This window comes from Desmodus rotundus, chromosome 8, assembly GCF_022682495.2.
Source record: "Desmodus rotundus isolate HL8 chromosome 8, HLdesRot8A.1, whole genome shotgun sequence".
NCBI lineage: Eukaryota > Metazoa > Chordata > Mammalia > Chiroptera > Phyllostomidae > Desmodus > Desmodus rotundus.
Window position 1 is genome coordinate 12,435,147 of NC_071394.1, and position 72,089 is coordinate 12,507,235.

General features: G+C 41.8%; 1 protein-coding gene and 1 long non-coding RNA gene across 2 annotated transcripts; one reads left to right on the top strand and one right to left on the bottom strand.

The window, feature by feature from the left end:
- Nucleotides 1-16,623: 16,623 nt before the first annotated feature.
- LOC128781539 (uncharacterized) lies at nt 16,624-22,005 on the bottom strand. The gene is made up of 3 exons (XR_008427541.2): nt 21,634-22,005; nt 21,066-21,589; nt 16,624-17,317 (listed from the first exon to the last, which is right to left on the bottom strand). It is a non-coding gene; the product is annotated as an uncharacterized lncRNA (long non-coding RNA).
- A 4,166-nt stretch (nt 22,006-26,171) lies between these two features.
- On the top strand, nt 26,172-54,487 carry HAS2 (hyaluronan synthase 2). Its single transcript, XM_024572273.3, has 4 exons — nt 26,172-26,822; nt 38,319-38,945; nt 50,154-50,255; nt 51,606-54,487. Exons 2-4 carry the CDS (start codon nt 38,319-38,321, stop codon nt 52,533-52,535), a joined length of 1,659 nt encoding a protein of 552 aa, XP_024428041.1. The 5' UTR covers nt 26,172-26,822; the 3' UTR covers nt 52,536-54,487.
- Nucleotides 54,488-72,089: the final 17,602 nt, after the last annotated feature.

Below are 72,089 nucleotides of genomic sequence, written 5' to 3' on the forward strand. Positions count from 1 at the left end.
AAGGTGATGAAGTTTTTGAAGAGGAAGACCGGAAGATGTGTCAGCACTGTTAGAACTTTCACCCTCTTTCATTTTCACAGAAAGACCTCAGGCTTTCGATCACACAGGAAGCTCGCATAAATTCTTTGGCAATGTATAACCTGCTCACCCATAAAAGGTCTTCTTACTAATGGCTGATTCACTGTTTAGTCATCTGAATGAGCAGACCTCCCCCCTTCCTATGCTCCTACCCTCACTCCCAGCCCAGAGGTTGAGCCTTGGCCCACCGCTCAAAAGACAGGCCAACTTCAAAAGCAGCCTAGATCATAGGTTTTTATGCAGGTAAGCAGCAGTGACTCAGGCGTGTAGAGTATGGCTTGCCATCCTTTCACAGAACACAGTTCTTAGAAGAGGTGTGACTCTAAAGCCAACATTTGGAAACACAGCATTACCACAACTGATTCCCAGATGAATCACATTAGCTATTTCAAGACTGATGGGGTTATCTGAAGTTGAACATGGCAACTGCTACTTTAAAGATTCTAAAACTCAAACTAAGACAAATCCCAACAAGATGGGGAAATTTAAGAGCAGCTGCTAACACACCTTCTCTTATTTCATCCCATTTTTTGAAGCTGCTTTGAGAGTATACCCAGAAAGAGTACCTCAGTGGGATGACTACTGATTTACCCGGAAATGAAACCCAAGCTCCAACAGCTAGTTAGTTACCTTCCTGTTTGGTTTCAAATTCTGTTACTAAGACAAGACTGTCTATGTGCATGTTAATTATGGCAAAGCTGATGGAATTTTGGCTGCCATGCCTAGACACTGGCTGAGAGGGGATCTGCCTGGAGACTTGGTCCGGCTCGAACCTAGATCATATCTCAACCCTCTGAATTGCCTCTTCCCACTCTCCCATTCTGAGACAGCCTGATACAGGCGTGCCGCCAGTTGCTGCAAGTCTGACATGTCTGCATTATCAGTTGGGTGTGGAGGAGAGAACGCAGACTGCACCCCCTTCAAATTCTGCTTGGCAGATATGGAGAGACATGTCGGAATGCGGATTTCCCAGGCCCCCTACGATGTGCTATTAAGTGCTCTTCAACAGACGGGCTTCCTAGAACTCTTTTTAATCTTAGGAAAACCAGATAATTTTCTCTGTGACATTTCCGGTTTTCCCATGTGATGATTTGTGAGGAAGCTCTCAAGACATGAGGTCCAATTTACTGTTTAGGGCAATAGGCTATCAAAGAGGGTGAAATGATAAGCTCCCGAAGTTGGGTAACCTAAAGATAACCAGGAGCTTTCCATTCATCTCTTTGGCCCGAGAAGCATTGTAAGCATAGCACCTTAAGAAAGGAAGGAGGAAAACTGCCTTTGCAGACAGGGAAATGACCCTGTATTTAGTGATGTCTCTAGAAATCACAGGATTTTGAACCTGAAATCCAGAACACCCCGTTGGTTGCAATGTTCAGCCCTGTGGGTAATGGAATATGGAAGCTAAGAGTCAAAGCATCACAGAACTGTGGCAGACCTAAGATTTCAAACCCAACACTCTCGTGTTAGAGATGATGAAACCAAGACGTGGAGAGGTGAGGTCAGAGGTTTAAAACCTGATCCCAGCGCAATGATGCTTTCACAAACGGAGTTGCAAGGTGAGGGTATAGCTCCTATCTCAGCTTTTCACTGGATTACATCAGTTCAGTGTGGTCCAATAGTTTCTCAGGGTGAAATGAAATAATAGTGTCTAATAAATGCTAGATAGCTTAATGGAAAGAGTATGAGTTTAATCCTGGCTCTGTTAATCTTTAGTAAATTGGACAAGGTGCTTAAAACGCTCTGAGCAACACAGCTTTTTTTATCTATAAAACAGATATAACTCTCACCTTACAGGGTTGAGAATTCCAGATAATATAAGAAAAGGACCCAACATGGTGTTTGGCACTGTTTGTGCTCAATGAATTGTTTATTATTATTATTATTATTATTATTATTATTGTCATTATTAAATATTAGGAGAGAAATTGCAACTTGAAGTTGAGAGAGCAGCTCATTGAGTCCTATCTCTGCAGATAGTCAAATGACTCACTGTCAGCTTTCTCAGAGAAACTTTTCTTTTCTGTTTGTAAGAAATCCTAGCTTTTCCACCTGGAAGTTCATATTCAGGCCTCCACTTAAGCTTTCAGTCCTTCGAGGAAGTACCCATCAATCCTTCCCGTCCTGAATTACTCTGCATTCTTGGACACACTTTCATCTCACATACATTTGTTGTGTTCCGAATGTCTCCGGGGTCGCCATGGTTTTGAATATTCATTTCCAATTTGTAGCAGAATGTTTAAACTAAGAAGTTACTAGTGAAAAGGAGGGAAGAGGCTCGGTCATGTTAGCCTTCAAAGCTTCCTATAATGTGGTCTCAAATTACTAGTCAAACCTTGTATTTTTCTTACTTATAAAACAGGATCTTTATACCTGTCTCACAGGTTCGTTGTGAGAACTGCATGAACCAATGCATGTAAAAACGTGAGGCTTGCAATATATCAGGTATTTAATACATGTGATTATTTTTTATTTCCTAGAATGTCCCATCAACAGCATTATAATCTTGCCAGGCTGGTTAGCTCATCCTACTTTTGACACAGAGACCTCTTTACCTCTTTCCTCTGTTTTCTTCTCAGGTAGTTCTCCTTACCCTCTTTTCCTTAGTTTTAACCATTTAATTACATACAGGTGTAGCAAAGAGTAAGGGGCCTTGTATTACTAGCTTTTTATTACTGGCTCTATTCCTCCATGTAAACTAAGCTGCTGAAATCTTTTGAGGAACAACAAGAGGTCCCAGAGAGGATGCGCTTGGCTACTCCTAGTTAGGCATGTAACTCCAGCGCTGGGCAAAGAGCTTGACATATGGTAGGCACTCAACATGTGTTAGGAGTCGGGCATGTGGCTCTAGAATCTGAATTTAAAATCTAAACTTGTCTTGCCTTTGAACTTCAGGCAAGTTACCAAACAGCTCTATTTCCTCATTTGGAAAATGGAGAGAACAGTAACATTTCCCCCCCCTGTTCTGTTGAGTGTAAAATGTAAATTACATATATGAAGTATTCAATGCATTTTACATATTTATTGACAGTTATAACTAAATAACTATTAAAATATCATTGGAGATAGGATAATTGACCAAAAAGTGCACGAGTAACTTCATATTATATAACCTGGAGATACCCAGTATTTCATACCAGTTAACAAGACAGAGGGTTCTGGAACCAAATCTCCTGGCCACACAAACAATGCTTTTAAACACTAATATAGTAGCTTAACTACTATATATATATATACGGTGAGAGATTGCGTCTACTCTGTATTCTGTGTCGTGGTAAGACATGCACTACCTTTTCTCTCTAGTTATCACAGTGACTGTGTATGTTGACTGTTACAGGTCTGCAATTCCTTACCTGCAATTTCAAAATCAAAGACTCTGAGAACCAGTGTCTCATAATCCATTGGATGACCTGACTTGAGCCCTTTCAGAGGCAAAGATAGGATTTGAAATGGCATAGGCTATTTACATTTATGGGCTTTATTCCACTTAGTATAAACATTTATATAATTCACTAGACAAATTTAATACTTTTTATAATAGAGTACCATCCCAAATCTCCTGTGATGTTAATGTAATGTATAATGTTTGTACTGCATTGCCTTTTATCATTCAATACTTCTAAATGCTGTCTTTTTAAGGTGATGGAAATGTTTTATAACTAGATTTTGGTGACAGTTGTACAACTTTGTAAATTCACCAAAAATCATTGAATTATACACTTAAAACAGATCAATATTATGGTACATAGAGTATACCTACCTTAATAAAGCTCTCTTCAAAAGGCCACTAAAATATATAATTATTAGGAATAATAAGAGTAATAAGGTACACCTGTAAACTTTTACGTTTGACATCGCCACTGCCTGTGCCGTTTGGCGTTCTTGACTGCAGCTGAACTTGGCTGATGGAAGTGAGACCCGTTCGGGGCTTGAACCCTTTGTGACATATCAGGGAGTACTGGACTATGTTTCCACAAAAGAGAAAGAAAGCCACCAAAAAGGGACTAAAAAAGAATAGAAAGGAAGTTCATGAAAAATAAATGAAATTGAAAATATCCAAATGTTACCTCTTTTACAATTTTTCCTGAATAACCCCATCCCCTAAGAATTTATTTTTTCCCTCTGAGCTTCCATAGAACTCTATGGCCCTATAATGAAACTTAATAATGGACTGTAGTTATCTGCATCTGTGATATAGACAGTAAGCCCATCCACAGCAATGATAATTTTATTCCATTATGTATTTTTACTCATGGTGTGTCAAAAAGAAGAAACACTTAAATAGGGGTCTAATGAATATCTGATTATACAGACCCTCTTCCTCAATAAGTTTATACATAAAAAAATATTTTTCTTCTAAATTCCAAAACACATTTGAGCCTGAGTTTTGATTAAGAAGTTATAGGTCATTATTATCACAATAGTTTTACAAAAAGGGAAACCGAAGGTTGGAATTGTTAAGTTACTTGCTCAAGAAGACGCAGCTATTTAATGACGGAGCTGGTATTCCAATCCGTGGCTGGCAATCTTAGAGTTGAAGCCTCTGTCTGCTTCTCTCGAAGGTATTTACAGTTGTGGGTAGGGTATTAACAATTAAGGAACCTTGACTTAAAAAACAAACTATTCTCTGATATATCAATATTCCAGAAATGAAAAAAATATCTAACATAATTAAAAACTTCTTTTAATTTTTTGAGTTAGAACATTAATCAACCTACTTTCTTTTCTTCAGAACCTACCTGCTCTATCAAAATCCTCAAAAATATTCAGCCTTTGCTTTGTGTACTCTTTTCAAACGTAACTATTACCTGAGCTAAACTCAATAGCCAGAATTAGATAAGCTAGTAAAGAGAACAAAAATGGAAATATTAACTACCAGTTGTGTTTTCTTTTATTATTATTATTATTATTATCAAACTTTTTAACCAAAAACTGTATCTCCCAAAGCTCATCTTCTGCTGATACATTTGGACCCCTTACCATGATGTGAGACCACAGGATGACCTGTCGAATTTGAAAAGCAATAAATACAGTGCAGTCCAGTTTCCTGGGAAAGATCAAATGTTTTGAGTTTGACTTCCTCTCTGTCCCTAAAAAACATTTCAGAAGGAAAAGACTGATGAATTCCTCATTGGTCTTTTTCCTTTGTATGTTTTGTTAGATTTTTTTTTAAAGCGGGCTGTGAAAAGTTGTTGTTCATTAATGGAACTCAGAAAGTAGTCAAATGCCTTTGAAGTTTAAGACAGCATCTGTTTCACTGTCCAAAGAGAGTAGAGAAATTAACATCTCCATCACATGGGTTTCCAAGTAATTCAAGTACTGCCACCCAGAAGCTGCAGGTGCAAGGATATGGCCAGCTTTGTTTTATGAAGCATATTCACGTGTGTGAGTGTGTGTGTGTGTGCACACTCACACACGGGCAAAATAAGGACCAGTTCTCATAAAATGCATATTATAAAAGGGAAGTTATGAATGCATTGATATTAAGTTACAACTGCTCTTCAGGTAAATTTTTATCAGTTACCTGCCAAAGACAGTCAGCGTTCAGTCAATAATGACCTAGGTCCTGTTGTGAAAAAAGAAATTTTAAGGGACAACTTAACTTTTCCAGTTCCGTTCATTGAAAGGGATATGTTTAAAAGTGAAAAATCAAATTCAAGGAACATATAGATGATGCTATCTCTCCTATCTTTTCCAGTTAAGATTTTAAAATTTGGAGTATTAAAAATAATAATAGCCCTGACTGCTGTGGGTTGGGCATCATTCCCGTAAGCCTAAAGGTCGCTGGTTCCTGGTTGATTCCCGGTCGGGGCATCTGCCTGGGTTATGAGCTAGGTCCCCAGTTGGGGTGTGTGAGAGGCAACGGATGATGTTTCTCTCACACATCAGTGTTTCTCTCCCTCTCTTTCTCCCTCCCTCCCCCTCTCTCAAAAAATAAATAAATAAAATCTTTGAAAAATAATAATAAATATAAACACATTAAATTGTCATTATTTTTACATACAGTTATGGCATTTTGGGGAGGGTAAAGACATAAGTCTACAAACCTGTATCATCTATCCTCTAAGGCTTATTAGTAATGTAACTTCTATAATTTCATGTTCTTGTTTTCTTAGAGTGAGAACTCTAGAAATGCTTGAAGCATAACCTCAATGCAGAAACCTCCCATATTTTAATAGTTTCTCACCTATACATTCATACCTGATAGAAATTATTTCAAACAATGTTAGTTTTTATGTCTTCATTAATTTGCCATGCATACCTTATGGTAATTTGTGTATAATTTAGTGAGGTAAGTAATCATCACAATAGTTGTCAAAAATGGAGTAAGCTTCAAATTCTAAGATAGAGTAGATATACTTTTCCATATTCCTGCTAGTAAATGCAACTAAAAACTTTGGACAGTGTATATAAAGAAACAAATGAGGACCTTGAGAGGTGAAGGAAAGTAGGCAGACTGGCTAGAGACCCTGGGGTCTGAGTAATGACACAATGGTAAGTTTCCTGCAGTCTGTTTTTATGTCACGTGTTTTAGACATAGAGCCGAAGATGCTGGCCACCTGAAAATGTCAACAAACTCAAACAGACACCTCCATCAAAGCCTCCTCTCTTTAGTAAAAGGAGTAGAAAAGGGCAGCCTAGTACGATGGAGAACTTTGAGATTAAAAAGAATTGCTCTACTGCAGCCAAACGCCACAGAAATAACTAAGATATGATCTCCAGTTATGCCACCAAATGTCAAGGGGCAGCCTTGACTTCCACCCTTACTAGGTTATAGCAAGATGATCCGATTCTCTCAGCCTCCTGCCAGGGTGACATCAAAGAAACAGCAGAACACCAGGACTGCCTACTGGGTGGCAATGAGGCCTCCTGTCCTCAAGGTGTCAGTGGAGATAATGTAGGAAACCTGGACCTCCATTCCACCTGCCATTAATGAGGCAACCCTTTACTCCATGCTGGAGTGATGTCAATGAGACCTAGTGGAAGTGTAGGACTTTCACCACTGTTCAGCAGTAAGGAGGCTGCACCCAACCCATGGTGTCAAGAGTGGTAACACACTCCTACTGCCCCCCACCCAAGCCAGGGAGGTATCAATGGAGGCCTAAGGATGAGCCCAAATCCCACCTGCACCAAGCAGCAATGAGGAAATAATCCCTCAAATGTCAATGATGGTCAAGTGGAGAACCTGAAGTTCTCGTCTAATCTGGCAGTAGTGACATGATATACCTTCTTTGCCCACCAGAGTGATGTCAGGAAAAAAACAACTAAAATAGGGTTTAAAGAAAGTGCAGTCTCATCACATAATACCCCAAGTGTTCAAGTTTCAGAAGAGAATCACTCCTATTGTTCCTGGACTAAGTGGGATTCAGCCACCTGCTGTCATACACAAGCATAACACGTGCTTGTGAGGTGAGGAAGGAAAAAGGGTCTTTATTAAAAGGGTGCCCAATTTGAGGGATTGGATACCCCCTGTATGCAAGCCATTCTCTTCTGCAAAACACAGAGAGAAGCCAGCCACCCCCAGGACCAGAATCAGTGTCCAGACACCCCGGTCCATTCTCATCAGTCCTGGGGCACAACGCTGTTATGCAAACAGGTCTCCATCTCTCCAGCTCCAGGCTCTCGCTCTCTCTCTGGAGTGCACACTTGTGGGGCCAGTGTCTCCGTTGCCTTTTCGCAGCTCCCTCTCACTCCCAGGGCCAGGGCACACTGCCAGATCACTGCAGCTGGTCATGCAAAGAAGCTCTGTCTGTGGAGCCCCAGCATCAAAGGCTGCTCGCAACCCTGGGGCCGGCGATAGTTCCCAGCCTGTGCCTCCATGTGTTTCTCTCAGAATTAGAGAATGGGTGTGGTCTGAGTCCAGTGCTGTACGATGGGGAGCCACAGTGCCCCGCAGGCTGCCACCAGAGAGGAGTGCATCCCGCACGAGCCCCCTGCGCCCAACTGGGAGAGGAAGAGCAAGGCAAGAGCAGCAAGCAGGACCCACATCTGATGAGTGCTCCGGACCCCCTGACCAGGCGACTGAGGGGAATGCAGAAAGGGTCAAGACTCCACACCTTCCATTTAAGTCTTCCACCCCTAAATCCTGCGCACAGTGAGAGAGTCCGGTTGCTCGCCAGTCTAGGCTAATGTCCATCATGCATGTCAGCCAGCAGAGCTTCTCTGCCCTTCTTCCTGCTGCCACCCTGCTACCTGGTTTCCTGCAGCATTTAAGAGACTTTGCATTACAACGGCAAGTGGCTAGCTCTGTCTTTCCTGAAGGGAAGCAGGCTGCTGCCCCAGGGCAAAAGGAGTAGTGACTTTCAGAGCGTTCACTGACTCAGCCAGGAGCTTATACAGTGCTTGCTTGAGAGGCAGGAAGGTAGGTGCTGGAGGCTCCTGCATCACTGAGTCATGCTTGCCCTGACTAACTATGGCAGCCAAGAGAAGGTAAAAGATGCGTGGGAACTGGCAAAAGAGGCACATGGTAGGAGGGGCCGGATATGAGGTCACGCAGGAAGGTCCGGGTCAGCATTTAAAGTAAGGGCCAGCAGAAAGAGAAGGTCTGGTCTGCCAGGAGGTAGTGAAGAAGCAAGAAGCAGCCTTGCCAGTCTGGAGGGAAGAGGGAAGCCAGGGGAGAGGGAGTTTCAGCCATGCTGCCTGTAGTGAGGGAGGAGCTACATTTGCTCCTCTGAGAGGCAGCCATGAAGAAGGAGCCATGAAGTAGGAATTTGGCCATGAGGTCTGAGAGAGGAAGCCAACAGGCAGCTCTGCAGTTTGTAGTCAGGATTCTGCCATGTGGCTGCGTGTAGTAAGGAAGCGGCAGCCGTGAGGAGATGCAGTTCTGCTGGCTGTAGTGTAGGAAGCAGCCATGCCGGTCCGTAGTGAGGATTAGGAGCTGAAGTAAGGAAGAGGAGCCCCATGGGGAAGCCTGCCTGAAGAACACAGTGGCAGAGCGGATGCAGCTGTGTGGGGAACCTGCCTAACCAAGCACGGATTCATGGGAGATGTCTGGAATGCTGACCTGTGACCAGGGAATGCTGACTTCTGCTACTCTGAAGGACATACTCTCTGGGGACATGTGCCTTCCTGGACTTCACCATGATCCCGTGTAACACAGCCCATGTATTCCTGGACTACTACTACATGAAGGCTGAGGACAACGTACCCCAGATCCTGAAGGAGAGAGCTGCAGCGAGAGGATGGTGGCTTAGAAACACCCAACTGTACCTTCCGGAGGGAATGGAGATCTGTTTGCACACACAGCTTAAGAACGGATAAGGGAAACTTTTGGGCATGTTTTTGGCTTGTAGCCTGGTGGGGAGCAAGGGAAGTGCTGAGTCTTGTGGGAGAACAGGGCTCTGAGGAGGAGGGCTCCCAGCACCCTGAGCTTGGAATCCTGTAAATAAAAACCTGTTCCCATCAACACTAAGTGTTGGGTCACGCACCAAGGTGCCATGGGCACGAGCCCTGGTTTCCTCCCGTACAGTAAGAGCTACCTTCTGTTTTTGAAAGGCCCTAGCTAACTTTTGTAGAAAGGCAGCAGTACCAAAATCTACAAAAAAAATTGTGGGCACATGTGGGTGCAGTTCATTCTGCTTCTGTAAAAATGACGCCTCGATGCCAGACTTGTGCTTACTTTAATGGCCTTGTAATACAGCAACACTCTGCTCCTGAATCAGAGCAACTAAGATGGGCAAACAATGCCTGTAAATTAAACAAATAGGGTTATGGGAAAACCAAGATGGCTACATTATTTTTGCCAGCTTCCGGAATGTGAAACTTCTCAGGTAGTTTCAAAGGTGGACCGAAGAGGTTCAGAATAGGCTTCTTGCACTAAACACATTACTGAGGTGTTGGAGAATTTTCAATTGAAATGACTTACACATTATGAAGGTATATTTGTCAATGTAGAGAAAACTAATTTTATTAAATACTTTAGCAACCTGATTTATGAATATTAGGCATTTAGATGGCCTAATATTCAACCAAGTAAAATTGAAGAGCTAATGGGTTTATTAAGCAATTCATGAATCGGGCAGCATCCCAATTAGCAACTAGAGGGACACTCTGAAGGGTTTTATAAAAGAGCAGGTTTTTAGAGGGATGCAGGTCAGGTAAGGGAGCTATAACAACAAAAATAATTCATTTAAAAGAACAAGAATGGTTTTTGCTTCTCAGATTGCTTCTTTGGGAAATGGAGAGGGCCCGCATGACAGATAACCTTACTGGTGCTTGGCCAGAAAATTCCAGACTAGTTGGTTTAAATTATATTTTTGGGAGAGGTTGAAATTGCAATTAGATCAGGTTTTAAAGTTAGGTTTCGTATCATGGGCTTTTAGCACAATTGATGCCATTTTGGGCCTGTGGTTATTTTTTTTAAAAAGACATATGATGTGTGGCCCTTTATTAGTACTCTCATATTGAGTACTATAAATATGCAAGGCAAGACTCTAGATGGTCCACAGTAGGTGCTCGATAAAACTTTGGCGAATAAATACTGGGCAACAAGAAACCCAATGACTGAAAATGAGGATGAATGGAGAACAAACTGGTCAGGATTTCCAAGAGAAAAACTCTTTTGCAATATTCCCAATTCAATATAATAAGTTAAATAGCATGAATTCAGTTATTTGGAAGAGCGTTGGGAAGCCATGTTCAAGTTATTATATTTAGAAATTTAAATAAAGATATGAAAATAGCAAATGTATCCTTCCCTTTGTGCTAAAAGTAGATGTGTAAAGATTTATTTTTAGGCAACCATTTATTTTTGGACATTCCTACCAATGAAATTTACCAGAAGTCCTGGCATAGGAATTCTTGATTCAGTGTGGCCCAAATACTGAGTCACTGTGTGTGACCTGGGGCAAGTCCCTCGTCCTCCCTGCATCCCAGAGCACTCAGGTGGAAACAAGGGTGTAAAGCAGGAGCGTGCTGAAAATCAGATGCCCCACCTAAGGTAGTTTCCCTGGGTAAATATGCTGTGGAAGAAAAAGAACATTCAACTCTTTCAAAGAAGTATTTTAAAATTGATTTTTAATTTTTCTTAAAATTTCTATAATTTAGGTAGATTTGGTAACTACTCATGCAGCAAATTCCTGCTGAAGTAAGTAGTTACTGCTAGTGCTCAGTGAGTACATTAAAGGGATTTTCCTTAGGGAAAAAACAATCTCTAGCTTTTAAGTCTTCCAGAAGACTTGAACAGGGCTTTTTGTTGTTGTTGTTGTTTTTAATTTTTGAATTCTGAGCGTCGAACGAATTCAAAATGAGTCTGGAGTCTTTGCTAGAAATAAATGATAAAGATTTATTCAAGGGCCTAAGGGTTCGGAAAGTGGAAATGCAATTAGGTAATACCAGAGGGCTCTGAGGAAGAAAGAAAAGCTAAGAAGTCTTATCATAAAAGGTACGTTCTGAAGAAGATTCAGTCCTACCTTCTCAGCCTCTGGATTGGTCCGATATGGTGAACCTCTGGAAGACAGCTGGCCCAGATAATGGCTGTCAGATGGCCTGGGTACACGGACACTCTTTCCTGATTCCTTCAGTGGGTAATCAGAGGACTATCTGGAGGTTTGATGTATATATATCCAGGCATTCATACAGGACTGCAAAGTTAAAAAGTTTAAGCTCCCAAGCTAGTTAAAACAAGAATAACATTGTTTCCTTATGTCTCAAGTTACTTGAGTTTAGTAAGTTAGCAGTTTGACTACAGTGACTTCATTTTATTTCTTTACTCTGCCTTCCTCACCAGGGTACTCTAGAAGAACAAGGGGGACTGAACAGCTCTATTGCAATCAAGAAGCGAGTTTTTAGGCACTTGTCTTCCAACATAACAGTGTCAGTAATGATGGTTGATGTTTTTTGTACACTTAGAGCTTTAGGTGAATAATTTTATTTACTCCCCCACGAACCTCTAAGGGCAGGTCTTACTACTATTCTTGTAACTATAGAACCAGCTCAGAATGGTCCTATCCTGTTTTAGCATATACAGAGTTGCTTTTCAGAGACCACAGGTCATGTAACTGACACCTGGGCAGAGGAGAGAACTTTTGACCTTCGGCTGCACCCAGAACCGAAAGACAGAGACACAATGGAACCTTGAACACTGAAACCTTTTCAGAAGCCAAAGGTCCATTGTCCAGGAAGAGCTGGTGTTGACACCCCTCTACCACAAGTGGCTAAGCTCCAATTAAAAATTTGCCCCTTCGGTGCTTTCACACACCTGTTCACCCCATACCCTTAAACACCCACCCAAACCCTGCATCCGGGAGTCTGGGCTTTTGAGCATTAGCTTCCCACTCCTGGGTTGCACCATTTACAATGAAGTAGCCAACCTTTCTCCGCTGCAATTCTTACTGAGTGTTTGGCTCTGCTGGCACCGGTGGATGAACTCTTTCTGTTCTGTAACACCCCGCTTTATACAGAGAGACACTGAAGTTTAGCGAGATCAACAAAAGGACAAGTACTTTGAATCTAGAACCTTCACTTTTATACTTCATATTGCCTCCTCCGCTGCAGGAATCACTAGATTAATAGGCCAGCAGATAACAGGATGATTATATAAACTTCATGTTTACAAAGCTACCATCATTAAGGAGGGAAATTCTTTGAAATTCACAATTGTGTTTTGCAAAAACAAAAAAGAGGCATCGTAACTCTTGTTATCCGAGTTGATTGAAGTACAAAAGTATGATTTTAAAGAGCTATGGGTAAAAAGCCCAGGAAAGTAATTTCTTCATCTCCGACGTGTTTAAAGCAAAGCCTCAGGGTGCATAAGCATTACCTGGGGAAGCTTTCAAAACAGGTATTTCCTCATGACTTAACATTCCAAATTCTGACAAACTAAGGCTGGGGTTTGGACAGCAAGTCTGTAAAAGCCGCCAGACGATTGAGATGGAGGCTGGCCTCAGCCCACACTTTGAGAAATCCAGCTTTAAATTTCCTTTCACCTCTGATACTTGGAGCCACCTGACTTTTCAAAACAATGAGACTACCTCTCAAATTGCCTAATTAGAAGTCCAACAAACTTGGTGTGAACAAACCACAGGTGCTGCCTGCAAGAGGTGAGTAAGGAACAAAATCAGATTATGTCCTGGTTCTTGGAGTGAGCATGAGAGATACGGTAAACGGAACCATCACATACAACGTTCTCAGACCCACTCTGATCTGGGTTGGACTCTGAAATGTGCAAGTGCTCGAAAGAAAATGGTATGGGATAGAGTATTCCTATGATTCAGAAAAATGCAGTTCCTTCAAATAGCATCACAGTTGCCTGTTTTGATCCCCAAATTAGACCTGCCATCCCTGGTAGGCAGGATGTGACTAATGCAATGCATGGAGTCACACTTCGGAATGGCATTTTTAGGGCTGAGAGTGGCAAGACCAGCCCTCCGGTGCCATTGAAATGGTAATTCTGCTAATTTGGTTGTGGAGCTAAAGCCTCTCTTAGATAAGGGTAGGAAGTTTTGCTTTTCTACATCGATTCAGGGTCTTCCTCCTGAGGATTTCTTCCACTTGCATGTGTTTAAAGGCAGGCTGCTAACCTGAAAGCTCAGAGTAATTTGGATTTTCTTGTCCTAAAAATATGAAATCAATGTCCAAGGAAAGGAAAATGTAATGGATTTTTAAAATATCTTATATTCCCAGATTCCTATTTCCCTTGTATAGCTTTCTCCAAAATGCCTAAAATTCCCTTTATCTGAGATTCCTCCTCTCCCAAATTGATGTATTAAAAAAAAATTAGTGTGCATCACTAGAGAAAAAAAGGTTTTGCTTAGTTTTTCTCTCCCTTTGCCTTTTTAAGCTTTTACCTATATGATGTGATTTCTAATTAATTAAGAAGATTTAAGGTTTCATAGTATTTTCCAAGACTGCACAATGCTTCTCTCAGAAAGGAAATTTTCAATCTCTCCAGGAACAGGTTTAGAGAAAACAGTCTGTGAACCCTCTGAGATTGTATGGAAGTTTCTTAGCATATATTCACTTTTCTGGTAGCAAGGTCATTAAAAAAAATACATCAGCAAAGGATCCCTCTACCTAGAAAACTTTAACAACTCTCCCTCTAATCAGAAATAAATTAGTTTTCAGAAACTAAGAATATCTTGAAGATTTTGAGAAGCTGGAAAGTTTATTAAGATTTTCAGGAAGCACATGAAATGTCACATAATCTCCAAGGAAGTTTATTTAAACAATGTAATTACTTAATCTATTTCCACATATCAGCAATTGCTGTGGACAGAGACATAGCTTTCAAAATCTCTTTTGCCATTGCCGTTGAGGATACTAAAGTATCAAAGGACAATTAGGTTACAGACTTGCATCCTGAGTAGCATTTCTGCTTTTATTGATTTGTCACGTAAAATACAAACCCTTGTGGACAAAACTTGTTGGCATTTAAATCAAGGATAATTAGTTTTATGTTTTTCTAACATTGGGTCAGAAGAAAGTGATAAACCTGTCACTTAGGCTGAGTAAAATAACCCCCACCCCACACCCGCTGGAAACACACATAAGATATCTGGAGATAATTGTGAAAATTAAAATAGTGCAATGTTATGGAAGTAAAGCTCCCACATATTTATTCAATAATTTGAGGTGAATTTCTAAAATATACGGTTTACCATTTCCTTTAAAATAAACCATTCAAGTGGTTGTATTTGGGGATTTTGTCATCAATCAAATCACAATTATTTATCTCAGGTACTTTTGAGTATCCACATTTTAGGGTTCAGGCTAAGTCATAATATTTGAAAGTCAGTTTTCTTATCCATGGAAAGAGATGTTGAAAGACAATTAAAAAGTGAATCCATAGTGATGTTTTTCTCTCTTTCCTTTCATTTTGGGTAATCGCTAAACATAATTCTAATAATATCGAGTCTACTTTGCAATGACCAATAATTGATGTTACCACTCTATCTGATAAAGTGAGATCTTCAAAACCTATGATGAGAAATAAAATTATTCTCTCTACTTAAATCAGTGAAACAACAAGTAAGTTGATCTCTTCCAGTCTGTTCATTGTAATTGCCTGGGCATCTGATGCTTCGATATCTGACTCTATTCACATCTTCAGATCTAGTGATACACACTGACATGCCCTTCAAAACTTCATCTGAATTAACCCTAGAGCCTCGCCTTGGAATTAACACTACGTCAAGTAATGCAAGTCTGTATGTGGCAGGGGGAAGCCCTTTGCATTGTTCACACTGAATTCCAGGTCAATCTCTTTCCATTTTGGCACAGCTCAGATTCACAGAATTCTACCTTTCCTGAAGCTGGAATATGTGGTGTTTTAATTCCCACTGGCACATAGTCTTAGGTTATAGAGAATATGTTAATCTGACATATATATATATAAGTCCTATAAAAGTTTTCCAGTGCCTTTAGGTGTCTCTCAGTCTTCTGTGTCATTCTAAGCATTTCTATTTCCTACAGTTCTGCTCTATATGGCAGGTTTACTATTGATATCCCTGTTCTCACTACTAGACCTCAATATGCAACACTTTGTCTGTTCTTCTTCAAGTAAAACACCCAGATTTGTGCACTGCTACACATGATATGCTTAAGGCAAACCAGTGCTACCCAAATGGTGTTTGGTCTGTAGATCGATTATCAGCCTTTTGGCTAAGATCAAGGGCAAATCCTGGTCTGTTGATCCTTGGGGAGTCCGAGACCTTTTCAGGGGATCTGCATATTAACATTTTGAATAAGAATGTTAAAAAATTATTTGCATCTTTTACTTTGTTGACCTTTACAGTGATAGTTCAAAATTAATGACTGACTAATGAGCAGCTAGACCTTCGCCTGAAACCAGGCAACGGCACCAGTCTTTGCTCTACCCCCATGCACTCACAGGGAAATAAAAAGCAAATTTTATTGAAGAGTGTTGCACCCACTGACACAAGAAACAGACGTTCGGAGACTTTCAGGACGTTTACAGAGATGTTACTTTAATGGCCAACTCTTTTAACCTGCGCAGGGGCGGACTCTCGATGTGTCCCGGAGACACTTGCTCAGAAGAGCTGCAGATGAGAGCCGCGCCGAACGCCCACAGGCCAGCCCTTCCACACAGTGAGAAGCAAGCAAGCAAGCCACAAAAGCAGGTGCCGCCGCCATCTCTGCACAGCTCCGAGCTCCGGAGGAGTTTTGCTCTGGGCTCAGGAGGAACTATCTGTCTGTCTCCCGTTGATAAGCTTATTTCAGATGACGATTTGTTTCTCCTCCCCATCCACCCTAGCGACCCTCAAGAGGTCCTCCGCTCAGCAACGCCCACAACTGTCCAGCTCTCAACATTCCCCCATTTCCTTGTTGGCACTTATGAGTCAAATCCTTGAATCATACTAATGACGATGGGGCTACAAGTTAAACAGGAGTATAATTAATAAAGGCCTACTAATAGAGGAAATCAGGGTAGTCAGCTATGGGGACATCTTACAGATTCCTGTGTACTACGTTGGTTTTTCTAGCTTTTCCTGTTCTTTCAGTCTCTTGGTTAAGACCTTAATACTATCTCTAATTATCCCTAAATGATTAGCATAAAAGCAACAAGTTTCTTCTAATGCTGTGCATAATTCTTCTTTCCTTAAGAACAATAAATCTAATCCTCTCCGATTTTGGAGAGCTACCTCTGCCAATGAATCTACCTGTCTTTCTGAATAAGCTACTTGATCTTGCAGCAGAGATATGTCCTTAGAGAAAATCTGCAAAAGCTGTCTCAACTCTAATTCTCCCTGAATGAGGGCTGCAGCACTCAATGCGGTGGACCCTAAGATCCTCACAGTGGCTACTATGGGTATAAGGGGAACTCTCTTCTCCCTAGTCCTGGAGGGGAGAACAAAATCTGGGTTTCCTGCATAGATACACTTGGGGAATTATGTACCCAGTTACACAAAACTCTGGATAAGAAATTGGTGGCAAACAATGGTACACCTTGAGTTCTGGATCCCATTACAAATCCCTTCTTGGGGCCCTCCTCTTGGCTGCACCCTGCTTCAATCCTTCCTTTCAGATATATCACCCCTTTATAATTATATAAAGGACAATGGACGAAGGTCTCATCTTCTTGTAACTGCTTCCGGCTGGACATGGACGTTGTCCTACCTAACCTTGGGTCGGGGTGCCCTGAAAGGGGGTGCAGCATGGAGGGAGTCCTTTCCTGTAAGGGGAAGGACCTTACAGAATCCAAGTCAGTTGGCTGTCACTGCGAAGTTGCAGGCTCGGTGTCCAAAGGCTGGCATTACTGGACAGTTGGCATCCTCGTCATATTCTGGAGGTGACAGATTTGGCAAGAGAGTTGGAAGGCACAATTAAATCATAATTACTGAATAACAAAGGCAGGCACCTAGGTAAAGAATGGCTCATCTGGAGGAAGGTGTATGAGACATGCTACACCTATCTAAAACCCTGTGGCTCACTACACTTCGCTCGGGCTGAGGGGAATGTATCAGGATTTCCCTCCTTTCAGATCTCTGGGCCCTTTCTGTTTTGGCTATTAGGACAGAAAAGGGAAGATAAACTCTGAAGTGAAGCCTACAGACCGCCCGAACCCTTCACTAACTAAACTACCTAGTTTAACTAAACTAGTTGAGTCTTAGGGGGAGATGATGAAGGTGGGCTCTTTAAGTGAGGCCTATACTGCAACCAATTGCTCAGGTAATAAGGCCATAGTCCTACGCCCAATGAAAACAGAAGGAGGAACACACAGGTTAATTTACACAACCACTCCTAAGCCAGTCTCTGTGCTGGTGAGACTGTCTTTTGGGAAGACATTCAGTTGCAAGGCCCTTGCTGCAATGACATCTAACAATGGCAATTTGACAGGTCCTTCGTGCCTATAAATTGAACATCTTTGATGATATTACAAACCCAGTTTTAACTTTCAAATGAAAACAGACTTTTAAGACAGTTAGCTGCATGATTCTAATATCTAATACTGAGCATTGTGATTTTCCTTAGACTATGATTCCTCTCCCTAAGATCACCCTCATCATTATTAAAGAGACTACTTTGAGTCCAACTTTTAATTCTGCCTGTTTGTTTGCATAAACATACCAAGAGCAGCCTGGATTGCCTATGATCTTTAAGTTTTCTCCGCTGGAACTCACTCAGGGAACCTTTAGACTGACTTCAGTCTGCCCTTCAGGGCACAGAAGCAGAGCCACACATCTGCCACCTGGCTTCGCCTGTACCAGTCGTTTTACTTAAATCCTTGAGGCTTCCGTTGTGCCTACAGGTTCCTTTTTAGCCATCTTTCAGGAAAGCAACCTTCGTTCCTTCCCTGGAAAGACTGCCATGAACCGCACAATTAACCAAGGTACCAGGCTTCTTCTCGTGGGCTTTTGCTAGCTTCGCAAGTCAATCCCAGTTCCTCAGGGCTTCCTGGTGACAACCAGAACCCAGACATGCCTCCTTCAGGCGTGACATTCCAGTCAAAGTATCGGTTAACAAACCACTATTAATGACTGGTCTTAATGGATTTATGCAGAGAAACCTTATGTCATTACTCACTCCTTCAGAATGCCAAATTCTGGAGGGATCAGATAGGGAGAAAAATACCAAGTGCAAAGGAAAATCCTTTCCCTTCTGATATCCTTTCATACACCTTCTTCATTTATATATCTTGCACTTTCCCTTGTTCACTTTCCTACAGAGTGTGAAGTTTTACTATCCCTGGAATCCTTAATTTTCTTTTCAGAGAAGATACAGAACAAAATCTAAAACACAGACAGAGTTCTATAAGAACAGTACACAGGTAGAGGCATCCTCTTGCACCAGTGCGTCTACTGGGGCCTCCGCAGAGACATGCCATTCAGGTCCGGTCTCTTGGCAGAGACATGCTCCTTTGCCTCAGGCTGAAACACACATCAGGCCTAAATGACCCTTCCTGGGTCCCGAGTGGCAAAGGCATTCTCTTTAACCGGTTACAGGCGACCTTAGCTAGGTCTTCAGGTGACCCTAACTAGGTCTTCAGATACAGGGGGTTTCTGATCAGAAACGGAAGCAAAATGAAACTACATTCCTATAAAACCAGAAAACAAGTAGTTGAGGTTTCCTTTCCTCCAGGTTTAAAACTTTCACAACCTTTCTACATATTTTTGCCTATCTAGATTTAACTACAGTTTACCTTTAATCCCTGCTCCTTTCCCACCCTGGGAAGGACTGTACTTAAACTCAGTGGTTAAACTCAATCCGTGGTAGCTAAAAGTCCCTACCAGTACAGGCATCTTCTACTCAAAGTCCCTAGATATGCAGGGACATCCTGCAGCTTTCTGAAGATTAGACCTTGCAAACGCCCTATCAACTCCGCCCTCTGGGCTGAAGTTCCTTTTGGCAGGGCTTGCTGCCAAATGACTTCAGTTTCTGTGGTTACCGCAGCCCCCGCGTACAGCTGCCCCTCCCTGGGAAACTACTGCTATCCGAGAACAGAATGAGCTCTGGTTTTTCGTATGCCTCATCCCACAAGTCTGGGCGCACGCCTGTGACCCGCTCTAATATTTCATGGCAGCTCTGCATGATGGTTGGATCAGGGGCTGGCAGCAGGGTGGCTGGACTCAGGGCTGCGCTTTTCAGGAACTGGACTGCTGGGGGATTCAGCAACTGCACCTGGTACTGAGTTAGCCGTGCATTAGACAACCAGCGATCAGGAGAGGACTTCAGAATTCTCTCTATATGATGCTCCCCAATTATCTGCAAATTCTGTCCAAGGGTGAGCTTGCTGGCCTCTTTCACTAGCATGGCTGTGGCAGCTAGAGCTTGTAAGCAGGCTGGCCACCCTGAGGCTACTGGGTCCAATCTCCTGGACAAATAGGCTACAGGCCTTCTCCAGGGTCCTAAAGCCTGGCTCAGCACTCCCTTTGCAATGCCTCCGTTTTCTGCCACGGTTGGAACAGCTTTCCTAAATTTGGCAAAGCCAATGCAGGTGCAGATACCAAAGCTGCCTTAAGCGCCTCAAAGGCTCGGTTCTCTTTTTCAGTTCAAGTTATATTTCCCTCTTTTCCCCTCGTAAGTTCATGGAGAGGCTTAGCCAATTCTGCAAACCCTAGAATCCAGAGGTGGCAATATCCTACTGCTCCCAAGAACTCCCACACCTGCCTCTAGTAATCTTTCTAGGAAAGCAGCGGGAGATTCCTCCCTCCCCTGGATCACTTCACTAATCTTCCTAAAATTGGTGGGCTTCCTAGCGGCTGCCTTTAATCCCCTCAACAGAGCCCTGCGATACTGAAGGAGCGCGTCCCTTCCCCCGCTCGTGTTAGGGTCTCAGTCAGGGGGCTGACTGGGCAGGATATCCTCCACCTCCCTCCTTCCCGCCGCAGTCTCTCCCTCTTCCCCTATAACTGCCTTGGCGGCCCCTGAGAGTATTCTATCCCTCTCCTCTGAGGTAAAGAGGGTCTGTAAGATCTGCTGGCAATCATCCCAAGTGGGCTGGTGCGTTCTAAAAATGGTCTCCAGGAGGGAGATTAAACCCTGAGGTTTCTCAGAAAACGGGGGTTCCGATGTTTCTAATTATATAGATCACTAGTGGAGAAAGGAAGATATATCAACCGAGGGGGTGCTCCGGCAGGGGCACCCGGTCAGGGCGGTGCCTCACAGAGTGGCAGAAGTGCCGGAGGTGCTGGGGATACTGGAGCCTCCTCCCCTTATCTAGTTCCCCCTCGGGTGTGAGGAAGGCTCCCGAGTGTCCCTCCCTCCTCCAGCTGGATAGAATGCGGCACTTCCCTCCTAGGGTAGGGAGGGAGCGCATTCAAGGGGTCTAAGATGTCTTCCCCAGGTCCTGGTAGTTGTGGGGGGGTAGAGTTTAGGCACCCTCCGCCCTCTGGGCGCGGAGGGCTCCGGGAATTTCTTTTGTTTCCTCTTCCCGCGGCTAACAGAACCGTTCTTCCGCAGGAGGCACTCCTTCTTAGACATTTCTGAATATAGCCTGGCTTGTCTAGGGCTATGTCTACCCACACATCGATGTAAACTATCTGATCGGGGTGTGGGGCTCTATAAACTGTGGCCCAAACTGCAAACAATACCGGGAGGTCGAAAGTCCCCTCTGCAGGCCATCCGACACCAAAAGTCGGCCACTCTAGCTGGCAAAGAGTCTGCAGGAACTCCGGATCGAGCTGCACGCTCACGTAGCCGCGTGCACGGCGCTGGAAATCAGAAAAGTTATTCAAGATGCAATCAAGCGGGGAGTTTAGGGTGGACTCCCGCTGGCCCATTTTCATAAGGGTTAGTTTCACATAACTGAGACAAACAAACAAAACAAAACAAACAGAAATGACAATTTACTTTCACTTCGTCCGCCTGGCCTCTCCTCTCGCGAGGACTTAGGTCTGTCTTAGCTAAGGCTGCCCGCGTAGAGTCCGGGTTAAACTCCCAGCCGTTATGCCGTATGACAGACTAAGGAACCGCAGGTTAGGACCCACGCACGCTCCGTAGGCTGTTGCCCGTGGAGCCACACACTCTGTCCTCACACGCTCAAACAAAGCGGCCGCACTCATACTCAGACACACCGCTGCGCTTCGCTGCGAGCCCTGACGTGACCGGTCACAACCTGAACAGAACAGAAACCAGGCCCACGCGCGGCGTGGTCACAACCTGAACAGAACAGAAACCAGGCCCCGGGCGGCGTCCCGGCCGGGGTGGCCTGGGTGGGGTACAGCGGCGTCCCGCCTACCACCTCAGGCAATACTTCGCTCCGGAGCCCAGATACAGACAGAGGATCCTCCCAGATACTTACCAGGCTCGAGCCCGCGTCCTCCCCTCAGTTTCCGAACCAGACCTCCACCTAGGGAGAATCCCGCTGGGGCCTCCAAAATGTTGCACCCACTGACACAAGAAACAGACGTTCGGAGACTTTCAGGACGTTTACAGAGATGTTACTTTAATGGCCAACTCTTTTAACCTGCGCAGGGGCGGACTCTCGATGTGTCCCGGAGACACTTGCTCAGAAGAGCTGCAGATGAGAGCCGCGCCGAACGCCCACAGGCCAGCCCTTCCACACAGTGAGAAGCAAGCAAGCAAGCCACAAAAGCAGGTGCCGCCGCCATCTCTGCACAGCTCCGAGCTCCGGAGGAGTTTTGCTCTGGGCTCAGGAGGAACTATCTGTCTGTCTCCCGTTGATAAGCTTATTTCAGATGACGATTTGTTTCTCCTCCCCATCCACCCTAGCGACCCTCAAGAGGTCCTCCGCTCAGCAACGCCCACAACTGTCCAGCTCTCAACAAAGAGAGCCTTTGATAAAGCAGTAAACGTTTAATTTCATTAAACGTCAACTCTTGAGTATAGGTCTCTTTGATATTCCGTGTGAAGAACAGGAAAGCACACAGGTTGCTGAACACCAGGCTGCCTTGGTTGTCTGAAGGGCAAGCTTTCGTACGATTGAGCTGGGGCTGGCCTGGCCACTTCGTCATGGAATATCATTTCTACTTGGACAAACAAGTGGTGGACAAACTACTGTTATTCAGACTTGGGTATTTGGAAGACATTTTATTTTCTTGAAAAATGAGTGAAGTCACAACAATAAAAACGGACAGTTTTTGTTGCTTGTGATACCACCTGAGCTTTCAAGAGAAAATTAAAAATTTGGAAAATTTTATTGGCCGTCATAACTGGGACAGCTTCCCGATATTTGAAGACTTTTTGCATGAGATTGGTGGTGATTTTAATGATTGTGATTTTTAAGTATGGAATAAGAAATATATTAACTTTTGGGAAGTCTGCATGACTCAGTGAACAGACACATTTACCAAATGATCTACATATATTACAAATTCATGAACAATTGTAAAAGATGCATTTAAATAGTAAGATAGATGAATTTTAATGCAAGAGTATACATACAGTATTCATTCTTATTGTTTTAGATTCAACGTGGCTACTTACCTTTAAAATATTACTGTTTGTCAAATTTTGATGTAGTATGTAAGAATATCTAAAAAGACTATTAAAATACTTCTCCATGTCTCAACTACATATATGTTTAAGGCCAGATGAGATATATGCAGCAGATGGCAAGTAGAAGATATGTGCAAAAATAAAAAACACCACACTTCACAAAAAATAATGTTATTATGTTGCCAAGTCATTGCATTTATTATTATTTCAAGTGAATTAATAAGATTTAAAAACTTTTCATCAGCTTTTATTTTTTAATATGGTAAATATTGATAGATGTATCCTTTACACACAAATTTTTTGAAGTTCTCAATAATTTTTAAGGGTGTACAGAAGTCCTTTACACATACCAAAAAAATTGGAGAACTACTTACACAGAAAACTAGGAAGGTACTAAATCCTGTGTCAAAATCCTTCGTTCGGACGTCTGCACCCATGGAAGGAGAGGAGCAACAACAACATACTGTGAGCTCACATTGACTCAAGTAACCCTCCTGCCTCTGAAGCTCCTTGCTATGGCTTCTGGCAGAGTTGAAACAATAGATAGGTATAGCTTGGATAAAATATACTTCCGGATGTCAAACCCGAAAACATCTATCATCTTCTGATCCAAACAGCTCACGTTTAAAATAGAAGTTACAACATAAATTGACTATCCAATGTTATTTAATTGGTCGATGCCATAGTTTGCTTGTGAAACTGAATCTCCTACTGTGATGCTAGATGGCTAGCGGCCATAATTCAGGCCTGGGACTCAGAAAGGAATTTTGGTTAAATGTGAAGGTTTGGGGTGTATCCATGAGCACACGGAATAATTAAATCTATGAAACTCAGCAAGGAAACCGTAGAAAACTGAAGTAGGTCAAATAAGAGAGCACAGGATGAGACCTTAGTTAATGCCTATCAAGCATCGAAAATGGAAGCCAGGAGAAAAGTACTAACGCTTTTTGAGTATCCACAGTGGTTATATTCAAAACCATTGCATTATATCAGGAAGAGCTACGTAAGTGTAGAGCTTAGGCACTATGCTCTTAACATAATTTAACACATTCTGTTGTCATAACAGCTCTGTAAAGCAGGTATTTTCTCATTTATCAGGAGGAAATAAAGGTCTAGAGAGGTGAAATACACTTCCGGGTTCACACAAACAGAGCCCACATCACACAATCCCACATCAAAGGTGGGATTTGAATTTCAGGCCTCCCTAAGAAGATGTGATAGAAGCAGTATTTCACCTCCGGTTTTAAATTCTGCTAGCCTCTTCCCTATTCTCTTTTGGGGGGGTTGGGGCTGGAATTGATAGAAATTAGTGGATGTGTAATTAGCTTTAAAATTCATCCCCAGTCAGGGAACATTTTACTGTGGCTTTATGGGCCATAACGTACAGGGAGGCAAACACCAAGTGTGTTTTTGTTTACTAAAGAAACCCAGTTTTAATAAAAGTTCTCATTGTTTGAACTAATAGCACAAGACGAGTTACATACAAGCCAGGAATAACCCGCATTACATATCATATTCATGGAAGTTTAGAGCTGAGGTTAAGTGTCCCCGTGGGCTCCCACAGCTGAACACTCGACATCCGCAATTTCCACCCTACCCCTAGACCTGTGTAATCCACGTGATATGTAAGAGTACCTAGGTTAAATATAGTTTATATTTTAAATTGTAATTTAGCATTTAAAACTACCATAAAACTAAAAATTTAAGAAGCAAGAATCTGATTAAATGGGATGAAATTAAGCCAGTTCTTTAAGAGTTGAATCGCTCCAAGCAGGGTTCAAAGGCTGAATGAAGCCCTGAAGGTTTGAAGGGGGAAATTGATAAGTGGGTCTCCCTGGGCGATGTGAAGTCTTTAGGCCAAGGTAATGCTTGCCTGAGGTGTAACCGCCCTGTTGGGGGTGGGATGGGGATACGGGTGGGGGTGGGGAACGGAAACGGGTAGTACTTTGCAGGTCGGCCCCTGAGGACTGGGTTGGTTGACTACCTGACACAGCAAAATACTTGACCTCTAATCACATCCCCCCACCCCCGCAACACCACACCCTGCGCGCGACGTGTTAAAAATCATCGCTCCCAGTTGACGGGACTTTTCTGTTTTGACTTAGTCATTATTGTCCTAGATAGGTGATAAGGAGCAAGAATCCAGCTTTCAAGGCTTAATCGAGTTTGCAAGAAGGGTCCATAGCTCAGGGGAACCTTGAAAAGAAAAGAAAGAAATCTTTTTACTCTGCAATAATTTCAGTGAAATCACCAAAGGCCACTCACTCATTTTTTCCTAAACAGTGCCACCTACTGTCCATTTTACATCATCAGGAGGTCTGTTGGCGACGACCAAAAAGAAATAAAGGCGGGGGGTGTGGGTGTGGGGAGGGGCGGGAAGTAATCGAGAAAACTAGCTCTTTTCAGTTGGGGAGCAATAAGAGAAAGATGAGGAAAGGCCATCTTGAACCAAAAATAAGTATTTTGACTCGTCTTCATAGAAGGCTCACAAGAAGCAATAGCCACTTAAGCCATTCCTTTATAAGTGGCTTTCTAAAGCGCGCTATGTTCGAGTCCCCCCGAGGATTACTTTTATTTTATTATATTCTATTTATAATGCACGCCGTTAGCGTGTTTTTCCGTTAGGGCACCAGGTTAAGAAAAAACCCCTATTATTTTCCCAATTTTCCCGCCCACCCAAGGCGGAAACGTAAGAGGTACTCGGACTTGACATCGCTCAGCAGCTTCGGACTTGGAGGGAAGAAAGGGTTAACAAGTGGTGGACGGACCCGTCGCGGAGTTTTTCGTCTCAGCCGGCTTTCGGAGACCCCCGGGAGTGCGCGCGCGCGCACACACACACACACACACACACACACACACACACACCCCTCCAGCTCGTTCTCCCCACGGCGGTTACTTAGCCTAAGGGCACCATTTGGCCTTAGAGCAAATTAGTTACACACCGCGGGGAGTGAGATCGCAAAGAGGGAATCCTCGTAACTAGGGCAGGGATCAGGGATGCCCACAAAGCATGGTCCCCCGGCTCCGCCGCTGGAGAAGGGAGGGACTCAGGTGGTGGCCAGCCTGTGTGCCCTGCATCTCTCTGCACACGTTAGCAATCAAGTTAATTGAATTCATTGGAGTTTAGAACCGGCCTGGAGCTCAGAGAGGGCTTTGAATGGCCAATTTCTCTCCCCCTCCCCGCCTCCCGCCCGCCCGCGCTCCCAGTTCCCTCCCCTCCGGCCGGGTTCCCCAGTCCGCACCTCCCTTCTCCACTCCCCTCACCCCCCACTCCTTCCTCCGCCCTATTAAAACACCCACCAGCTCACTAGTTAAGACCCCCTTAAGTTGGAGGAGGCAGAAAGGCAACAACTGCGAGGAAGGAGAAGTCAGGACGTCTGGAAAGAATTACCCAGTCCTGGCTTCCAGCAGCCCATTGAACCAGGGACTTGAACCAGCCCAGCCAAAGACTTTCTCCCCATTCTGCGCTTCCAGGGTTCTGCTGAGTCTTCACCGGGCTTTTTTTTTTTTTTTTTTTTTTTTTAATACGAAAAAGTGAAGAGACTTTCCGATATCAGGGGGCAAGGACTGGAGCAAAAGAAATAAAAATAAAAATAAACTAATTTATTTTTAAAGTACAATTTTTTCTTTTAAGAATCAGGAGACCTAAGTGCAACGGAAATATCAGAGAATAGTGGTGGAGAATTTCCTTTTAAAGTGGGGGAGAATCAAACCTTTAAGATCCCCCCATCCTTTTTTAAATGTTGTTTTTAAATTTTTTATTTTTTTTGGCCGGTCGTCTCAAATTCATCTGATTTCTTATTACCTCAATTTTGGAAACTGCCCGCCACCGGCCCTCCGGGACCACACAGACAGGCTGAGGACAACTTTATGACCAAGAGCTGAACAAGGTACGTTACACTGGCGCGATTTGGTGAAGGATGAGGGTCCTCGAATAGGCCAAGGAGAGGGAAGAAAATTATCCACATAAGTGTTAAAAAAAAATCTTTATAGTCAGTTCTCGACAGCAAAGTCTGAGGTCTGAACATTTCCAACAGACTGGAAAATAAAGCAGTGGATATTCCAGGTCACTGTCAGGCTTAGCGACATCTTTTCCCATCCCTGTGGCGCTCTCCCGCAGTCCGCTGCCTTGCCGGGAACACAGGTAACCTCTGTGCCCGGGAAAGACTGCCGTCCCGAGATGTACTTTTCCATTCCGCATCTCCTGGAGCTGCAGCGGGGCTCCCGGGTTAGGAAACATTAATTTCCACTGTGCAAGGGAAGTGTATCCGCAACAGCCGCCTTCTTCCCCCTTCCTGTCCCTTTTCTCTCTTTCTCACACTGTCGATGTGGGGAGGGAAACCCTGGGACAGCCCAGCGTGTTTAACTTACGAGTGGGAAGTCGCTTCTTACTTGTAATGCAAAGGGTTAAAGCGTTCTGGGCTCCTAGATGGGACCCCAAAGAAGGAGGGTCCTTTCCCCACCTCCTTGCAGCTACCGGCCTCGTTCGGCCACACCCCCTCTCTCCGCAGCCTCTCTTCCCTCGTACTCCCCGCACCCCATTGAAGTGTCAGGCTGGGTCTGTCCCAGCCCAGCTCCGGAAGCCTCACCCAGGCCCGGGGTCCCCGACGCGAGCGGTGGCTGTCCCGGACCCTCGCGGAAGGGGGACGCGCATCCCTCCGCTCGGCTCCGGGCCCGCCCGCCGGCTGCCCCGGGGCACGGCTTGCCTGGGGACAGCGCGCCGCTCGCCGGCAGCTGCAGAGTCCCGGGAGCCAATTCCGACGTGGCACCGAGCGCGCTGCAGCTTCTTTCCACAGCTGCAGCGGGGGGAACGGCCGGGCGGGAGTCTGGGGGCGCCGTCCGCGTCGCCCGGCCCGAGGGTGCGGGAGGGGGTCGGCGGGAGCCGGGGGTGGCGGTGGGAAGCGAGCCAGAAGCCGGGTTGGGATGGATAATCAACACCTTGGGCGGAATTCGTCACGCTGGTTCCCGCCCTGCGAGAGCCCGGGCGCCGCCACGGGTCCCTGCGAACAGGAGGGCGGGTCTGAAAGGAGGGTCTGTGTGAGGGCGAGAGCGGGGAGTCGAGGGAGGCTCTTTCCTCCAGCCAAGGAAACGCAGCCGAGGGGAAACGGCGCTGAAAGGATAATTAAGGCTGGAGAGAGGAGCTGGGAGCGGAGAGGCGGTGCCTGGGGAGGAGGCTTTACAAGACCCGGCTCCTATTACACAGTCTTAGGTGCCAGCTTCCCCGGTGCCTCTCCCTCTGTCCCCCAAAAGCCCGCGCTCAGCGCTGGGACTCCCCCGCCCCGTGCGCCTCCTGGGCGAGCGAGCTGCTCGAGCCGCGCTCCCGGGGGATGCGGAGAGGAGCCACCCGTGGGAGCCCTGGCGGCCCCTCCCTGCCCGGCTCACCACCCTTGGGGAACGCTGCTGCGGGTGTCTACCTAACAGCTGCGCAGAAACGCTGCGTTCTTCCAACCCACGTGGCTGGCCTGGGATTGCCTTTGACGTCACGCCCCGGGGGGAAGTGTGACGCAATAGGTTGGGAAGTCCTCATTGGCCACGAAGGGCTTCCCCAAACTCGAGGTCTGAGTATATATACTCACAGCTCCGTGTTACAACGAAGGAAGTTGGTAGTTAGGTTTTGCTGACAAGTGAGGAGGTTGATCAGTGGGAGACAGCAGCTTCTCTCCCCATTGCTGATTTCAGGGTTTGTTTTTCTTTCCCCTCTTGCAGATTCTTACTGCAGTGAAGGCACATGATAATGTATTTTTAGAGATGTTAAATGGAATTATGATGTTTTAAAAAAGTCATTAATTTTAAAAGATCAACACATTCAAACATGCCAACAATAAAAGGTTTAAAATTAAAATGTGTATTTCTGTAGAATTGGCTAGAACACATACATAGGCCCATCAAACTATTTGTAGATACAATTTAAAATTTTACAGAATAGGGTTGAAAAGAACTTTAAATTCTGCAGTTTTTTTTCGAGTGTGTGCAAGTTGACACATTCATTATATTAGTTTTCACTGCATTTTTTAAAAGGCAAAATAAGATTGATTACTCATACAATGGAGGTGGGTTTAATACCCATCATAACCCATCAAAGGTTTTTCTAGTATTTTGGCAATTCTTTTACATTTTCAATAAAAGTTTAACTATTTAAAGTACCTACTTTAGTGTGTATATTATGCTGTGTATATGATTGAAAATTCAAAACAATTTTAGAATTCTAAGTAGACATTTCTGCATTATAGGATTGCAATTAGGATATCATTCTTTTTTTTTCTTTTAATTTATATATTACCCAAGTTGAATGAATAGAAAAATGTGTTGTAGGTATATTGATAAACATTTGTGATCTGACTTGCTTGTATTGCACCTAGAACTAACTCCTTACTTTACTAGAGAGTTATGCAGCTTATAGAAATTCAAGGTGTGGATTAAAAGAAAATTTGAATGTCATTCTCCGTGAAGCAAAGATATTGAGTCAGTTATCTTCCTGGAAAAACAGGTATTGTACAATGAAATAAACTGTTAGTAGGAAGTAAGTTAGATTGCGTAATTATTTTTGTTAAGTCTATAGAACGGCCCCGCTATTTGAATTTCATGAATACTTTTTCACACGTGGTTTCCTTACCGTCTAAGATTTCTTTCAAAACAATTTTTCTTGAATTTTAAACACACTTTTCACTGTTTCATTTGTTTTCTATTACTGGCACTATGGGGAAAGCCCTTATCTCCGGATCAGCGTCAAGACTCCCCTTTGGCAAAGTTACATTACAGTTTTATATCTTTAGAAGTCATTACCTGAGGATTTGTTTTGATTCTGGAGAGTGAGGGAGAAGCATCGATCGGTTGCCTCCCTGACAAACATTGAATGGTTGTCTCCAATATACGCTGCAACCAGGGATCGAACCCACAACTAGCTATGTGCCCAGACGGGGATCAAGTCCGAAGCCTTTTGGTGTGCAGAACAATGCTCCAACCAGCTGAGCCACCCTGCCAGGGCCACAGTTACATTTTAATTAAAGAATAATTAGTCTGTTACATCGGTTGCTTCCTGACTTTGCATAATGTGTGGGTGTGGGGAGGGGAGGGGAGTCAATGAAGTTGGAGAACCCAGCTTAAAGCTCGCTGTTCCATTCTGGGTTCTCTCTCTCTCTTTTTTTATCCATGCACACCAAGGTTGTGTTCCACTGAGAGGCTGCAAGGACAGAGTCAGTGGCAGCTGGTATGACAGCTCAATGGGGGGACAGGTCCATGTAGAAAAATCTTTCCATCACCCTACCTTGGCTTTGATCTTTTCCTGTCTAGCAGCAATTGGCATAAAATAAGTGTCATCCCATTGGATATACCTTAAATCATTCAAGTCTATTTTGAATTCACCGATGTGGACATCATATACTGCCTCACCCAAAATGTAGAGAAATATTACTGATACAGGAGTCAAAATAAGTATTATGGGGTCATACTGTTAAATATTGTGTAAAGAAATATTTACAAGTGAATGCCTCTTAAATGCATGAACCTATACTGCACATTGAAAGGAATAATATGCAGTCTGTATTTTAATGGAAGTCACTGGACAGAAAATCTTTAAATAGGAGCCTACCTGTAAGAAATGTAAACTAGCTACCGGTGGTCACATGTCTAACATCTGAGGCACTGAGTCGGGCACTTCACTATATTATATCTCACCCCCTCTCTGCCCCTCCTTCCCCAAAGAAAACTATAAATACAGGAGCCTCGCTCAGAAAGATTAATCGAGTCACGCGAAGTCACAGTGCTAGTAAGGAGTGTGGATGAAATTTAATTCAAGAAATAGTAAATATAATGCTCCTGAAGTAGACGTGCTACAGGTGGGTTAGTCAAGTTTTATGGGGCTTAAATCAAGGAGGAATCATATCTGAGAGATATTGGGAAGATTTCCTGAAGAAACTTGGCATTTGTGGTACGTGTGGCCCCATAGGGTTTTGATCGATAAAAATAGTGCCCAGGAGCCCTTGAAGACACATAAAACTAAGATTCCGTGTCAAGTCTTTTTGTAATGTTCGCCTTTGCCACACTGAACTTCAGGATGAAGTTCAGGAACCCACAGGGCAGTTGGGAAAATTGGCATCCCAGGAGCAGTTGATCACCATTGATGGTACAAATGAAGAGAAATCTAAAACTTAAAAGGTCTGGATGCAGACACTGCTGTGGGGGGCAAGGCCTTTGAAAGGCTTACTGCTTAGCTCTGCACGCACAGCTCCAGGGTCTCCGCTGGAATAACTGCAGTGGGGCTGGAGAGAAGAGGGCCGACTTCAAAGCCCATAGTATGGGAACCAGAGTGCACTCTTCCCATAGGTCAAGCTTAGCTGCTGCATTTTTATCTTAACTGGGCATTTTGATTTCTGGACTTTTAAATCTGTACCGACTCTGATCTGGATGAGATTTACTTGTAAGGACGGCTGTGTAACATCATGGGTTTTCTTGATCTGTTATAAGTAAGTAACCCGCCATACCTTAGACTTCAGTCTCTGACTGACACTACATTTATCATCCCTCCCTCTCACACCCAAATGCAACCTTTATATGGATTGACAAGGTAGCATTTGACTGAAAGGCATGTATTTCTAAGTAAGATTTTTTTTTCTCTAAATTTTACCTAGAACTTAAAATTGGGCATGAGTGAATTTAAAAAATGTATGGATGCATGGTTTTACTTAATCTTTTATTTTTCTGTTAGAAAAGATTTGTAACCAGTTATTTAAATTAGTTTAGTACAAGTATCTATAATGCATATGTACAAAACAAGTTGCTTAATAGATTGTCTTGAAAGATCATGTTGAGCTCTTAAGAAAAACTTAGCAGAAAATGAAAAAATGCAAAAGACAAATGCCCTAATGTTCTGCTAAGGTAGTGAAGGAGGGATGCGAAATGACTGTTTTGGAAAATATTCGAGGAAATTTATGTCTGAGGGTGTATTCTTAGAATTGGGCATCTAGTTACATTACAGAGGCTTGCTAGCTGCCCAAGGAAACACTCAAAAGAGTCATTAAGTTAATCTGTTTAATGCTGGAGAGAGGATTCAACACATTAAGGTTTAACTCTCATTAGGTTTCTATTATTTGAGACTTTGGGCGATAGAAAAAAAATCAAAAAAGATAATTTAGGTTTTCCGTAATTATTGCTACCTAACAAAGCAAACTTCATTTCCCCCATTTCTCAGAAACTTAGAGGAAATCAGTTCCGTCCAGAACAGTAAATGGCATCATTGCTCATATTTATAAGCATATATTTATTAAAAGATGTAATAGGGTGTAGTGGTCAAGATCATAGTCTCCAGGGTCAAATAATCCTTGGTGTGAATGTCAGTCCCACCATTAAGAAGTTGTATATTTTTCTCGGAGCCTTAGTTTTCTGATCTGTGAAATGGGCTGGATAGTACCTCCCAGTTTGGCTGTGAAGATTAAATGAAATGTATTGCCAAAGTGCTTAGCAAGGTGCCTAGTATGTAGAAAGTGTTTGATAAATATTATTATTTCAGACTATAGATGCAAAGACAATTTCCTAATCATATCATAATAGGATATTATGATATTTTAAAAATTCAATTTATTTAAGCAAAAACCATAAAAAACAGTTCATCCATTTCCTCTTCCCCCAACCCTTCCATCTCTGTCAACCACAAGTCTGTTCTCTGTATCCACGAGCTTGGTTTTTATTTATTTCTTTACATATTTTTGATTCCATATAAAAAAAGAGATCACATAGTATCTGTCCTTCCCTGTCTGACTCATTTCACTCAGTACGATCCCCTCGAGGTCCATTCATGCTGTCACAAAATGGCAAGATTTCATTCTTATTTTTGGCTGAATAATATATATGTATATGTGTGTGTACACACACACACATGCACACACAGCAGTCTCTATCTGCTCATCCATTGATGGCCACTGAGGTTGTTTACATATCTTGGCTGTTGTAAATAATGCTGTAATGAATATTGAGGGTTCATATGTCTTTTCAAATTTTTTGTTTCCTTCTTTTTTTTTTTTTTTTTTTTTTTTTTGCCTTTTCTAACTTTGTTTCCCAAAGGTAACCTAGAGCTGGTATGATAACCCCCTTTTCCCAACCATTATCTTTAGATAGCTGGGCAAGAAATTAGGGAACATTTTTTAGGGAGAAAAAAACTGCTGGATGAGAGGTGGCTGTAATGGCTCGTCATGTATTCACTGCCCCAGAGATCGGGGAGGGTCCTGTGCTCGGCCAGTCTGCATGGGCTGCCTGAGTCCAAGTGGACTTACTCATTATTCAGAAAGTATTCCTAAGTACCTACTATGTGCCAGGATCTGATTTTTGGTACAGGAAAAACAGTTGATTGAGACACGCACATCTGTATAGCTAGAGTGTACATAGTGTGATTTTAAAAAATCAAACGGTCAGGGAAGAGACAATGACAGAGTCGGAGAGGGCAGTTTGGAGAAGTTAGTTCAGAAGGGAGCGGTAAGCTAGGCCCTCTCTTGGACTAAAGTCTACAGCTTTCCCCAGCTGCTGACTTGATTAATCTGAATTCACTTCAGCTTTTCCCAGATGCACAAGGAAAGGGGAAGCTATGAGAACTCATTTCTCACCACTGCACTAGGGCAGTGAGAGCAGCTGTTACTCCAGTGCAGCATTTGCCCTTGGTTAATTCAAGGAGGTCAAGGAGCAGGAAAGGGCTCTGATGCCCAATGACCTGTAGAGTTCCACTTAGGGTATATGAGCTAACAGCAAGGCTTGTATCTGCCCTACCGCAGAACCAGTGGAAACAGGAGCGCCTTTCTTACGGTAAAACAAGACTTTGGCAGCGCTGCTATTGCATAGATGGAACCATCAGCTTCCTTTAAGCCAGCCTCATTCCATGCCCCTTTGGACTGTACCCACATAGGAAAGTGTGTAAGCCAAATACCTTCTGTGTATTGGCTGGTTTTGTGTCTGTACCTGAGTGCATGTCAGTTCCTCATTTTCCATAACAGCAGGAAAATACATTTCAGTGTTATTTTCTAACCTTTTCTTATATAACATTTTTATTGGCCAGGACAAAAGGATGCTGCCCGTTTTGTCATGAGAGTTCAAATCTATTCCACAAATACTTTCTGAGGCTAGTCTAATCACCTGGCATCATGCCACTGGGTGGATCCTACTCCTTCCTGGTTTTGTGACTTGGGGCAAGTTACTTAAATACTCGGCCTTGGTTTCCTAAACATATGTATGTTATTTGTAACACAAGATTAACTATATATTTACCACTTATGTTATGAAGATTACATAGAATCACACTGTTCAACAAAACAAACTTGCCCCACTGCCTAGAACCTAACCAAAGATGAATAAATGTTAGCTGGTGTAACAATGATGCCAGTGTGATATTGATGAATGAATGTACCTCCACTCACTTAACACATATTTACTGAATAGCGGTCGTAAACCAGGTTGGTATTCAGTAAATATTTATTAAAAATATAACCCAGTTTATGTCCTTGGGGTACATTAGTGAAACCAAATATTTTGTAAAAATCTTGGCTTTGTGGAGCTTATATTTTGGTGCATCAGGCCATTCTCAAACACTTGGTTTGACCTAGAATTCTGAAGGAATAGTACTTAGTAAGTCATTATGATTAAGTCCAGTAACAACTTAAAAATTAATAGGCTAAACTCTGTACTGGGCAAAAAGAAATCCAAGTTTTCCATTTTAAATATTTATGAAAGGTAGATTTCTAAATCATCTTTCTATCTAGCAGTAAGCTCTATGATCTAGGGCAAAACTAACCAGATTTTCCAATTTAACTATAAAGCCATATGTCTGACAAGGAGAGTTCGCGTATGAAACGGAGCATTTGAGTTGGGGATTGTCTCCGAAAGCCTCCCACATGTGGTGCCCATATCTATGAAATCACCCAAGGGGATTTGTAAAGAAACACATCCTGTGTGTCACTCCCTGAGATCAGCGTATTCCCTCCGTAAAGCTGGTTCCGCCATGCGCCTTTTGCCCTTCAGCCTGGACTGAGATGCGGCGTGTGGCATGTGAGGCAGCAATGTGGCACCTTGAAGAAACATAAAGGATCAGTTCTAGCCACATTGCTGCCAGTTACCAGCCACTTTTCCCAGGCTTCAAAAGGACATTCTGTAGACTCCTATGATGTCAGACGGCGTTCCCACTTCAGCTGTGGCCAGCAGATGCTTTGTGAACACCCTGTCCACGTGTGCTGATAAAAGCAAGGAAAATGTGAATAATGGAAAAAGAATAGCAGGCAGTTCGTTTGCTGGCTGTGGTGATTTTAAACACAAGTGAAACACACACTTCAGCTTCTCCCTGGCAGAGGGTTGTAGTCCCCTTGAAATGTTTCACTCTTGTGAGAATGACTCACGTCTTGGAAACGGACGCGTTCCAAGTCTGGTGCTCCCAGCACCTTCAGGCATTGGCTAATGCACCCTTTGGGAGGTTTAAGCATCCCAACAGCTGTTTTAATTAGCAAGGGATGTGGTGCTCTCTTGCCTAGAGCAGTTCACCGTTCCCCAGCAGCTTGAACTTGCCATTTCTGTTGTGATCACCTTTATCAGGCTCACATGTTACCTATTAATGGTGTCCTATAAGTGCTGGAAGTGGAACACACATTTGTTGGTTTGTTTTAGCTTCCTTGTTAGCTGAATAGTTTAAAAAATACACTAAAAACCACTCTTACAAACACTGTGCTTTTGCTCCTCAGTGCAGCCTGGTGCAGGGTCATTGACAAGTACTATCATCTGTATTTAACAAAGGAAAATACTGTCCACACCCTGAAATCCTGGTCTCTAAGCTGCGTTGCATAACCTGTGTTATTCTTCTGGTGAACTAAGCCCAAAATTCAGAATGGGTAAACAAACAAACAAAAACTCTTATTTCTTGGTATCATGAGACTCCAAGGCAGATATTCCTGATTGGTGGCTGGCTCCTTCCGTTGGGAAGTTTAAGGACTAAGCTCCCTCAATCTTAGGGCTCTGAAATTCCCTAGGGCCTTGTCAATAACAGCATCAGCCTGTGGAGGGAAGAGAGATTGCTGGAGGCCCACTCTCTTAAAAGTCCCTATTTGAAGTGACTCATCTCCACTTTCCAAAGGCTCAACCCCATGGCCAGCAGCATCAAGCTGTTTGGGCTCCCAAGCAGAGGAAACAAATGGTGAGCAGCCACACTGAAGTTTCCCAAAAGTATAATGCAGATCCACTCGGGACCACCTCAGTGTATGATGACCACAGGGACTGGAATGTGAATGGTGGTGCCTCTTGGAGCTGAGAGCAGTGTGGTGGCCACACAACTAGTAACAACCAAGATAGTAATACAAGATAATTAAGTGCTATGTGGACGTTCAATTTTAAGTCTTAATGTGGAATAGGAAAATATAGTTAGCATATCCAACAAGAGATTTTGCAGAGATAATCACTTAGCCTAAGTTCCCATGTAAAATAAGTTGACGTAGCTTTCAAAAACTAGTTGAATGAAACAAAGATTAAGCAGTAATTATGTAAACAGAACAAAAATCCTGAAGTTGGTGTGTGTGATTAAAGATGCGGACACTGCATTTATATGAATATCTCATTATTGTTCATGGGAAAGGAGGGAAATAAGCTTTAGGGGGAAAAAACCTTGTGATTTATAATAAGATCTTGATATTGATCAAGATCACAGTTGATCTTGAACAATGGGGTTAGGGGTACCTACGTCCCACTCAGTCAAACATCCCAGAATGACTTGAATGGGCCTTCCACTTGCAAGGATTCCCCATCTTGGATAGAAAATCCACATATAAATGGACCCACACAGTTCTAGCCAGGGTCATTCAAGGGTCAACTGGCACTTAGCTCCCAGAATCCTTGTAATATCCTAAGTGAAGAGAACCAGAGGTGTCTTTTGTTATGTTAATGAGGCGATTTTTGGAAAGCTAAGGATGGGGACTGGTTGCCAGTGGAGCCAGCCCTGTGATTAGAGGGTTGGAACTTGCACTTCCACCCCTAGACCTCCAGGGAGAGGAGAGGAGAGGGGCTGGAGACTGAGTTCCATCACCAATGGCCAATAATTTAACCAATAGTGCCTATACAATGAAGCTTCCATAAAAACTCAAAAGCAGAGTGTTTGGAGTTCTTTCAGGTTGGCAATTTGGAGAGTAGCAAACCCAGCGAGAGTAAGGAAGCTCCACATCTGTCCCCCACACATTGCCCTATGCATCTCTTTCATCTGGCTGTTCTTCAGTTATATCCTTTTATAATAAACTGATAATGTGGTGGGTCAACGGGTTTCCTGAGTTGTGTGAGCCGCTGTAGCAAATTAAACCCAAGGGACGGGGTCATGGGAACCTCTGATTAACAGAAGTACAGTAAGAACCTGGGCTTGGGGCTGGGATCTAACGGTGGGGGTGTGGAGGAAGGACCATCTTGTGGGACTGAACCCTTAATCTGGATTCTAACACCATTAGGAGCTAAAATGTGTTTCAGGTGTAATGTGTTAGAGCTATTAAGAGAATCTCAAAAACTTACCTATTGAAATTAGGCATGATTCTGTTTCTTTAATTTGTGATTTATTTCTACAAGCATTTATTGTGTGCTTACTGTTACTGCGTTCCAGTAAGGCTCCTGATCCCCATTTGGTGTTAGCGATGATGGATGGAAGAGCCATCGGAACAAAAGAATGCAGTGCAGAGATACAGGGGCTTTGATAGATGTCTGTCAATAGAGCTTTTGGAAATAATTGAATGTAAACTCAGTCATTTAACAAATTAAAAAAACTGAGGCCTTGAGAGGCAGAGTGATCCTTTAAAGGTTACACAACCAGTTGATGGAAGAGCTAGTACTAGAAGCCAGGTAGGTATCCTCATCTCCAACCTCAGCTGGCTGCATGGAAAGGGTGTGAGCTGAGAGATTTGCACTAGAGATGAGATGAAATGACACACGAGCAATTTAGCAAATTGTCTTCTGGATTTGTTGCTGGTCAGTGTTGGAGAAGGAGAGAACATAGTGTAGGAAGCAAGATGACCTTGCTTGCTAGGAAATTTAGGTTCCACACCTAGTTATGACCACGGATGTAGGGTGCAACCTTAGACAAATGATCTAACACACTAAAAATAATGCTTCCATGTATTTGTTTATTTAACACATGGTTTTCAATATTGCAATGTATCATCATGCCATCGATTCTTGAAACAGCCCCCTGAGATGTCATAGAAGGACATCCTTATACTCCCATTCTGCAGGTGAGCAACCTGAGATGCAGGAAGTCACACAGCTATCTAGTTAGTGAGAGACTCAGGGTTAGAACTCCCGAATGCTCTTAGTCCAATGCTCAACCCATAATACCATGTCTATAACAGGTGCAGGACAAGAAGCATTAACCAAGAGTATCTTTGATTACATTACAGATGCATTGTGAGAGGTTTCTATGCATCCTGAGAATAATTGGAACCACACTTTTTGGAGTCTCTCTCCTCCTTGGAATCACAGCTGCTTATATTGTTGGCTACCAGTTTATCCAAACAGATAATTACTACTTCTCTTTTGGACTGTATGGTGCCTTTTTAGCATCACACCTCATCATCCAAAGCCTGTTTGCCTTTTTGGAGCACCGAAAAATGAAAAAATCCCTAGAAACCCCCATTAAATTGAACAAAAGTGTTGCTCTTTGCATCGCTGCGTATCAAGAAGACCCAGACTACTTACGGAAATGTTTGCAATCTGTGAAAAGGCTCACCTACCCTGGGATTAAAGTCGTCATGGTCATAGACGGGAACTCGGAAGACGACCTTTACATGATGGACATCTTCAGCGAAGTCATGGGCAGGGACAAATCAGCTACTTATATCTGGAAGAACAACTTTCACCAGAAGGGTCCTGGTGAGACGGAGGAGTCACATAAAGAAAGCTCCCAACATGTCACCCAGTTGGTCTTGTCCAACAAAAGTATTTGCATCATGCAAAAATGGGGTGGAAAAAGAGAAGTCATGTACACGGCCTTCAGAGCGCTGGGACGCAGTGTGGATTACGTGCAGGTAGGTTTCCGAATCCCCGCCAGGGCAAACATACATTCAAATAAAGCAGCTTTTGTATCTCCAGTCATATGCTTATAGCCCATCCTTGTCGCTTCTGAACACAGTGCCCCTTTCAGTTCATTGGAAAACAGCATGACTGTTGAAAGCACATTTTGAAAGAGAGTAAAAAAAACTCTTATAAAACTGTTAAGACTATCTATGAAAATGCTTAACTTGTGCAATGCTGTTGGTTGGAAACCAAGATTATTTTGAACAGGAGACCCTTCCTTCTTTTCTCTCTCCCCTTCCCTTCCCTGCCCGCTTTGGTTCTGCCAAGTCAAATCCAGCGTCATTTCCCACACTCTTAAAATCCTCCAGCCTTGTAAGGAAATCGTGTCTGCTGAGCAGAGGGTCTTGGGAAAAAAATCTGCAGGCCCAGAGGAAGGCTATAAAAGGGTTTTCACAGAGACCCAACAAAATGGGGGTGATGAGGACAATTTTGACTGAAAGGGGAAGCAATTCACAACAGAGAGAGAAAGAAATATGAAAAAGGGAGAAAAAAAATAAAAACCTTCCCAGAGCAAAACCAAAGTAATGTTTATTTCACTCCCCAAACAGCATTACCTCACTCACTGCAACTTGACCTTTGAAAGCATTTGTGATGGTGTTTGCTTGCATGAAAATTAGACGGGGCTGTGTCTCGTTAATTTCCTGACTGCTCACTCTAGGCCTCCTTTTCTCCTGGTTCTCACTGAAGCTTTGTTCTTCAGGATGTTAGTTAGTAGGGTCCCTGTGCATGTTTTAGGTGTCATTTTCTGCGGATACACTTCAGTTAGATTTTGGCTATGATGGTTTCAAGAAGGAAAACATGTCTCTGGTTTAAGAAGTCTGCTGGGACCATTTTCCTTTTCACTGACAAGCACAATCCTGGGTTTCAGAGGACCCATCCTATACCTTGTGGCCTTTATTGCCACAAAGTCATGCCTAGTGGGTCCCTCTGTATAACAGGATTGGCAAGGGCGCTGGCATTGGCCTCGGTTGACTGAGGTGCTAATCCACATAGTAGTGGTTGGATGACCCGAGCACAGCTGTTGCTGCTGAGCCTGTTTTCTGGGTAGAATAAGCCAGTCTCACCACAGGGCAATGATTTCCAAACATATAACTAAGGTGTACAAAAGTTACAAAGGTAACAGACGTTGCTAATGATGACATTGTTATATTATTAAGTTTTCTGTTATTATTACATAATCATGTAGTCCTTACCTAAAAATTGTAGTACCTGCCAATTGCTGTGACTGTTAATTTTGCCCAACGTCTGAGGCATTTCTTCAGTTGATATCTGTCTGCACATCGATCACTCTGTCAGGGAGTTAATAGCGTTTCATCCCCAAATTTGCTCTAATTTCTAGAACTTTGACAATTAAGGTCGTTGCAGCTAACTCAGGACATTTTTTTTTACTTATTTACATACTGCAACTTCACACCCAGATGAGGCATGAAATGACCCATTTAAAGGGAGGGATGACTGGGGAACTTGCATAGGATTTGAAAAATGATGCTCTGGGCCTAAAACGAGAAAACATCTGTTGACATTTTGCTTTTAATTATAGTGAAAAACAATCGCTATACTTGTCATTTCTAATCAAGACATGATTGTGTGGGTTTTCTTCTTTTTTTTAAACCTGCTCCTCCCAAACCCCCTTTTCCCATCATTCTTGTTTTGAATTTGTTTGTATCCTTGACAACCTGACATTGAGTCCGTCCAGGAAAAAATAATAAAAAATATAAAATTTTGGAGTAGGCTTGCAGCTAGGACCCTAATCCGGCTGGAAGACTTTTCTTCTTTCAGGCTGAGGCCTCTGGAGAGACTGACTGAGCAGCAGCTGGTCACTGGGCCCTGCATCCTCCTGAGATGATTGGTCCATTCTAAGTGCTCAAAAAAGGGTAAAAACCACCACAAACTGGTGGCACATTCTGAAAGCAGGTAATTCCATCCTGCCATCCCTTATCAAACCGCCAATATTTAATCATGTGTGCCCTGCAAAAATGAACATGTCAATAAGGTTGAAACTAAAATACTGTCACCTGATGCTTTGACTGACCCAGGGTCTGAGAGCTGCAGAGAAGCCAAAGGAAAGACAAAGGAGAAGGGGGTGGAGGATGCTGGCTGCTGCTCATTACAAGTTGAGTGCAGGTTGATGAGGGAAGGAAGGAAGGAAACAAGCAACCTTCAGGTGCTAGCACATAAGCGAGAATGGGGGCTGGGGAAGAAGCTGACCATCTGCTCACATACTTGCTAACCTGGCTGGAGAACACTGCTTCACTGTGCAGAGAACTAGCCAAAATGGTTGGTTTCCAGCTGCAGCTGGGTCTTTGTCACTGGTCAGCATTCTTCACTTGCTCCTGAATAGATAGATGTGTTTCTTATTGCTCTCATAACCTATTATTTCATACCTTCACCACTCTCCCAGCTCCCTACCCAGACTCCTCCCTGCTTAACTACTAACAGATGATCTTGCCTCCTATGCAAGAGAAAAGCCCAAGTACAAAGCCAAAGTACACCCTGAAGACCTCCTTTCCTTAGTCTCTTCTGCTTTCAGGTTCCAGGGTACCCAGCCTCACTTCCTATCTCCAGGGTAACCTTTGTGCCTGTACTCCTGGGCTCTCTCGGTCAGCTCCCTCTGGTCTCCTCCAGAACAGGCTTTTTATACCAGTTACCACCTCTCGCTCTGTCAGCTGTTGACTCGACTCCTCTCTGACTACTGTCTCAGCCTTAATCCATTCAAATAATTAATGCTGACATGGAATATGGAGGGAAGTTTTAATCTAGGAGAGAAACCAGTGTGTTAACAAATTTATCAAGGATACTAGTGGCTGCTTTCAGAGACGGAGAAAGGCAGAAGACAATAAAGTGAAAAAAGAAGATGAAGGAAATGAGAAAGAGAATGAGGAGGGTTTTCTTGATTTTTTTTTTTTTTTTTTGCATCCAAATATTTTCTGGGGAAACTTTTTCAAAGTAGGACAGATTCTTCTTTTTTAAAAAATATATTTTGTTGATTATGCTGTTACAGTTGTCCCATATATTTTCTCCCCTTTATTCCCCTCTGCCCTGTACCCCCCACCCCATCATTTCCCCACCTTAGTTCATGCCCATGGGTCGTACATATAAGTTCTCCAGCTTCTCCATTTCCCATACTATTCTTAACTTCCTCCTGTCTATTTTGTACCTACCATGTATACTTCTTATTCCCTGTACATTTCCCCCCATTCTCCCCGCTTCCCCTCCCCAGCAATAACCCTCCATATGATCTCCATTTCTGTGATTTTTTTCCTGTTCTAGTTGTTTGCTTAGTTTGTTTCTGTTTTTTTAGGTTCGGTTGTTGAGAGTGGTTTGTTATTTTACTGTTCAGTATTTTTGATCTTTTTCTTAGATAACTCCCTTTAACATTTCATATAATAAGGGCTTGGTGATGATGAACTCCTTTAACTTGACCTTATCTGGGAAGCACTTTATCTGCTCTTCCATTCTAAATGATAGCTTTGCTGCATAAAGAAATCTTAGATGTAGGTCCTTGCCTATCATGACTTTGAATACTTCTTTCCAGCCCCTTCTTGCCTGCAAGGTTTCTTTTGAGAAATCAGCTGATAGTCTTATGGGAACTCCTCAAAGTAGCACAGATTCTGATCTGACCATACATGGTTTAAAGTAGGGCAAAAGTCTGCTTTACCTTTTCAAAATAGAATTTATATCAGCTTTTTGTTTACCAAAGTAACACATTCTTATGGTAGTGCTTTTAAAAAAATAGAAAAGCACAATGAGCAAAGTTAAAATCATCTGTAACAAATGCACGTTCCATAGATTATCACATTTAATTCTTTCTGATATATACCTTTCTATTTTCCCCTTATTTTTAAAACAATTTTGGGGTTACATTATATTTACTTTTTGGGTTTTTAAAAATAATATCAAAAGACTTTAAGTATCCTTTGATATCTAGAACATATAATTGCTTAATTCATTCTTACCTCTTAATCACCAGACATGGGTAAGTGGCTGCTAGTCTATGTGAAAAAAGGGAAAAAAACAGTATCCGTTGATGTGTGCATAAGGGATTACTCGGGTAGAAAACAGACTAGTATAAGCATTTACTAAAGGGAAGAATATAGGAGGCAACTTTATTAATTTAATTTGGTAGCATCCTAGGTATCCAAGATCTACATCATTCATAATGGTAGAGGTGACCCTCATTATTCATGGGTTCTGTATTTGTAAATTATGCTGCTCACTAAAATACACTTGTGACCCCCAAATCAATACTTGCACATACTTCTGTGATCATTTGCAGACACGAAGAGTGACAAGTAATTCGATTCACTTGGTGGGCGTGTCCCCAGCTAAGGTCAAACAAGACCATGCTTTGCCTTCTTGTTTTAGCTTTTATACCATAAACAAGGAACTTCTTCATAGTCTATTTAGTACTTCATTTTTCACATTCTTGTGCTTTTTTTCTTTGGTGAGGTAGTTGTTTAAAATGACTTCAAGTGTAGTGCTGAAGGGCTTTCTAGTGTTCTTAAGAGCAAGAAGGCTGTGATTGGTGTATGGAGAAAATGTTTGTTCAATGAGCTTTGTTTAGACATGAGTTATGGTGCTGCTGGCCATGAATTCAACATGGATGACTCATAGTGCATTTAAACACAAATAAAAAACAAGGTTAGGTATTGATCAATAGACAAAAATGTTGTGACCAGAAGCTTGGAGGAACCTAACCCTATATTTCTGCTAGAAGCAATTTTTTGGTATTTTTCGCTAATTCAGTGCTCAAGGAAACTGTAGAACATCGACTACCATGAGAATGTACTGTATACGGTACTTGATTGCTTTCTGTTCTATAGAGGAGGCCTAAGCACCTGAAATATGCTGAGGGCCAGTGTTAAGAATGTTATGTGTCTCTTCGTACTCTTCATCTTAGAGGATAAGATTAATGGCACCCTGAAGAAGAAATGGAGAAATGTGAATTCTAGACTCAACTCTGTGTTCGTTTGCTGTGGGCCTCAGTTGGTAAATGCTCTCTGATGCTCTCAGATACTTTCTGGGATCACTCCCAGCTCTGGACTCTAACATAGTGCTGTTTAATTTCTCTGACACTTTAATCTCTCTTTAGCAACGTACCTAGACTTTGTAAAATTGTGAGCAAAACAAAAAGGGGGAAGTATCAGAATTTTCTTTTCATTTATCAATCAGTATTATGTTTCTCGTGTTAATCTACCCTTCCCCCATACATTGGGTTCATGAATATAAACCATTATGGGCCACCATTATGGGATTTCCTGATTCCTTTCTTTAGAGTGAGAATTCCTATCATTTGGAATGAGGATTGCATAAGCCTTAGATTTGACAACATTTGGTTTCTCACTTTTCCAGCTGGCTTGTCCCTTTTCTTTGTACCTTCTTTAACTTTCACTAATGTTTAAAGCCCCACTAAAGCCTCACTAAAAAGGAAATGAGTATAACCAAATGGCTCGTTTTTTTTAACCTTCATGTTTTGAAGATGTTCTAGGCTGACCATAGTTAAGAATTATTTTATATCAGTTTGGGTCATTCATTCTACTGTGTGTTCAGGGTCTACCCTCTGCTACATGATGAAAGTACTCATCGTACCCAAAGGGTACATTCCAGGCTCTACACCAGTTGCAGTCCCCTCTACTTTTGCTATTTATTTTCTCTCCTAGACAACCCAATCCAAGGACTTTTACATTCACTGATCAGGAACTCAACTTGCTTAGTGTATATTTATCAGGTATTGGACCTGACATTGGTTTCCTGCTGACTGAGTAATAGCTTTTTCTTTTTTAAACAGTGATAATAAGAAGGATTCCTTCTCCCTTTGGACTAGTGTCTTTATTTAGTTTTTTTGCCTCTGGTTTTGGTTTATCCCTTTTTAGTATATATCTTCCTTTTATTGAACATTTACTACAAGCTATCCATTAAGTGCTTTACATATGTTATTTAATTAGCTTACCATTACAACAAACTTATGAGGTAGAGATGACCCTCTATGTCTTTCACCTGCGGGATGGAGACTTAGGATGGTGAAGGAGCCTAAGGCCAAGAAGCTAGTTCAAGTTCATATAACTGGTAAATGATGGATTGGGACTTAGATCTGTTGGATTCCAGCATTTGCATAGTGGTTTCTTTTCAGTAGTGTTTGTTCTGGTATTATTCTATTAGGAGTTCAGGGAGACTGGTACCATCTTGTTTGCTAGTAAAGAACTACTTGTGAATTTGTGTTCTGGTTTATCCCTTTTGCTAGAGGAATCTGGGTCGGGGGTTGCAGGAGATGAGTAAGGGGAGCTTTCTGTTACCTTTATGGGAAGCTGGGTAGTGGGAATCATGACCAAGAGTAAATTCCACACACTAGCAAAAAATTGTCTCAGAGGGTCAAGGTTAAGAAGGGGTTGAGGCTTACAAGCAGGCAAAGGGTGAAGGCAGTAGCAACAGATGGGGTCTTTTCTGATTTATTTTCAACCTGTGTCCTCATTGAAGGCAGCCAGAGCAATTAAGATTTCCTCTTGCTGCTTAGGTCTCAGTGCCCTTTGAAGTGGTATGGAGTGGAGGGGGGAATCCATCAGTCATTCTGAAAAACCACACATTAACAAAAAGCAAAACATGAAGACTAGGCATTTTAGACTTAGATTAAAAAGCATGTGGTAGAATAAGCAATATTTCTAGATGAGATTTTTATTTAAATTACAGGTAGGTAGATTAAGGACTTAGTCTAATAACATATGTAACAGACTATAGACTCATAGTCTGTAACTAATTGTTATAGATAGTTCCAAACACATGAGATTCCCGATATGTAATCAATCCCCGTGTTCCTTTTAGGGATTTCTCTCCACTGAGCCACTTGTTTGTAGCAAGGGTCCTCATGACTCTAGGTATCGGTTTCCTTAGGGAGTATAAAAGTTTAAAGATCATTCCTTAATACTAATGGCATCCTTCCACAGTCCTTTGTAATTTACAAAGTACTTTTAATAGGCTGTGTCTCATCTGGTATCACAGTGATGGTAAATGGCTTGTGCATGGTCCTAGAAGTAAGATACGGGACTCAAGACTTAACTGAAGATTCTCGGTTCTGAGGGCATTTGTTCTTAAAATTAGCATGTTGGCTAAACAAAAACTAATTTATTAATGTTGTACACTTTTTATGCAGTTACAGTTATTTATAATGTGGAGATGGAGGCAACCTTTAAAAAACGACTAGAATTCAAATCGGGACTTAGAACATATTTAATCTCAATTTATTATTCTTTATTTTTATTTTAGGAAAGAGAACCCTCCCTCTGCAACCAATTATTTTAGTCCCAAGGCAAGCTGTGCTTGTAAAGGCCTGGCAGTAAATATTAGGCTTGTTAGGCCATGTGGTCTCGGTTGCAGCTCTCCAGCTTTGCTGTTTGTATGTGAAAGCAGCCATAGATAATATAAAAATGAATGAGCGTGCATGCCTGGGTTCCAATAAAACTTTATTTATGAACATGGAGATTCAACTTTCATGTAATTTCCATGTGTTAGAATTTTTTTTGAATTTTCAAATATTTAAAAATGCAAAAGCCATTTTTAGCCCACAGGCCCTATCAAAACAGGTGGCAGACTGGACTTGACCTACACACCTTAGTTTGCCACCCATTGTTCTAGATAGGAAAGGGGAGACTGACTCTTGGCTAGTATAGTAAAGGAAGAAGAGAGATGGCCTCTTACTTTATTTATTTTTAGAGAGAGGAGGGGAGGGAGAAAAACATCCATTGCCTCTTGCGTATTTCCAACCGGGGACTTGGCCCATAACCCAGGCATGTGCCAAGATACAGAATTGAACCTGCAACCTTTTGGGTTGCGGGATGACGCCCAATCCACTGAGCTACACCACCAGGCAGGACATCTCCCACACTTTAGTTGATGATTTTGTGGTTAAAAATGAGGTGGCTGGGTCCTTGCCACAATATCTTTTTGTCTTGAGGTTTTCTACTTATTTTAGTCAAAATTCGGTGACTTTGCCTCACTTCTGTATCTCCTGGTGAGAAATCTTATGACTTGATTGTGTGGTTGAGACAAATTACATGGATGCATTCAGTGTGGACAGAAAGATGCTCTGATTTGTGCCCTAATAGTTTCCGGTGTTTTCTCCGTGTGAGGTCAAGTTCTGTGTGAACTGGTGTATGTCCTCCCCCACACCTTCTAGCCTAGAGCTAAACAGCCAACTGACAGTAAAGAAATTACATACTTGTTTTAAATTGGTGAGGGGACGACTGGAAATCATGTTCTTACTATACTGACTACACTCTTCACACACTACAAATGTAAATTCTATTAGGTCCATGAACATACATGCTTTTACAGACTGTCATGGACAGTGGCTTTCTAACTGGCGTTCTCTCACCAAATAACATACAGAAAATGAACTTCTTAAAGCTACTATAACAAAACCCCTTTCCAAGGCAGTTCTGAGAGCTTTCCCTTCCAACACAGTTAAACTTACCATGCGTACAGTCTCTGAGAACTCCTGGCACTTTGCTCTTGGAAACTGGGGGTGGGGAGGGCCAATTTAAATATGCAGAGCCTCAAAAGTTGGGTTCAAGTTTAGTCATTTCAAAGGGGTAGCAGCCTTGGTCTGCTTAGGCTCACAAGCAGGCAGAGTTACTTGAACATTAATTTTAGATTGCCCCCTTCCTGTTGTTTTTAGTCTTATTTTAGCTTTCTGGTTTTACCTTTCCCAGCTTGAGTCAATAGAGGGGGGTGTGGCCCTAAACTCTCAGGATCCTGGATTCTAAAGGTGGCCTGGACTTCTGCCCCTGCTCTCTCCACCCTCCCTACAGGCCTGCCTTCCTGTAGCCACATACAAACCAGTGATAGGCAAGGCATTGCAGAGGAGGACCATTGCTTTGGAGGACTTTGTTCAGGCTTCTGAGGCTTGGGATGATTGGCTACAAATCCAAATGTTTGTAAAATCCTGTTTTCTGCAATGAAAAACGAATGCCTAGCAGCTGACTGAATTTTTTTCCCTCTGAAGTAAGTGGGACCATGCTGGACTGACTGACTGACTGAATGGGTTTTATTAAGAAATGGATTCTTCTAAATAAGTTAAATAAAATTAAAAAATTCAGAAATTAATCCTAAAATTGTTATACGTAGTTAAATCCAGTGAGGTGATAAGTTCATTTTTTTTATAACTAGATTCCCCCATGTGCTCCGATAGTGCATTTAAGTTGTTGTTTTCACCAATATTCTTACTTAATATTATTTTCAGAAAAGAAGCTATCAGTAAAATTGACACATTTTTTAACATGTTTGAGATTCCTTAGCTAAATTATTTTCTTAGTTTTGTTGTTGTTTGAAACTGGTACATCAAGTCCCTATTATTTTTATGAAGTCGTTTGGAGAATTGTAAAGACAGTTACATTTGATGTGAACACGTTAATCTTGATTAAACAAATTCAGAATAGCCAGACTCGATGGCTATAACGAGAGTTGCAGTCCCTGCCGATCATGTCGTTTATTGTTTGGACGGGGGTGTGAAACTGGTTCTTTTTGTCACACGTCCCCTCTGTTCACTTGCTATCTACTAGGACCTTGCATCCTTCAGAAAAGAATACTGTGTCGTCTTAGTATCAGTCAGGAATAGAGAGGTGGCAGCACTTTGTCTACTTCTGATTTTCTTTGACGTGTATTAGGAGAAGCTCTATCCACAGGTATAACCCACCTGTGAGATAAGGTAGGCTCACTTCCTCTCTGAGAGAAGTGACTTAATCTGATTGAGTATGGAAGGCCTAAGAAGTAGCCTCCTCCTTTCTCCTGGGAGTGGGCTATTGCCAAGGAGCATCTGTCATACCTTTACAAGGAGTATGCACTGTATTTGCAGGAGGAGGCTGCCCCTCCCCCCCTTTCATGCTGTTTACTATCATAGATTAACTGTCTGATACTGGAGAACATCATTACGAAGCCTGCTATTGCACAGATATAAGGCCTATTATTGATATCAGCTTAATGGCTATACAGGTGATATTTTGGTGTCTTACTCCCTTGTTCTTTATTTTCCAATTGGTTCAGAAATCAGGCTGCAAAAAAAGTACTGTTTATGACCCTGTCCACTCGGGCCTCCCCCAGGAATGTCTGTCAGGGGTCCACAGGCCTATACTAATCCGAATAACCTTAAAGTCATGGTAGTTTGGTTTCAGAATTGCTTTTATTTTCTTTTTTGATCCATATAAGGATTGTTTGTAAGAACAATTAGCATTCCTAGAAAGGCTTAAGATAATTTACGTCTGCATTTATATACACAGGGCTAGATTTCTACTCAGTACTCTAGAAGATAAAGGTGGTCTGAACATCTTGCTAGTTCCCTTTTTGGTGCAATGTTACCTGCTAAGCCCAGGTCATGCACGGATGCTTCAGCATGCACCCAGCTGTAGGAGGGTTTTCTGTCTTTTATCCATCATATTAAAATTGGGGGGGAGGGGTAACTGTTAAGTGTGCCTCCCTTTTAATACTGTCATAGGGGTGTGCCTAGCATCACTTGTCCACCTGCGGGACAAGTTGCCTAAAAGCCTTATAGCAGAGGCAATTGAAAAAGAAAAACATCTAGAGTAACAACCCAAGATACTTTGCAAGTCCTGGAAAACTGGGATGTTACCTGGGTTATGAGATCTTCATTACCAAAACTGGGACCATCCTTGGCAAATTGGGACAAGCTGGTCACCCTCTCTATAAGACACCTAGCACATCATTTCAGCCGTTTTATCCAACACTGTCATTAATTTAAGTATTGAACCTGGTGGAAAACAAGCTCTTTGTATTGGCCGTAATAAAACGAACTCTCATTCCTGTGATATTCAATCGCTTATTGAGGCCTTGTGACAAGAAGGCTGAAGACATAATACAAGGGGTCCGGCGGAAGTAACGCCTGCTTGAGTGTGGTTGGTAGGGTAATAATATGGGTGTAATCATGTCTAGTTTTAATTTGGAGATTTCACCTAAAATGCCATATGGTGTGCTTGAGTGTGATACTGTTATTTCACACTCAAGCTTTAGAATTGAATTATGTGCTTATGATTTTGTAGGCAAAGATTTGGTAATAAATTAGGGGCGTTATCTGTGCCGGGCCCTGTGTGTGTTCAATTGTGACAGTGTGGATCACACAGTTTTTCCTTTTCTTTAACTCACGTTCTTCTTTGCAGGTTTGTGATTCAGACACCATGCTCGACCCAGCCTCTTCTGTGGAGATGGTGAAAGTTTTAGAAGAAGACCCCATGGTTGGGGGTGTCGGGGGAGATGTCCAGGTGTGTATGGCTTTCCTTTTGCCCGAGTCACTTTAGTAGCCCCATTCACTACACGCCAGACTCTGGGCCAGGTATTACACATCAGAATGTGCTTTGGAGCCAGCTTACTGGCTCTTTTTTTCTAATTGCAAAGAAATTAGAATTTCTTTGATTAATCCTGGGGCATAATCCATGTCTGCACTGGCTGATAAGTCATGTTCTTGAGCCATAACTTAATACTCTGGTAAAATCCGTTGTTGGAGTTCACTTAGTTGCAAGTGAACTAAAGTATAGCAGGAGGTGGATTTTCTTCCACATACCTATGTCTTTAAAAGCTAACCAATATGTGCTGGATCAAAAAAATCTGAACTGGAAAACAAAGAAAGAAAAGAAACAGCAACTCACATTTATACTTGTGAGAAAGGCAAAAGAGCAATTAATTAATAAATGAGTTTTCCAATCATTTTTTACTAATTATTATTTAATTAGCAAAATTAATTTGCTATTAATGGAGAAATAATTCATGAAACGAATATTGGAATGGGAAAATAAATATGCAAAAATTGTGAAGATTAAAATGAGTTCTTTGCTAACGTGAGATTAGATTTTAGCAAAATGTGAAAAGCACATGAAATTTTACTTAAAGTTTAGGTATTGTGTTGCTGTATAACTATTTTGTATTTTCATGGCGATAGTGAAGACAAAGAAAACACACTACAATGGACAAAAAATAACCTGGGGGGTAAAGAGGAAGCATGCAAAATCCAGATGAACACAGAACAAAATTGAGGCAGAGGGGAGAATTTAGAAATAGTGCCAAGAAAAAGTTGATAATTTTGAATAGCCTTTACATAGAGCATTATTTCAGGATTCAAGTTTTGGAGGGAGGCCAAAGCAAACCCTTTTATCACTGGCATTGTGAAATAGTAGGAAAGAGAAGGAAAATTTATAGCCAAGGATTGGATGAGTTGGAAATTAACCAGAACAGGAGGCAATAGGACTTAAAAACCTTCAAATCCTAGATGGCAGGAAAGAGTGTCTGGAAGAAGAATTTAGGGACTGAGAACTAAAGCCTAAAAAAAAAAATCTCAATATTGTAACATAACAAGAACAAAAAGCAGAGCAAAAAGAGGACAGAGTGATAAAGTAGAAAAAACTATCATCATAAAGACCCTACACAGGCACACAATTTCTCAAATTAATTAGTAACGCAGAATCAGAGTGAAAAAATAGTCATGTCAAAAAAGGGAAGGTAAGCCAAAATAGGAAGACGAAATAACAAATCTTGCTCTATCTACTAACCTCCAGATGGCATGGACTTTGCTGATATTTTTAAACAAAGGCTTACCTTTTATTTTTTCCTTTTTGCAGATTTTAAACAAGTATGACTCCTGGATCTCCTTCCTCAGCAGTGTGAGATACTGGATGGCTTTTAACATAGAAAGGGCCTGTCAGTCTTATTTTGGGTGTGTCCAGTGCATTAGCGGACCTCTGGGAATGTACAGGAACTCCTTGCTGCACGAATTTGTGGAAGACTGGTACAATCAGGAATTTATGGGCAGCCAGTGCAGTTTCGGTGATGACCGGCATCTTACGAACCGAGTGCTGAGTCTGGGCTATTTAACAAAATACACAGCTCGATCCAAGTGCCTTACGGAAACGCCTGTAGAGTATCTCAGATGGTTAAACCAGCAGACCCGTTGGAGCAAATCGTATTTCCGAGAGTGGCTGTACAATGCCATGTGGTTTCATAAACATCACTTGTGGATGACCTACGAAGCGGTTATCACTGGATTCTTCCCTTTCTTTCTTATTGCCACAGTAATCCAGCTCTTCTACCGTGGCAAAATTTGGAACATCCTCCTCTTCTTGTTAACTGTCCAGTTAGTGGGTCTCATCAAATCATCCTTCGCCAGCTGCCTTAGAGGAAATATCGTCATGGTGTTCATGTCCCTGTACTCAGTGTTGTACATGTCAAGTTTACTTCCCGCCAAGATGTTCGCAATTGCTACGATAAACAAGGCTGGGTGGGGCACATCTGGAAGGAAAACGATTGTTGTCAATTTCATAGGACTCATTCCAGTCTCAGTTTGGTTTACAATCCTCCTGGGTGGTGTGATTTTCACCATTTATAAGGAATCTAAAAAGCCATTCTCCGAATCCAAACAGACAGTGCTAATTGTTGGGACGTTGCTCTATGTATGCTATTGGGTTATGCTTTTGACTCTGTACGTGGTTCTCATCAATAAGTGTGGCAGGCGGAAGAAAGGACAACAGTACGACATGGTGCTCGATGTATGATCTTACGTTGTTGGACGTTTGCAACCACACATGCAGACACAAAACCTTAGTTCCTCTGGGGACTCTAGTATTGTGGCATCAGATAATGCCACCACAGGAGACATATCACTGCTGCTGGGACTTGAACAAAGACATTTCTATGGGTGTTTTTTTTTTTTTTTTTGATTCTGCCAAAGTAAAGTGATACATCAACAAGAAACTCAGATTTAACCTGTTATTTCTATGAAAATGGGAAGACTTCTTTGTTTATGCACTTTTTCCTTTACTGTACATCCGCCTAACAGTGTCTGCCCTATATATACCTCACTAGCCATGCTTTATGTGGGTTATCGTGGAAGAAAAGGATTTTGGAAACTCAAGGAAAAGTTCTTACAACGTATACAACCTAACTTATGGACTGTGTTGATAGCTAATTTTTTTTCTTTAGAAAGGATTTTCTGTTTCAGACTACCAAATGAAATGCCAAAGGAAATTTTAAAGGCCATTGGCTGTGCTGTATTTTTATATAATTGTACTGTGTTTTAAAATTTTGTATGCCAATTTTTAAAACAAAATTTTGCATATTCTATATTTTACTTCTCTGCCAAAATACACCTGTTCTTCCTTTTAAAAGAAATTAAATAAAATAGGTTCTGAAAAACTTCAAACTTATAAAACCTACCCAAAATGTGAAGCTTGGTTGACTGTTGTTCATGATAGAAAGAATAAATGTTTCTCTCTCTTCTCTACCTTATCAAATTGAACAGTTTATTTCTGTGAAAAGTATTTAAACATCCAATATATTAACTTCATTTCTTTTTGAAAAGGCCAATATACCTGTCATACTTTGGGAGTGAAAAATCCATAATTATGTGTACAAAAAAGTAAATAATTGAAAGTCAAGGCCAAAGGGGTAGAAAAGTGCAATTTTTTCATAAGGTTAAGAGAAGGGAATGCTAGTCCTCCAGAAAACACTGGCCATCCAGCACTGGACATAACACGCGTTGTCAAAGACGAATGACCATCAGAGATTCCGGCAGTGTTTTCTCAGGCCGAGGAAAATGGGAAGTGGAAAAAATTATCTGTATAATTTGGACAAATGCAGCACAGTTCCTCACATTCCATTCTGTGGCCTGAATTCACCTGGTCCTATCAATATACTGATCATATTTAAACTGTCTTTCCAGCTCGCCAGTTCCCTTTCCATGTTAGCATGAAGTTCCCATGATCAAGTTGGATCAATTACTGTAAATCTGCCACACAGATTGAAACTGTGCTCTTTTACTTTCTAGTGAGGCTTTTTCCCTGAATTATACAGATAATTTCTTCATCTTTTTCTGTTGGCCAACATAAACATGTTTACATAGGAGAAATGCTATCAAGGTTTAATAAGTGTATCAAGAATTGGCACATAAAAAAATTAATGAATCAGGTACCTGTAGTCTAGCTAATTTTGCTTCTCCAGATCCTCAGTTATCCAGTCAGACTTGACCCGACCCATCTTGCCTTGTAGCTGGTGCTGTGTAGACAGACCTATGTTAGGAACACAATTGAACACATGAATAGTTGCCTAGAAAGTATTGTGAGGAAGCAAAGTCATGTGGAAAAGTCTTCCTTCATGTTCTTCCTGCCTTTCTTCTGCTTCATGCAGACATCTCTGGTCCATTCTTAGAAAAAGCACATTCTACCTTCGTAACACAAGGTACATAACGTTCTGCCACTCCGACTCTCACTGATTGGACAGCTTGTGGGAAACCAACACCATGCCAATAAATGAGACTAAAACTTGAGTTTGCCTTTTTAACTATTTATGTTCTAAGTTAAACTTTGATAACATTCAAATGTCAAATTCTCTCATTCTTATAAAAGATTGAATTAATTGCCTGTATTTATTTTAGCAATTATTCAATGTATTTCCAGTATAGGATGTATAGTATAATTAATTTTTTGTAAATAAAATATTTTTGATAAGATTATTGCGTGTTTTTCTAAGGGAAGGGGGCATTTCAAACAAAATATTACCTGATTGTAATGATACGGATTTAAGAGTGGGTTTTAGGATAAACATGGTCAAAGATAACAGAAGTCATTTCATTTTACTATTCATAAAAGTAGAAGTCCCCCCAGATTGGTATGGTTTGGAGATCTAGGAAATTGAGAAAGACTGGCACATCCCTTGTCTCAACTCTTCCCTCTAAAGCAGCCCAGATTTAGACCAATCTATTTTATTACAGTAATTTATCATAGCGGGAAAGGAGATTTTCAGAAAATTTTTATAGCATTATAAATAATACAATCTTAAGAGAGCAATAATTGAGTGGCATTTGCGAACTGAAGCATACCCCATTAAAAAGGTGCTCAGAATATGGTATGAGGCTATTAGAGAAATGGCACATTAAATTATATAACCCACTTGTACAATAACATCTCAATTTTACGAAGACAAGTATTTAAATATGGTTATCTACTATTGGGAATATGGCCAATTGATATTCCGTATACATTATTGTATTTTCCAACTTCCCTGGTCATGTATTACCTTTATAATCCATGAAAGGACAATAAATACTTTTTTATTTAACAACAAAAAAGTGGGTTGGGGCATCTAATAGCATTTCCTGGTTTGAGATGCTTTGGTGGTAATTATTTCATTTTACCACTTATACCTCAAATTTATCTTATTTCCCAATTTTTACTCCTAAGAATTCATTATATTGGTACAGTTACATTATTAAAACCATAGCCACTGAATAGCCTTGCCATCAGAAATTGTGATGGGTCTAGTCGCAATAATTCACTGATGAAGTCGGTGGGTGCTGTATTAGAGACTGGCAGACTTAACATAAGGAGCCACACGCTCCTTTGTCCATTGCAGGCTCTCCTGGCCGCACTGTCACCTGACTGACCAACCCTCCTATTGTAGCACAAAAGCACCCCCAGGCAATATGTAAGTGAGCTTGTGGCTGTGTTCCAATAAAATTTATGAACACTGACATCTGAGTTTCATAAAATTTTCACATGCTATACAATATTTTGATATTTTTCAATCATTTGAACAATTTAAAACTTCTTAGTTCATCAGCATTACCAAAATGGGCAAAGAGTCAGATCTGGCCTGCAGGCCATCGTTCAGTGACCCCTGCTCTTCAGGCATCTGACTTATTTGGACCACGGTGCACTGATGGGTACCTAATCTTTGGGCACATACTCTACCACAAGTGCTGCCAGAAGCAAACTTTATGGACCGTTTATTTCTCATATCAGTCTCAAGGGGTTACATGATTATTATCAGCACTACAGGTGAGGAGTCTGAGGCTTAGAGATTTGGTACTTTCGGACCATACAGCTGACGAATTCTGGTGGTAGAGTTTAAGTCTAGGCATTGCGATGTCCGACTTCCCCTTTGACTGGTGCTGCTCAGGATGCTGTCCACTGCCTGGCAGCATCAGTGTCACCTGGGAATTTGTTAGAGACACACATTCATGACCCCCGACCCACTGAATTAAAATCTCAGGCTGGGACCAGAAATTAGTGTTTAATAAGATCCTCAGATGACTTTTACTCACTTAAATTTTGAGAAACAATCCTCTAATCTAGCACCTTATATTGTTCTCCTTAGACCAAGTATAATTTTCATGGTAGATTTAGAACAATTTAAATATTTGTATTTTCCTATTGCACTTCTCTACTTCTAGCATCATATATGTGGGTAGATATTTAGTTTCAATTAAGTTTACTAAATACCTGTTATGAACAAGAAGTCAATAGATTTATGTGTTCTCTATACTCAATGAGCTTACAACTAAGTAAGAGGGATAAGACAATTACACAAACATTTGATGCAAAATGGAATAATGGAGTATATAAAGCGGCATGAGATTACAAAAAGAAGGAACGAAATGCACAATTAGCTCTGCAAAGGTAGATTCAAGATAGTGTGGGGCTGGGGTGATTCTTCGCGGATGTGCAAGTTTGGATGGGAACTGAAACTTAACGAGGAGGTGTGATTTTGATATGTCATCCTTTAAGCAGAACTAAGAGGTATAATTAAGGTGTGGGTTGTATTTAACCGACAGTTTGGACGGACTTAGCTATAGAATGTACTCTTGCACATAGATCGTAGACCAAGTGCTAGAATGAGGTGTTTAAATTTGACAGGTCATAGTACGCACAGATATTTTTGCACATGGTCGTAGCGTGATTATAAAGCCAACTACTTTATGGTGGTTTGGATCTGAACATCTCACATAAACTGATATTTGGAAATATGATTTGGTTTGAATGTTATAATAAACTGGAATTGCGTGCTTCTGACACTGACCACTTTCATCACAGTCCCTCCAACACTGCCTCCTGTTCCACATCCTGTTACGGAAGGGCAGCAGACGCGCCCTTCAGCTTCTTTTACTTGCCCTCTAACCACTAGTCACTACAACCATACGATTTCTCTTTTGCAGTATCTTCAAATTCATCCCTCACCCCCATTAAGATGTTCTGTATCTCTTACCTGAATTGTTAAATTGTGCTTAGAAAAAAGACCTGTGAATACAGTAAGTGTTTGCTATGACATTGCTTCAGGATGTTGGAAGATTGTCCATGATATAAAAGACTTCTGCTCTTAGGCATGTTTAAGAAACATTGAGTAAATCAGGTTCTTCCCTGCAGAAGTTCTCAGAAACCTCCTGATGGGCTTTCTGAGTCTGCAAGAGGCACGTCACATTCGGAAACTCATACATTTAGATGATTGTGGTGCCTTATCCACAGAGATGTGGGTTAACATCTGGATTAACATTTTTATCCTGCAGTACGTAGTTTAGGCAATGCTGGTATATAATTCCTGACACCACAAATTCAATTTGTTTTCACTCAAGGTCTAAAAACAACACTCACAGCTTAGCCTCCTTATTACTTGAGTAATCAGCTCCAGGTGCGGAGACCACAGGGTTAGAGGGAGGAGCCTTCATTTGGCTCAGCCTCTGAGCTACGGGAAACAGGTTCTTCTCAAAAGAGTTCAGTTCACCCGTGTGCTGTCAGAAAAGCACACTGGAGCTCAGGAGAACCTAAGTGACTTGTTTTACCTCTGCTACGCAGGGCTAGGAGGGGTTCAGTCCTGATATGCTGAGGAAATGGACAATGTGTGCCTGAGCCTAATCTTTGAGACGACTTTGGCAATGTTATGCGTGCCCTTACTGAAAGGGAGACCGATTGCTTTATGAACTAAGAAGAGGGTTGTGTTTTATTTTCTATCTTTAGATGAGTTGACTGTGGAGTCACAACATCAAATGCAATCATTTTTTTTAATTGAGTCAGGATAGAATCACAGTACAAATGTTCACTCTCAGGAAGAACAGAGGCCTGAGTATGTCATCCCACCACTCCAGATAACCTATGATGTGTTTCTTCAATTAAAAAAAGATAGACGGAAGTTTTAAGGGAATAAGATGAAGGTTTTAAGAAGAAGGATCTCTGGAAGAAGGATCTTGAGAATCAAAGTTGAATGACTGTTGTTCGTGAAGCTATTAGTAACATCATGGTAAAGGGGAAAGGAAACAAAGTCCTTTTAGTCCAATTCGGATGCCTCACATCTTTGTTGGAATGTGGCAAGTTACAAAGAAAAAGAGGGAGAGTGGAGAAAGTCTGGGTTCCTTATCTCAAAGGAACAAACTACAATGCAGGTGATTTGAGCACCTTGTGCAAAGCTTCACAGCTGGCTCCATACCCTGGGATCTCTTTTACCCACATGTTTTGGGCTTGCTTTTTCTTCATCTCCGTCTCCTACCTCAGCGATGGAGAGTAAAGGATTGCACTTTCTTATTCAACACGAAATAATGTAGCCAACTATACAATTTAATATTTACTATATGCATTGTATATACATTATTTTTCAACAGCTGTGCATTGTTAGATGTTGCTAGGTACAATCTTAAAAGTTTGCTGATTCATAGTTTGCCAAACAAAAACCTTACAAAACTCATCAAAACTTGTAACCCAGGCAGAAAAGTTTTTGGAAGACCAGAAGAAATATTTTACTGTCTTAACCATGCATTACACAAACAAAATCTTTACTTACAACATAAAATTAAGCACATCTGAAAAAAATAAAACAGGGAAAACTAGTTCAAACACAACACATTTCTATATACTTATTCAACTATTTTGGTACCCTATTTGTAATGCAGAAACCTCAATATTCAATTTCTGGGTAACCTACTTTACTCTTAAACCTGACATGCTGAGACTATGCTGAAATCCATCCCCCTGCAAAAAAGTTGTAAATTATTATCTCTCAGGGTTATAGGTCTTTGATATTTAGATTTCTAAATAAAAAAGCCACCATGGGTAGTCTACCAAAGTACCTGAAGATTACAGCACCATTCAGAAAATATCACATAAAAAATGGAATTTCTAAAGTTCTTGCCCTAAAATAAATTGTTACCATGTTTGCCCACTTTGGATGTTCATGAGGCCAGAGGATGTTTGGATCTCTGACTCATTGTGAATTGGGGTTTGGCTGCAGAATGATTTGTATTCAAACACTGGCTCTGCATAAACTTGAGAAAATTACTTGCTTGAGCCTCGTTTTCATCTGAATGATAACGAGGACGACAGGCCCCTCTCAGAGTTCTGGTCTAATCAAGGTGGTATATGTGGGCGCATGAGAGTGCCTAGGAAAAGTACACGCCACATGAGAGGGGTTAGTAAAATTTTCTTCTCTTTCTCTCTCCTTTCTACACAACAAACTTCATTAGTGTTCCTTTTTCCCTTTTGTTCTTTTGTTCTTTCCTTCCTAAATTTTATTTTTACTCAGCAAACCACTGGACCAAGGGCTGGGACACACTCAAATGCCAAGGACTTTTACTTCTTAAAAATGCATGTTTAGACCAGAAGGGAGGGGGGAAGGAATAACGGGGGAAAGAGGGAAGGGGCAAGCCAAGGAACACAAACAGAGGACTCACGGGCATGGACAAAGCGGGGGATTGACTGTGGGAGTAGGGGGGCAACAGGGCAGGGGAGAGCAATGGGGGAAAAGACAGGACAACTGTAACTGAACAACAATAAAAAATTTTAAAAAATACATGTTTATATGTTTATCCATCCATTTGCTGGTTTCTTTATGACCTTGAGATTTTCTCTAGAATAGGTGTCTGTCTTCTCCTTTAGACATGAAGCAGGTAAACTGTTTAATTGTCAAGTATGTTCTGACTTTCAGTTGAACACAACTCACTACAGACAATTTTGTGGCAGACAAAATAAGTGTGTTGGAATGTCTAAAACGAGGTAGATGGGCCAATAGGAAGAACACGGCATTGTCATCCAGGACTCCAGATGGAGTGTTGTGGTTGACTCTTAGCAGACACCTCAATCTCTTCACTTGTAAAAGTATAAGAACTTCTGTGCTATGTACCTCACAGGGCTGGTGTCAGCATCAATAAAACTAATAGAAGGAAAGGCCTTTGGAAATTTAGGAAAACTCTTTAGAGTTGTGTTCCTGTTATTAGTTATGAGCATCAGAGGAAGATATCCAAATTTTTACCCTGGCTGAAGACAGCTTTGTTACCTGAGTCCTAGTGAACATTTCCCTTCATCCTTATTGCTACCAACCGAGCCACACTGCTATCATCTGGCGGCTATTGTCAGGAACACCTATCTACATTTCTTCCACTCTTAGTCTTCTATATTTTTCTGTGGAACAGTCAGTGTGAGATTGTGCCATGTGTCTGCTTAGAAACCTTCAAAAAGCTCGCCTCAGGATACCATGCTCCACAAGGTCCTACATCATCGGCTTTCTGCCTGTTTCCAGGACTTCCTGTTGAACTTCTTTCTTCTTTATTACACTATCCACTGGCATCCTTTGTGTTTCTGAGCCAAGAAAAGGCTGTTTCACTTCAGGATCATTACCTGCTGCTCTTTATTTCGCCTAACGCACTTTTCTCCGAGAAACTAGCATGCATGGTTTCTTCTTGTTATTTAGGTCACTCCTTCTGTGAGGCCTTTCTGGCCATGCTGTCTAAAGCGATATCCTCATCTCCTAGGCACTTTCTATCACATCATCCTGCCATTTTTCTCAAAGCTTTGTCATTATTGGAAATCATTATATTTATTTATTTATTTGTTTAATTGACTGGTTTCCCTCAGCACCTAGGGTATAAATCAAAGCCAGAGAACAGAGGCAAAGCAAGCTTTTACTGTGGCCGGGGCCTGAATTCAGGTGTCCTGAAAATACAAATCCAAGAATCCTTTTTACCAAGTAGTCAGGTGTAACTCAGAAATGGGACAAACCAAACTTGGGCAGGAAAATCCTAGGTGGAGCAAGATGGCTTACTTCAGAGAGGAGTCAAGAGATTCCTTTCCCAGATAAGATAAATCTTTTTTTTCTGAAGAACATTTGATATTAGAATCAATAAAAGCATGACTAGAGTGATCGCTGCCTGTCACCCATAAAACATTATTTTTGGGCCAACGTTATTTTTAAAACTTTTTATTTTAAGCTACTTGTAAATTCACATGCCATAGTAAGAAATAATACAGAAAGATCCTGTACCCTTTACCCTGTCTGTCTCGTTCCCCGAATGGTAACACCTTGTAAAACTATAGTATGATATCACAATCAGGAAATTGACATGGATACAATCCACCGATTTCGTTCAGATCTCCCCAGTTTTGCTTGTAATTTTGTGTTTCCATGCATGCACACACACGTGTGTGTTTCTGTATGCATTTAGTTCTATGGAATTCATGTATCCACCACTTCAGTCAAGACACAAAACCATTCCATCACCACAAGAATCTCTATGTTGACCTTTTATAACCACACTCATATACTGTCTCCATACACCACTTCCTTACACCCTGGCCACCACTCTGCTTATTGCGTAGAGAGTAGATTGCAGAAGGGTGAGTACAAGCATACCTTATTTTTATTGTACTTCACAGATCTTGCATTTAAAAAAATATTTTATTTATTTTTAGAGAGAGGAGTAGGAAGGGCAAAAGAGAGGGAGTGAAATGCAGATATGTAAGAAAAACATTGTTTAGTTGCCACTTGCATGTGCCCCAATCAGGGACCAGGCTGCAACCTAGGCATGTGCCCTGACTGAGAATCAAACCAGCAACCATTCTCCCTGCAGGGTGACACTCAACCAACTGAGCCACACTGGTCAGTGTAAAGATCTTGCTTTTTCTTTTCTTTTTTGTTTTAACAAATTGAAGGTAAGGCCTTCCACCAGCAAAAAGATTAGAACTGGCTAAAGGCTCTGATGATGGCTTGCATTTTTTAGCAATAAAGTATTTTTTATTTAAGGTCCTGTGGTTTTAGACATAATTCTATTGCACACTTAATAGACTACAGTCTAGTGTAAACATAACTTTTATATGCAGTGGAGAAGCAAAAGATTTGTGTGGCTCACTTTCTTGGGCTACTTGCTTTATTGTGGTGGTCAATATCTTCAAGGTGTGCCTGTATAGAAGCAGGATTACAGTTAGGAGGCTGTTGCCACAATTGAACTGATGAGTGATGATGGTCAGACTAGGAAGTTTGTATCAGAGTAGGCAAGCTAGAGTTTGAATAAACCTTGAAGGTAGAATCAATAGCATTTTCTGGCATGTTGGATAAGCATTGTGAGAGAAAGGGAGGAGTCAAGGATGTACCCAAGGTTTTGTTGTAAGAATGGAGCTGTTATCGGTGGAGGTGGGAAGACTGTGGGCAGATCCAACTTGGGAGAGAAGATCAGACATGTTGATTTTGGGAGTTCTATTAGACAACCAGGTAGAGAAATTTACTGGGCAGCTGGGGTTCAGGAAACAAGTCAAAGCTGGGAACATAAATTTGGGAGTTATCAGCATACAGACTGCTTCAAAACTTGGGACTGGATAAGATTCAGCAGTGAAATGAAAGCAGGGAGTGTAGATAGAGAACAGAGGAGTAAGGGCTGGGTCCCAGAACACTCCAGTGTTAACTGGCCAGAGAAAAAAGAGTAACCAGTAAAGAAGGCTGAGCTCTTGCTTCCCTTCCTGACTTAACTATACATTCAGTTCTCTACTTGGTTATCTTCTTATTTAAAAGTTTCTACTTCCTTCACGTGTTCATTTCTTGCTTCCTGCAGAAGATTAAAACTTAATTTACGGAAAAGCATTATATTCTTTTTTTTTTTAATCGCCCAGGGTATGTGTATCAGTTTGGGTCTAATCAAGAGAGAGAGAGGCCACACAGTAATTAGCACAGGGAAAGTTTAATGTAAATAATTATTAAATATAATTGAGACTGGAATAATAAAAGATAGGCTAGTAAGGACTGAACAAAAACTGTAAAAAATATAAAAATGGAAAAGAACAGCCACTCTTCTTAAAGCTGAGATAGAGATCCCCCCAAAAGCTCACATCTCTCCTTACGCATTAGGCTGAGACCCCTATCTTATTGAAGAGGAGGACATGGCTGTGTCTCATTAAATGGTTGATAAGTCACCGTGAAGTCACATTTCAGAACTTGTTGGAAATCCCCAATCTGGCACTTGCCAGATATCTGCCTCCTAGAATATTCTGGAAAGCTGTTCATAAGGAAGTGTCTTGCCAAGGGCACTCTACTAGCAGGCCAGGGAAAGTTGCTAGATGGTTGGTGTTAGTGGCTGTCATGCACCGTAGGACCAGGTTACTGGAGAAGCTGTTCGAGTCTATGGTGAAGGGGCCTGGTGCAAGAGACACTGCATGCACTGTAGCAACCAGTGCTGAAGAAGGTGCCTGTGTCATGGAGGTTGGGCACTGGAGAGGAGGTTCAGTGAAACATCAAACCCTGGAGAAGTCATGGGAAGGAACCTACCAAGAGGAGCATACCACAAGCAGAAAACAAACCTTTACCCTCCTGAAATGGCTCTACTGAGCCACAGCACCCTCTACCCACAAAACTTAAATGTCATCCAATTGCCAAAGGAAAAACATTTCCAGATCCTAGATCCATGTTCACAGGGCGGGAAAATGTGTGAATTTAGAGCTAATAGTACACTAGCTAGCACAGTATTGTATTCAGGTTCAATTCTGAGCACACCAATATTTAGTGTTGATACTGTTTAAAATTGACATTAAAAAATAGGAAAAGAGAGGAGGGGGGGAAAGTAGAAGGGATGAGAAGGGAAAGAACAGCATTGATAGGAAGAAATGGAAGGAAGGTAAGAAAAGGAAGATCTTGCACTTTTGGCCAAGATGGAGGCATAGGTGGATACACTTTACCTCCTGTCACAACCAAAAGAAGGACAACAACAAATTTAAAAACAAAAAGCAATGAGAACTGCCAGAAAAATTAAATTGTATGGAAGTCCAAAACCCAAAGAGTTAAAGAAGAAACATTCATCCAGACCAGTAGGAGGAATGGAGACAGGCAACCAGGGTGGAGAGGATGCACAGGGAGGTGGCGGCTGGAGGACCAGGGTGGGCAAGGCAGCAATGGGTAGCCCAGGTAGTCCCACATTTGCATGCGTATAAACCAGGAGGAACACCTGGGGACTGAGACAAACCACAAAACCCAGGGTTCCAGTGCAGGGAAATAAACCCTCAAAACCTCAGGCTATAAAAATCTGAGGGGGTTGTGGTGGTGGGAGAAACTCCCAACCTCATAGGAGAGTTCGTTGGAGAGACTCACAGGGTCCTAGAATATACGCAAGCCCACCCTCCCAGGGATCAGCACCAGAAGGCCCCAATTTTCACGTGGGTAGCAGGGGAAGTGACTGAGAGTTGGTCAAGGGCTAAGGAAGTGGTATGTTCCCTCCTGGACCCCTCCCCCACACACCACACCAGAACGCAGCAATGTGGGTTGCTCCGCTCTGGCAAATACCTAAGGCTCTACCCCTTACTACATAACCAGTGTGCCGAGACAAAAAAATATGGTCCTAATGAAGGAAGAGATCAAAGCTCCAAAAATAGAACTAAGCCATGATGAGATAAACAACCTATCAGATGCAGAGTTCAAAAAACTGGTAATCAGGATGCTCACAGAAATGGTTGAGTATGGTGGAAAAATAGAGGAAAGAGTGAATCAAGTTATGCAAAGAGAAATAAAGAAAAATACACAGGGAACCAATAGTGAAGGGAAGGAAATTGGGACTCAAATTAACAATTAGAAGCAGAAGGAAGAAATAAACATTCAACCAGAACAGAATGAAGAAACAAGAATTCAAAAAAGTGAGGAGAGGCTTAGGAACCTCTGGGACAACTTTAAACGTTCCAACATCCAAATCATAGTGGTGCCAGAAGGAGAAAAGGAAGAGCAAGAAATTGAAAACTTATTTGAAAACATAATGAAGCAGAACTTACTCAATCTGGCAAAGGAAATAGACTTCCAGGAAGTCCAGGAAGTCCAAGAACTCCAGGAGAGTCCCACAGAAATTGGACCCAAGGAAGCACACACCAAGGCTCATCATAGTTATATTACCCAAGATTAAAGAGAAGGAGAGAATCTTACAAGCAGCCAAGAGAAAAGGAGACAGTTACCTACAAAGGAGTTCCCATAAGACTAGCAGCTCATTTCTCAAAAGAGACCTTACAGGCAAGAAGGGGCTGGAAAGAAGCATTTAAAGTCATGAAAGGCAAGGACCTACATTAAAGATTTCTCTATGCAGCAAAGCTATCATTTAGAATGGAAGGGCAGATAAAGTGCTTCCCAGATAAGGTCAAGTTGAAGGAGTCCACCATCGCCAAGCCCTTATTATATGAAATGTTAAAGGTTCTTATCTAAGAAAAAGAAGAAGATTAAAACTATGAACAGTAAAAATGACAACAAATGCACAACTATCAACAACCAAACCTAAAAAAAACAAAAACAAAAACAAACTAAGCAAACAACTAGAATAACAACAGAATCACAGAAATGGAGATCCCATGGAGGGTTAACAGTGGGGACGGGGAGGGTAGAGAATGGGGGAATGGTACAGGGAATAAGAAGCATAAGTGGTAGGTAGAAAATAGGGGGGGTTAAGAATAGGACAGGAAATGGAGAAGCCAAAGAACTTATACGAATGACCCATAGACATGAACTAAGCGGGGAGGGAGATGCTGGTGGGAGAGGGAGAAGAGAGTGGAGGGGAACAAAGGGGTGGGAAAAAATGGGACAACTGGAATAGCATAATCAAAATATACTTAACAAAAGAAGCAACCAATGAATGCAAAAAAGAAAAAGAAAAGGAAGATCCTTGGTCTTTAAGCCATAGATTGCTTACTACTAATAATGAGGTGGATTTCATGATAAAATCAGAAATATTCTTCTTTCCTCTTCCTGTATTTTTTCAGGTTTTGAAACTTTTAGTTCGCATGTTGAAAAATTGTGCATTCCAATAGTTAAAATCATTTTAACAACAACAAAAAATAGGCACTCTGATTAGACTGCATTTTACAGGCTGTAGGACACTTGGACCCGCTTGGTTTTTACTCCAGATTTCACTGTTGTCCCACCCAGCTTTTTCCTCCATCAACACACCAGTGCTGTTCCTTCCCTACCAGCCAGCCAGGTAGATGGGAGAGGCAGGTGCAGCCTTCATAGTCAGTAGTTCTCTGATGTGAAAAGGGGCAACACAGTCATTTAAAGTGATCCAATCCCTTTGCATCTTACAAAATCAAACAGCTAAAAGAAGTAAATGCTTGTGGAATGTACAGTGCATATTGAAGGTATGGGCCTCATTATGATGGGCCTGCTTCTTCTCTGTCCAATCATTGCTTTGGAAGTCAGTGGATTTTTCTCTTGCATTTCTGTCTTCTTCAATTTTGAATTACTGAATTTCTCAGTCTCGGCCATATCAGATTTGTCAGCCATGGTTGTGGAGGAAGCTGAGCGAGGTGCACGAAGGAGAGGAGTGTGAGCTGCTCAGTGATCACGCTTCTTCTTTCCTCTTCTTAAGCAATAGTATCATTGCTTGCTTACAGTCCCATTTCTGAGTAATTGCCCTGACATTTTAGGGTTTTACAAGGCCTATGAGATTGATCATTAGTTGGAAATTAAGAAGAACTCTAAAAGCTTTGCTTCGTCTGCTCTGTCTCCTTATTTACAACATTCTTCCATGAGGTTAAGAAAGCTCCAATGCAGGAAGGAGGCACTAAAATATCAATCACAGAAACATAATAATTTCAGAGTCAAAGGAAACATTGAGTATAATTGAGTCTAACACCAACATTTGAGACAAAAATAAAATAAAACATTGAAGCTCAGACAAGAACAGGGGCTGGCAAAGGATAGTTTGTAATCAGAGGACTAGATCACTTCTATGGAGAATTGGGAACTACAGGCCAGAGGAACGAGGTAACCTATGCAATCCTTTCATACCTGAGATTCTTCACGTCAGCGTGGGCCATGCTCTTTTGTGAGCCTGACTCGTGGCCTGGGTGTCCGCAGTCAGAGCTCTAAAAGCAGTGTACAAAAACAACATGAAGCCAGTGCTTTGAAAAACTGAAAAAAGAGCACCAGAAGGTCTGGTCTACGAGTTGTGGAATGAGAGCCAGTGAAAGCAATGGAGATGTGGTCTGAGCGACAGACAAGAGTTTTAGTTGTTCAGAGCTCGCTATTAGGCAAATGGGTTTCTTAAAGATACCTAACCCTCTGTTTTCATTTTCGAAAAACAAACAGAAAAGTTCTCAGATTAAAAAAAAAAATTCAAGGAGCCATATGCCATGGACACAGCTCTCTGGAAGCTTCGCAGAGAACACGGCATTCTGGAACACCTAATTGAGTACCCTGCTCTCCTTACAACACAGAGGAGGGTCCCTGGCAACCTGCCCCCATTACAGAGCTTGTGCTCAAACTTTAGGCTTCCCCAGGGCTGGCCAGGATGGTTTTCATTTAGACCTGGTTGGGCCCCCCAAGTTGAACGCTTGGAGATTGCTTCTGAATCAACTCTGTCATGCAATACTCGGGGTGCCAGATTTGAGGGGGGAAAAAAAAGCCAAACAAGAAACACTCTTGAAGTCCAGAAATGCTTGGCTCAGCCTGTGCACATAATAAAAAAAATAACAAAGAGGAAAAAAGTGTGTGTGTTCTTATAAAATATGGAGTCGGTGTTTTAATTTATTATTAAACTTCAATGTCAAACCTCAGTCACAGCTGTTGCTAAATGCATCCTGAGAAAGAGCTGGGAGGCACCGGTAAGTGCCTACGTTGGGATTAGCTGAATTAAATTGCTGTTGGACAAAGAAAGCTGTGGATTTCAAAACCCAGGCTAATTACCCAGACAGGGCAGCCCGACCGACCACTGGCTACCTTCAAGAGAAAGACTGGATTCCATATTCAGTTTAGTAACTTAAGCCACCCTGGGAGTCCAATCTCTACTGACAACCCACACTCAGAACAGGCTGTCCTCAGGCTTAGTCTACAGAACTCAAGAGGAAGGGGAGGCGAGGAGAAATTTCTGTCTGCCCTTTAAAAGTGCAGCTGAGCTCAGGCCTTAAAAAGACAAAGGAAAGATTCCCATATACTTGTTCTTGACCTTTTCTGCAACTCAGGCTCCAGGATTTAAAGGGTTTTAAATCAGAGTGTCTCCACCCTGTTTGGAGAGTGTCATGGAAATCTGCAAACGAGTCATGTTTTACTTTGACTGCAGCCTGTGAGGATGCAGGGTGAGCCTCTATCTTCTGTGCCTGTCCCCCACCCTTATTTTGATGGCACTGTGCCAGCTTTTCAATGGTTGACAGGTTTAGTGATTAACCTCTGTTTTGATGTGGGTGTGGAGGTTTTGAATGCAAGCTGTAGAAATGGATTGCTTACAGCCTGACCTCACTGCCACTGTTAAAAATTACACAAGCTCAGTTTAGCCCGAGTCTATCCCTGCATATGAAAGACAGATAAGAAAGGGGACTGGATGAAAGAAGGTGAAGGGATTAGCCAAAGGACATATATCTATAACCTGTGGCCACAGACAACATGTGGTGATGGCTAGAGGGAAGGGAGACTGGGGTGTGGGAGGAGGGCAATGGGGGAGAAAATGGGGACATCTGAAATAGTATCAATAATAAAAATAAAGAAAAAAGAAAAATATCAAACATCTGTGGAATTCTTACTCTATAAAATATGAAAGCACTGTATGCTAATATTTTTATTCTTATGAAGTAGGTAGTCTTCCCATAATCATCACCTCCCTTTTACTGAGAGTAGAGGACAGAGAGATTGAGTAATGTGCCCCAGTGGACAAGGATTTAAACCCAGCAAGTTTAGCTCCAGTGGTGAAGGGCTTAATGACTATGCTACGTGGCTTCTCCAACTTTGATAGAAAAGAACAGTACCACGCTCCAAGGAGATGCTGAAATGAGCTCTACATATGCAGGTTTTATTTAGCACAGTGCCCGGACTATAGTAAACACTTAATAAATAAATGCTAGCTATAATTACTCATGAGGGTGATGAGATATGACAGGAGAACTGGATGATGGTGATAACGACAAAACTTGGGAGAATATACAACCATCTTTCATAAGTATATGTCACTTTTTCGGGGTAGGAATCCAGGACAATGAAGGGTTTTTTTTTCCCACCTTGAGCTGATAGAAATGGAATGGTGCTTCCACCTCTTTTAAAAATCAAACCTCTGCCCTGGCTGGTGTGGCTCAGTGGATTGAGTGCTGGCCTGTGAACAGAAAGATCGCTGGTTTGATTCCCAGTCATGGCATGTGCCTGGGTTGTGGGCCAGGTCCCCGTCGGGGGGTGTGCAAGAGGCAACCGATTGATGTGTCTCCTGCACATCAATGTTTCTCTTCCTGTCTTTCTCCCTCCCTTCCCACCTCTCTAAAAATAAATAAATAAAACCTTTGAAAAAATAAATAAAATCAAACCTCTATTTAGGGTCCCACTATTGCTCCATTACTGTAAATGGGAAGGGAAGAAAAACAAAGAAAAAAAGTCAAAGCATGAATTTCTCTAGCATCTTTCCCCAAATATGATTTATATCCTGGGCCCTGGACTAGGTGATTCCCACAACAAATTCGCTAAATCGGTCTTACTTTACAGTGTAATAATTAAGATTTTTGAGCATTAAAGAGGCTGAAAAACCTGCTGAGCTACCACAAGCCACAACCTCTGACCCAGGATTTATTACAGTCCCATGGTGCCATGCTACTCTGGTGGTAATCAGTAGTTATTGGAGGAAAATAATTGAAATAAAATGAACTGCATAGTGTCCTAAGGTTAAGAATTATCCCTGCTGCTTCACAGCATTCTCTCATTTGACCAACGTTTGTTGAGCATTTGCTGGAGAGGAGGCCTGGGCTGTCCGCGAGCTTCCCTCAGCCCTGGGCAGCAGGTGTTCAGAAAGTGGCCAGTGAAAAGCAGGGCTCCTGGGCTGTGATAGGAGGAGGCAGCTGTTCAGGAAGATATTAAACAAGGACCCGGATTCATAATTCCAAACAGTTGGGAATCTGTTGTTTTAAATACCCTTCAGTTCCTTTTTATTTCTCTGTAGGTAAAATTAGCTCAGTTGCCAAGAAACCTATCAGGGGTGATAAGTTCTTTACTAAACAGATGCACAAATTTGTTGTGAAATGAATCTCAAAAAGACTGTTCCTTAAAACTTCAACTTATGTTTGCACAATATAAGATGGGTCCATTGAAATATCCCCAAAATGTTTTCACGTTGAAATAATATAAATTAAGAGAAGAACACACAAAGATTTAAGGACTAAACATAGTCCCTAGCATTTTCTCCTACCTTGCTAATGGCAGCAGCAAGGAGCAGGGGAAACACCATGGATTTGGCATTTGATTCTGATTCAAATTTTCATTCTGCCAATTGGCAGCAATGCAATTTGCTTCAACTGATATAATTTCTAGGGACTTTGGTTTCCTCCTCTACAAAAATCATATTTTTACCACCATTAAATACTATAAAGTATACAGAAGTTACAGGTGTAAAGCAAGGTAGCATTCCGTGATCTTTCCACATTGCCTTCTCGTGTTTTTTTCTTCTTCTCTTACTCTCCCTCCTTTTGTCTTACATCTCCACTCCCAGGATTTGCTTTTATATATGACCTGGATATATGTTTTCTGACACTAAGAGAATAAGACCCTATTGATTAATTAAACAAATATTTATTAGTACTAACTTATGGCTGACAAATTCTTGAATGCAAGGGAAGGAGTCTTAAAAAATATTTCCTATTTTTCTCAGTCCAAACTCCTTGCTACAATTGATTCTTGAATGTTTTTGCTGTAGTCTCCATCTTCTCTGTGTAGCTGCAACGTAACAATTTCTTGCCATATGAGAAGTGAATTCAACCTCAAATTCAACCTCTGTTTCTCCCCTTCCTCAAACATTCTGTGCCTATGTCTTCCTTCCTCAAAATGTTTTCTCACATGAAATGCACTGACCCTCCGTCCGTCCTTCAAGGCTCACACCATGTGAGCACGATATCCTCCACGATACCTTCCCCCCATGTCCCTTCCAGGGCTCTATCTTTAAATACCCAGAGCGTCAACAATTCCTATTATACATTTTGCTACTTGATTAAACTGGAGAATATTGTTCATGCATATTGGGTTTCATCCCAATCAGATTGTCTTAATTTACCACATACCCTATGATATTCCATTGGGCACACAGTAAGAACTTAATAAATTCATGGTGATTCATTGAAAGTTACTGGTTTGATAGGCAAAATTAAAAATGCTTGACCATTTCCTGGATACTTATTAATTTTTTTATGACTTATTGAGTACTTATCATGAGTTTGGCATTGTTCTAGGAACTAAAACCAAAGTAAGCACACTACCTCATTTATCTTCCCTGCAGAGCAAGTGTCCTTTCCTCGGACTTTTCTCCTGAAGTTGGCTGCTTTCTGTGCATTGGCAAGGGACAGCTGTATGCTTGGTTGAATAGACTAGGCCTGAAACCCAGACACTCTGAAGGTCAAATCCTGGCTCTTCTGTTTACTTTCTGTGCAACTTGGGACAATATTCTTATTCCCCCTGTACCTCTAGTTCTGCCACTATAAAACAGAGGGAGTCATGTATAACTTACAGAGTTGTCATGACAATGGAATAGATAGCATATGTAAATACAATGCCTAAATCTAACTAAACATATCAGACGCTCTGAAAATGTTAGTCCCTTTTCCTGGGGCCCAGTGATTTGGGAAGAAGAGGGCATCTCTCCCAGGGGAATGTATAGACATTTGGAATTACATTCGAAGTGGAGCAGGTGAGCAGCCTTAAAGGCTGAAGGTACCTCTCTGCCTTGTGTTTAAGAATTCTCCAAAGTTCCTCAGCTGGGACCACTACAGAGAAAATGTGGACGCAGAGACTTTGATTATTATCTTTATTCAGGAGGAGAACAGAGAAAACTGTTGATTTATTCTATGGGAGCGGGGAGAAATTGACATTATTTCTAATTGTCTGTATCTCTTTCTAATTGACTTAGTCCATTAGCCTTAAAGGGCAAATTAATAACAGTTCAAGCGTGTTTCACCCCTCTGTCATAAGGATTACACAGTGTGCGAAATTTCTGTAGCTGTAAATGAGACGATTTCAGGGAGTATGAAAACAGAGCATTGAGGTTCTGCGAAGCCCTGCACCAGGCCAGGATGGGGGAGATGTAACCAGACAGCTGCACGTGTGAGAGA

Excerpts from the sequence above, each read along its gene's own strand:
- HAS2 (XM_024572273.3), top strand. The coding sequence starts at position 38,319 with ATGCATTGTGAGAGGTTTCTATGCATCCTGAGAATAATTGGAACCACA. Across the intron at positions 38,946-50,153 it reads GCAGTGTGGATTACGTGCAG|GTTTGTGATTCAGACACCAT; the intron begins GTAGGTTTCCGA and ends TCTTCTTTGCAG. Across the intron at positions 50,256-51,605 it reads GTGTCGGGGGAGATGTCCAG|ATTTTAAACAAGTATGACTC; the intron begins GTGTGTATGGCT and ends TCCTTTTTGCAG.